This window comes from Eschscholzia californica, unplaced genomic scaffold (genome assembly GCF_041429995.1).
Source record: "Eschscholzia californica isolate CP2 unplaced genomic scaffold, dmEscCali1.0.p SCAF_2, whole genome shotgun sequence".
Classification (NCBI taxonomy): Eukaryota; Viridiplantae; Streptophyta; class Magnoliopsida; order Ranunculales; family Papaveraceae; genus Eschscholzia; species Eschscholzia californica.
Window position 1 is genome coordinate 31,515,198 of NW_028238309.1, and position 72,089 is coordinate 31,587,286.

Below are 72,089 nucleotides of genomic sequence, written 5' to 3' on the forward strand. Positions count from 1 at the left end.
AAAATATTGATATTCATGTCGCTTGGTCTTCGAATCATAAGTTGACCCAGTCATTACTACCTATAGACTAAATGTCTTACTAAATTATTTTATCTTTTACATTAATAGTTTTATCTTGTACTTTAATAGCACATGTCCGATGAAACTGAATTTAAGTCGATGTCTTTTTGCTCAATGTAGTTTTATCTTCGTAATACCTATAGATTAAATGCAATGAAAACAAAATATAGGATAGTTTTTTTCCGATAAATGCAACGGCAGCAAGTGAAATCTATCTCTGTCTAGTTTTGTCATATTAAAAACTAATTCTTTGATTGGTAAAGAATTTGTTACTTCTTCAATATCTCTCTCTCTCTTCTTCTGCTGTGAATCTAAAGGTTTATCTTCATTTCACACTTTTTGCATTTTTAAAATTCCTTAACTATATATCTATCCATTTTTTTGTTTCTTTTGTTTGTAGAAGGCTTTAAGTTTAACACTTGGTTCAATTTTCAATTATGACATCACTGCTTCTTCATTCAGAAATTGTTTTATGGTAGATTTATTTTTTCCTTATTTTTGCATCTTTTTTTTTCAGGTTAACTGCTGCTTTTCTTGATGGCACTTTTTATACAATCTCTCTCAGCTCAATGCTTATTAATAGAATTTTATCATCATTACTATACAAGATCATCTCTAGTCTGACCTAGATCTTTCAGTTTCTCTTTACTTTTATAAGCATTGCTGCAACTTCTCTTTGTAGTTAGTAACAACAATTGTTACCGGTATTAACTGTAAATGTTCAAGTGTTGTCTGACTGAATCTATTTTAATATATAGGTTTGATCGACTAACAATGAAGTTTGGATGAAGATTTTGGTCGAACAAGCTGATTAAACTGTATGAAGTTTGGAATTAAGTTTGAATCAACCAAATATTGTCAATTTTAAAAAGAAACCGACAGGTATGTTATTGTTTAGTGATGTTACTGTTTAACTTCGTGTAGTTTTGCTATGTTACTATTTAGTGATGTTACTCTTTTTTCTATTACTTTGAGATGATTTTTTTCTACTAAGAAGTTTAGAGATAACTAACCAGAAAATCAAAGATTTTGGTCGACCAGTTATAGTCAAATCTATTTTCGCACACACACTTCACCTAATGTCCGACGGTATCTTTTCCCTCCTCCTAACCGCCCAGATTTAAGCTCACAAGTTTATATCAGACGGTTCAAGTTTGTTTTGCTAAAATCTCATGGTTGGGATTTAAAATAATAATGATCCAAGGGTTTAAATGAAATAGGGAAAAGAAAAACATCTTTTAGAAGATGCTTTTTTTGAACTTACCTTCTTCCCCACGTATTCGTCTATTTGTGCACGCACGTTTGCTCCCTCACTCTCTCTACTCTTTCCAACTTCCACTCTCAAATTAGTGAAGAATTTTGTACTCCTTTACCTGTGGTTGGTTAACCAGTGAATTAGAAAAGATTTTAGGGTTGTGAATAAACCCCATTTTGACCAACCTTTCTAAGATGAAGCAGGGTAATTTGGCTCAGATATGGAAGAAGACAATAATCATGTCGATCTCTCACGCAATCCCTCTCGATCTCTGACGCAAGTATCCTTTTTAAACCGTCTACGTCAATCTTTGCTGAAAATCTTATTTTAAAATTTCAAATACCTCAGTCTTTAAAACAAAAACCCTAAAAAATCTCACTCAAATTACCGTGTCAATCTTTGGTCTTTTATCCCAACAAAGTTCAACAGAAGATCGGTAATTCTATATTATTCAAATTCAGGTATTGTCTATTTACTTTTTTCGTAAGTCTGTTTATTCTAATTCAAGTAAATCAGTTTTCCTTTCACATTGATCGTACATCGGTCCAAAGTCTTGGGGAAGAATTTAACGTTATCGATATAAGCAAACACCTTACTATTCACGACTATGGTGATCAATATTAGCAGATGATGATTCCAGAAATGGCAGTAGACTATAGTAGAGAGAAGAATGTATATAAAATAAGTAGTTTCATTAACTCGGGTCTCGCAACAAAGTATATAAGCGGGTTCCAATATGGACAGGAAAGTCCTCGTGCCATAATTAGGCACGAGCACGCCCCGGTAATTGACAACGAGACTAAAATCCGACAGTCTGCTCCACAAATCAGACCGGCCGCACCTGAAAAACTTGTCATGCAAACCATATATTCGCATATAAAACACAGCGGAATCTAAAATGAAACTAAAATCACTCAACTAACATCTCTGGTTCCAAGGCGAACCACCCGAACTAGGTTAACTCATCCTGCATAAAACTTACATCCTTATACAACCTATGTGATATATATATATATATACATGATGTGGTTTTCAGTGTATAAATGTATAACATTAAATCTAACTCGAAAACAAAGTGGCACCCGCCACTGTTGGGTTATGTAGTCTACTAATGTTCTAAGCGGAATCTCATACATCATATGTCTAACTTTAGTATTGCCAGGATCACATGCATAACCCAATAATGATAACTAAGTAAAACTAGTTTGATGATTACCTTAATCGCTAGTTTTTCCTCGAACCTTTCCAATCGCTTTTGAGAAGACCAATGTGATAGTCCCACATCGCTCATGAGAGTGTCCGGAGCCTTGGATATAGGTGTACGCTCAAGCTTGGTAAGTGGCGAGGCCTTTTGGGGTGACTCGTGGAGTCTTCGCCAAGAACAAAACCCTCTACCCGTGTGTGGTGCAAAAAGGGGGGACAATATCGTTAACTGCTTGGAGGCTTGGGGCGTCACAACCAAGAGCTCCAATTGTAGCTCCTCCACTTGGGACACCGAGCAATCAACTTGATCTCCCACCTTGTTGCTAGCTAGAACACCAATGGTGGTTGGATGAAGAACTACTTCTTCTTTGTCTGGACAGATAGTTGGGAATTAGCTCACTTTCTAATCTCTACTTGATGTTGTAGAGTAAGAAAACTCTAAGAGAAATTACACACCTTATTCACTTCCCTAAGGGTCATTATATTGAACCCTAATAAGAGACCACCTCCAATTTGGTTTCCTAAATGACCCTTTTGAATAAGATAAAGTAAATAGTCGAAAATAGCAACTAGTTGATATTTTCTCAATTCATTGATGAGGGGACGTCCAAAACAGGCCAAAATCTACATAAATATCCTTCCCTATTAGGGGAACCGACCTTCCAATTTTCATCCTATTCCGAGCCAAAAAAATCCCATTTTGGCTCTAGGCCCAAACCCCTCTTTTGGGATTTTTGTATTATCTTTGCCTAAACTTCCTTTAGGCCTATGAGACATATTTATGGGGCTCTCCCATGATTATATGTCTCATCCCTGTAGTCATATCCTCCGATGAAATTGACACTCTTTGCGTAACCTGTTGTAGGATCCGGTTGAAGTTAGCCGCGAATTACTTCGTAATTCGAAGATCGTGGTTGGTTTTTAGCTAAACACTACGACCCCTAAATCAACCAGACTTGATGATCTTCTCATCAATTGTCCTATCCGACAAATTGATCGCATTGCATCCCTGGTCGAAGGACATCTCCTTCAGACTCCCATTTGTACTTAGAACAAGTGCAATGCTCGATTCCCATGTCACTTAGTATCCCATATGATACGTCACGTCATTCACACTTTCTTGATCCCGAGTACAACTGTCAAGAAAAATGATTAACTTGTAATCTATTTGAGCACGACCATGCCTTTTTCAGTTGTTACTCATCAAGTGGCTCGAGGACACTGGATCCTAATATAATTAGGAGGACATAATCCATTCTTGCACTCCCACTCATCTTCATGTCTATCCTGTCCTTCCCAGTATCTGCCTTTATAACCTCCTTTTACGGCGCAGCGTTTAACGGAACCAAAGTCGGACATTCCTTTCAGAAGATGAGCGACACTCATGTTTTGAGGAATCTCTCCAATCTTGTCTTTATGAGAAGTGTTTTGTCGTTTCATCATTCTTGATGTACTTCTCATATTGACGGTTATCCATCGTATAATCCTGTTACACACCCACGTAGTCGAATCGAATACACTATTCCTATAGGCCATGAAACTGCGCTATCTCATCGACCTCCCGAGCTAGTCTGCATGAGTCATTGTTGTCCATGTAATGGCCTGGACTAGGGAATTGATAATGAATAACTCCAAATTCACTTAGTAAGGTTTCATTCATCAGATCACGTATCTGACAAGCCTACTCAGAATGATTCTTTATCGATGGGGTGTCACTTAAAATACTAAACCAGATTTTAAGGACAAAATAAAATTCATTTGATTTGATTAATCGAATGTAAGTAATTAGGTACATAAACTTCTTTATGAATCCAAATAACATTTGTTGCCATTCCCCAATGCACTTTATACCGATGCCCCTCATGTGTGAGTTGTGTTTGGGCTGAGGTAACGGTTTAGTTAACGGATCTGCGACATTGTCATCCGTATGAACCTTGCAAATGACCACATCTTTTCTCTCTGGGATTTTCCTAATCACGTGGTACTTCCTTTGGATATGTTTGGACTTCTGGTGTGCTCTGGGTTCCTTGGCTTGGGTGATTGCTCCATTATTGTCACAAATAAAGAGTTATTCCCTCTTCTATGCCAGGTACGATACCAAGTTCTATTACGAACTTCTTAATCCAAACACCTTCCTTTGTTGCTTCCGAAGCCGCTAGGTATTTTGCTTTAGTGGTAGAGTCTGCAAGAGTGATCTGCTTGGAACTCTTCCAACTCAATACTCCTCCATTCAGACAGAAGACGTAACTGGGCTGCGATTTGAAGTCGTCTCTATCTGTTTGAAAGCTTGCATCCACATGGCCTACAACCTTGAGTGTATCTTCTCCGTCATATACCAGGAAGTGATCCTTAGTCCTTCTCAGGTACTTTAGAATATTCTTGGTAGCGGTCTAGTGCACTTCACCTGGATTCGATTGGCAACGGCTGCACATCCTCAAGGCATATGAGACGTCTGGGCGAGTGAAGATCATGGCGTACATGATTGATCCTATTACCGAAGCATAAGGAATATGATGAGTCATGAAGATGCCTCATTTGAATCTCTTAATCTGGGCTAGTCAGTCTATTTCGAGTTGTTACTCTCATGAATTACTTGTTTCTCTTTTTCAGGTATCTTTTACGGAGTTCGGTGCGAAAAATTGCTAAAATTGGAAGAACGACACAATTGAGGGGCATTTTGGTCATTTGTTGGTTATGCTAATCCTGGTCGACTTTAATACTCAGATGAAAGTAGAGTTCAAAACGAATCCAACGGCGAAAACGGGAGTCAAAACGGAGTCCGGATGAAGAAACTAGGATGGGTCAAAGTTTAATGCAAGTAGTGTTGACCAGCGGGACAGAGACGGACACGTGTCAAAAGACCAAACGTTCATTTGAAATTTTCAGTAGACGGGTACGCACCGGCGGGACGTTTTCGGGATTAGATTCAGGTTCTGATCCCATGTAAAACGAAGCAGGATACCACAGTACTCCCATGCACATCAAAGAAAATCGGACAGTCAAAGTTGACTCCATACACAAGGCGTGATCTGTGAGGTGCGTTGCAACTTCTTAGATTGACCCGCGATGCACGGTGAATGCCCACGTAGCAGCTCGTCCAAGATTCTTTCCTATTTTCTCTCTTCCTTCTCTCTCGTCTTTTTCAAACTGTTAGGAAAGAAATTTAAAAGAGGGAGAGAGGGAAAACGACTGAACCGAGAGAGATGGATATGGTAAGAGAGCTGCGGATTCGAGATTTATAGAAAGAAATCTCGAGAGAGATTCGATTGAGATAGAAGATAACCGGAAGCTCAACTAAAGAGAAAGTTTAGTGAGAGAAAGAAGAAAGCTCTTGGTTAAAACCGAGAGCAATCAAACATTCGACTGAGATGGAAATCTTCTCTGATTTTCAGTGAGAGACTGAGATGATTAGAAAGAGGAAAGAAAAGAAGAGAAGAATGGAAAGAAAAATGAGGAGAAGAAGTTACTGTTTTTAGAGAGAGAAGATATTTTCTCTCTCTAAAAACTTAACAAAGAAAGAAAACCGAATAAAGGAGGAGAAACAGAGGGGAAATGATCATCTCGGTTTTGGGGGGATCAAACCATCTCTCAGCTCAACAAAGACCCGAATATTAGAGAGAGAGATTAGGGAGAGGTCATCATCTAGCTTCTCCTTCTTCTGTATTTCTTTTAGTGAGAATAAGAAATTAACAAAACAGAGAGTGAGAAAGAGAGATTATTGTACTCAGAAATTCAGAGAGTGAGAGAGAACAAAAACTGTAGAGAGAATGATGATTGGTTTATATGTTTTATTCGAATATAATTTTCTTCTCCATTTATTTTTGTATTAGTTCTCTTGAGTTGAAAAACAGGAAGGAAGATTAAGAGAGAGAAACAGTAAGAAAGAGTGATTTTATGTTGGAGAAGAAGACTCTGTTTGCTTGGAAAATCTGTTGGAAAATAGTTTTCCCAGAGAGAAAATACTTCCGAGAAGACGAGTAAATTATTTTCCTTAGGGGCGTGTTTGGCTGCAACAGAGAAAATCAGCAAGAAAAGTTAAATCTTTTTTCCTCTTTTCTCTTAATTCTTCATACTTATTAATTTAATTTCATGAATAGCTAACTCTCTCAATCTAGGGTTGATGATGAAACCATATTCGAGCTTTTAGAAACACGAGTTATTTGGTTAATTCTTTGAATATGATTTAATGTTTAAATTGTTTTAATTTGTCAAGTCGATTATCTTTTCACTATCTATGCTTTTAGGTTTGATGTATCGTGCTTAGGTTAAATCCTTTGACGATACATACTTATTGATTGATAGATAGTAGTTTAGAAATTCATTTTTTAAATAAGACAATTACAATTTCATGAGTTAAAAAACCGATTTTATCGAAAACATCTCCCGGAATTAGGATAGTTCATTATCCGAAATTCTGAGTTATAAAACGAGAGAATTAGTCAGTTGATTTCGTGTGTTTAAGAGTGAGTTATTTGGTGGATTCCAGACACCCTAGGTCATCTCCCCCCATTTGAGTTCCTTGTATCATTATTTGTTTTATTATTTTGTTCTTTATTATTTTATCACCAAAACTATTTTCAAAACCGTCTTACTTCCAAGTCTTAGAATAGGTTTCACTTAGTCTCTGAGGAACGAACCGGTCTTACCGGAAATTATTACAACTTGACACCCGTGCACTTGCGGGTGTAGACCTATTTAGGAAACTTTCTAGGCCCATCAGAATATCTTTCATGTATGCTAGCTCATCAGGACTCTTAGGACAATGATTCTTGCTTAGCGCGATGCCATGTGACATGGGAAGGAATCCTCTTTTAGAGTCTTCCATTTTGAACCTGTGAAGAATCTTATCTATATAAGTTTCTTGACTGAGTCCAATCATCCTCCTCGATCTATCTCTGAAGATCTTGATGCCCAATATGTATTCTGCCTCCCCTACATTCTTCATGGAAAAGCACTTCCGAAGCCAGTCCTTGACTGATTCCAGCATTGGAATGTCGTTTCCTATGATTAATATGTCTTCGACATAAAGGACAATAAAACTAGGTTGCTCTCACTAACCTTCTTGTAAACACAAGACTCTTTTGTATTCTAAAGGAAACCAAATTCTTTGATTGCCCCGTCGAATCGAAGATTCCAACTCCTGCTTGCTTGCTTCAATCCATAAATGGATCTTTTAAGCTTGCAAACTTTTCCAGCATTATTGGAATCTACAAAACCTTCAGGTTGTGTCATGTACACATCCTCTTCCAATTTTCGTTCAGGAAGGCGGTTTTGACATCCATTTGCCAAATCTCATAATCATAATGAGCTGCAATTGCTAAATGATCTGAATGGATTTAAGCATCGCGACAGGGGAAAAGGTTTTATCATAGTCTATACCATGAATCTGTTTGTATCCTTTTGCCACAAGTCTAGCTTTGAAAACACTAACGTTCCCACCCTTGTCAGTTTTTAGTTTGAAGACCCATTTGCAACCGATTGGTTTCGCTCCATCGGGAAAATCAACCAAGTCCCATACTTGATTTTCTGACATGGAATCCATTTCCGATCTCATGGCCTTCAGCCATTTTTCAGAGTCGGGGCTCGTCATAGCTCGGCTCTTTATCTTCTAACAGTAGGACGTCTGTTTTCTGAGATAACTCCTTAAGCCTTTGAGACCTACGAGGGGCTTGAGCAACTTTTAGAGTATTCTCAACTACTTGAGATGTCTTATGCGAATTAGATTTGACTTGTGCAGGAGGTTGCATAAGTTCCTCTAACTCGACCTCATTATCCTCTTCCATTTCTTGTGGATGAAAATGATCCGCTAAACTTTTTGATATCCTTGTTTGTTTGTTGCTCATATCGAATTTTTCGATATCTACATTTCTCCCACTTGTCTTCTTGGAAATAAATTCCTTTTCAAGGAAGACATCATTACGAGCAACAAATACTTTGTTCTCTGATTCGTGGTAGAAGTAGTAACCCGTTGTCTCTTTCGGATAGCCCACGAAGAGACATTTGTCTGTCTTGGGTGCGAGTTTATCTCCTTGTAAACGTTTTACATAAACTTCACATCCCCAGACTTTGAGAAAAGACAACTTTGGAACCTTTCTAAACCATAACTCATATGGCGTTTTTTCTACAGCTTTTGACGGAGCTCGGTTAAGTGTGAAAGCAGCCGTTTCCAGAGCATATCCCCAGAACGTATTTGGAAGATTGGCTAAACTCATTATAGATCGAACCATGTCTAGTAAGGTGCGAGTTCTCCTTTCGGAAACACCATTCATCTGGGCTGTTCCAAGCGGAGTGAGTTGAGATACTATTCCACAACTCCTAAGATGAACATCAAATTCTTGACTCAAATATTCACCACCCAGATCGGATCGGATGGCTTTTATTTTCTTGCCAAGTTGATTCTCTACTTCGTTCTAAAATTGTTCGAACATCTCAAACGATTCGGATTTATGCTTCATCAAGTATATGTAACGAGTGAAGTCATCCGTGATGAAGTAGTCAAAAGTTACCTCTCGCGAGAATACTCATCGGTCCACACACATCCGTATGTATAGTTACAAAGGTTCTTTGGCTTGGTCTCCTTTTCCTTTAACGGAAGACGTTGTCATTTTACCCATTAAACATGATTCGCACGTGTCGTATGATGCTAAGTCATACGATCCTAGAATTCCATGCTTATGAAGCTTCTTCATGCTTGTCATATTAATGTGACCCAAACGACAATGCCAAAGGTAACTTGGATTTGAATCATCTGATCGTAGCATTTCGGTTTCTATGTTAAAGACTTCGTTCTCAATATTTTTCATACAGAGACCGTTGTATAACTTAGCACTAGTATAAAGCACTTCACCTTTATATAAAGAACAACGTCGGTTTTTTATTAATAGGTGATATCCCTCTTTCTCTAACACTGACACTGATGGGCCTAAAAGGTTACCCTAAAACGTCTACACCCGCCAGTATACGGGCGTCAAGTAATAATTCCGGCAAAACCGGGTCGATCCTCAGGGACTAAGTGAAACCTATTCTGAAACTTGGAAGTAGCGGGGTTTTCTTTTAAAATTGATTTGATTTTGGTGATAAAATAACAAAATACTAAAACAAATAAGTAAACGAATCAATGGGGAGAAGTCTAGGGTTTAGGAATCCACCACATAAAATCACACTTTAGAACAAATAACTAACTAAGTAATTCTCCTTTCTTTTTTTTATCTCAGAATTTCAGATAAGGAACTATCTTAATTCCGTAAGATGTTTTCGCTTAAAACCGTTAAACCATAACCGAGTATTTGTTTGTTTCGAAAAATATATCTTTAAACTATTATCTATCAATTAATAAGTATACACCATCAAAGGATCTAACCTAAGCATGATGCATCAAATCCAAAAGCATAGATAATGAAAAGATTACATATTAAACAAATTAAACAACTTAAACGTTAAAACGCAGTTTAGAGAATTTATCACACAAAAATGTGTCTCTAAAAGCTCAAAAATGGGTTTCATCCTAGCCCTAGATTAGATGGTTAGCTAATCATAATACGAGATTAAAATAAATATGAAGAAAAATAGAGGAAAAGGGAAGACAACTAAACTTTTCTTGTTGAGTTTCTGTGTGGTAGCCAAACACTCCCTTAAGGAGAATAATTTTCCAGCAGTGTGGGAAAATGATTTTCCAGCAGTAATCTTATTCCAAACATGATCTTCTTCTCCACTTCTTTTTTTCTCTCTCTGTTTTTGATTATTCTTTCTCTCTCTCTCTTCTCATGAAATAACAAAGAAAAAGAAGAAGACAATGAAAAGTAAAGTTTTCTAATTTAAAATATCTCTCTCTACACAAACTTCTCTCTCTTTCTCTCTCTGTTTCTTTATTTCTCACTCTCTTTTTCTCTGTCACAAAGAAAAGGATACATGATGAATTCCTAAATGATGAAGACAATAAGATGATCAAGAACAGAAAATCTCCCTGTTTTCTTTTTATAAATCTCTCTCTCTCCACTCTGTTTTCTTCTCTTCTCTCTCTAATCTTGCATTAATGTACCAAGAAGAAGAAGGAAAACAGAGCAGATATGAAACCTAAAATGAGTTGCTTCCTTCCACCAATGATGGGATATCCTCTTGATGAAGCTCTGTTCCTTTTTATACTCCAATGACCGATTCTCTCTCTTTGTAGGAATTATTTCTTCCTCCTCTATCCATTCTCTTCTTTGTGAAGTTTTCATATCTGTATATACTCTGTTTCCTAAAGAGAAAACAAGAGAAGAATTCCATAGCCGAACCAACTGTCCCTCTGTGATCTTTCCAAAACTTAATACCACTCTCTCTAAATTGATTATCTTCTTCAATCAGCCGATCCTCTTTCTAAGATTTTATGTCTAAAAGAATCAACCGCATCATCTCTCAAGAATATCTTTGAGCTTCTCTTATCTTCTTTGGCCATCATTCTATCAATCAATCTAATGTTTCCTCTCTATCCCGATTTCTTTCTCCAATGTTCCTGTTTAAAGAAATAAATTTCTCTTTCCCTCTCCACTGGTTTCTCTCTCGGTTCTTTCTCTCTCTATAGAATAAGCTATTTTCGTTTGAAAATAGAAGGAGGGAATCGCACAAAATTTGGAAACATGGTTGCTGGCTGTTGCGTGTGAAACGGAGGGCGAACTGTTACTGTACTTCGCAGGACTACAGAAACGAGTGCGTCATGCCTCTTCAGACGAAGCTATGTGAGAGGAAATTATCACAACCGTCTCGATCTTAACAAGTCACGGTCGGTTGCACGGGGAATCTTGCGCTAGTTTGTATGGGATCATTAGCTTCTAGATATCCCAAAATGCACCCACAACTGACCGAAGATATCCCTCGCATGATCTATACCGTCTGATTTCCTTCACTATTGCGCGCCACGTGTCTCAGGACGGGTTCGCTCTATTTTAGTCCACTGACTTTGACCAAAACTTTGACCTAGTCTATCTTGCTCGTCCGGACACCGTTTTCGCCCACGAGTTCGCCTCGGACACTATTATCCATCCGACCATCAACATTTGCCAAAATTCACATAATCAATAAATGACCAAAATGCCCCTCTTGTGTCCGTTTTTATCTTCTTTTCGCACTAAACTCTACAAAAGACGCATGAGAAAGAAAAACACATAATTCATCAGAGTAACTGCTCGAAATAGACTAACTAGCCCAAATTAAGAGATTCAGATGAGGCATTCTCATGACTCATCAATTATCCCCAAACTTAGAATTTGCTAGTCTTAGAGCAAAACAGAAAAATAAAACCAAATCCAATTCACCACTTTCGTAGGGAATCACGATGGCACTTAGCACGTGCAACAAGCCGTTAAACCTCTAGGTTGCCCTAGAGGTCGAGCTTTGTCTTGTGAGGGTTTGCAGTGAATATACCCACAAAATTCAGTATTTCAAAATCCCTAAGGGTCCAAATCTTACATGGACTGAAAAATGTTTATCCGGTATAAACTTTTGAAAGCTAATAGAAATGAAATCAAAGTTGACCAGACCATACAAATGCTAAAAATCCCTTCACTAGTTATCAAAACCCGCAGTGCACGTGACCAGGCAATATGAGTATCATTTCGGTTCTGAAAGACAAAATCTTGATTACCTTCTCAACACATTTCGCCTCGACTACTGCCTCATGGCATACACTCAAAAATCAAGTCACTTAAAAATGGTTCACTCAATGTGCGAGTATGAGCATGAAAGAAAACTCAACACATTATAAAAGGACTAAAGTTTTCTTCAAACGACCGATCTCATAGAAAGGAAACAACCACTAATACGGAATGGGGAAGCTTACCAACTCTTCTCACCTGATCAACTATCTAACAATGCTTCCTAGAGGTCGATAGACACTAAGGATGAACTAGAACTCCTGAGAACCTGACGTCTTCAAATCTTCAAGAATTTCTTCGAAGGATAAACACTCAAACAAACGACTGAACAAACACTTTTTTTTTTCTTTTTTCTATTTATCTTTTTTTCTTCTTTTTTTTAAATACTTTTTTTTATAGGACTCATATTACAAAAATCACTTTCTTCTTACTACTCTTTCCTTGGGTAAAATTCTTTTCATTTTGCTTCATGCCTTATTCTGAGGGTTCTAAATAATGATGTGGTTGTAAAATTTGAACTCAAGAGATGAAATGAGTTCTTTTTTCAATATTGCGAGGTTGAATAGCTCTTCATTCTACTCATAATTAGCTCAGAAGAGATCAGTCAAAACAAAAAAAAAAACTCAGAATCTCATATAGGTTAAGTCTCCGTTAATGATCAATTAAGTTCTCTCAGAAAAGTCTACTCTTCACCTATCTAACACTCACATGGCTAGTGCACAAACAACTTCAAGACTTGAAATTCGTGGAAATACCTTTAGCAAAAGTATAGTAAGACAAACTAGACTCTATAACTATTAACAAACAAAAACAACTAGACTTACCTTTTCAATCCAAAAATTAAAAAATTTTAAAAATTTTAAAACCCTTTTGAAATTTTGAAATAAGGACAAAAATTTCAATCCCCTATCCCCAAACTTAATCCGAACATTATCCTCAATGTTCTGAAAACTATACAAAAATAACAAGATGAGGGAAATATATTACCATATTCAGAAGCCCTATGCATGGTTTGCCTCCCAGAAAGCGCTAAGTTTAACGTCTTCAGCTAGACAAAACAGATGACTCGACAAAATAGAAAGAATTATACCTACTGGATTACGGATATGTGAGTAACTGTAAACCAATAGTCGAAACATCTGTGGGTCCACCCAAAATACAAAGATTTTAGTAAACGATAGTCTCACATTTTTGTGAATTGCCGATAGTGCATGTGAGACTATCAGAGAAGAAGGGCAATCCCCAAACTTAGTGGATGCACGGTCCACTAAGTACTTATAAACACTAGGACCAACGACTAGAAAGTTATCAAAATGATCGACATAACTGTGAAGGGCCAATATATCAGTCGAAGGTAAAAAGTCATCTGCAAGCTTAGTGGATAAAATATCCACTATCTCCATAGACGTTCTCGAGGAGACGTCTGAAGTGTCTCAAAAGGGATCAACAACTGAGTCAAGGTCCATGGTTTCCTTAGGTAAACAGTCTGACAAACTATCCAACATGTCTCTAACATCATCAATGTCCTCAAAGACATCTGCGACCTCGCAGTCATTCATAATATCATGCCTTCACTACAAAAATGCGGCTTATTGGCGACGGCCTGTGCCGATGACATATAAAAATAACGACGACCATAAGTCTATAACCGACTAATAAATCAAAAACCCGTCGGCATAGGTGATCATTGTCGACGGTTGTCTAATAAAACTGTCGCACCTAACACCACGGTGGCCTCCATTCGATTCCTTTCACCGACGGCACGACCGACGACCTAAGAAACCGTCGGTGGTAGGACTTTGGCGACGGTGTTACTTGGAACGGCCGGTAAATAAATGGCGCGAATTTTCGCCATGGTGGGAAAATTTCCCATGATGGTGGGAAAAAGTTCTGGAAATTCATTTGCCGAAGGAAAAGAGTTTTCTCACCGTCGGCGGTGGAAATGGTTTGACGGAAATATTTTCCGCGAAACTCTTTGCCTACGGATTTTTTTTAAAGGCCGTCGGCCCATACCCATTTCATGCCCTAGCCCGTTAACCTCCCTTCCTTCTTCCTTCACTACTCACGAATCTTTCTTTTCCCCTTTTATGCCCTAGCTAACCAGTAATGGCGATTCTTCATTAAACACAAGGTATGAAGGCTTAATTTATCAACTCCATTATCAACTCATTTACCATCATCGAAATTCTTTGAAGTTGTTCCTCTTTCTCAGTACTCCATTAGAAGAAGACGAAGAAGGGTCAGCGTCATCTCTGCTGTTGTTTCTCTCCATTAGAAGAACTCGAAACTCAGGTTCTCCCCTCTCTCTCTCTCATCTTTCATACCATTTCTAATATAACAGTAAACATTTTCTAACCATTAGAATGGTATTTAAAGATACAGCTAGGGTTCCTCCATTCTAACTCAGCACTTGTATTTATCAATTATCTTAGTTTTCTGGCTCAATCTGGTTAGGGTTATATAATATATGGATACACATACCTTCTGTTTACTAATTTCTTATTAAGTAATTTCTCTTTCTTGGAATTGATACTAGTACAACCAAGAAACCCAATCTGGACAATAACCACAAGGGTTTATTTTGATTCTCCTATTTAATCTTACTCTGGGAAATACATTACCTGGTTAAATGATGATATTGTTTTATTAGATCCTTCATAGGAATCCAAAATTTGAGATTTCATCATCTGTCAAATTGGTTATGGTTATTTCAGAAAAAACTGTTGTTACTTGTTTGATTTAGATGGAAAAATAATTGTTTAGTTGAGAAAAAATTAGGGTTCTTATTAGTGAAGTTGTTGTACTGGATGAGATTGATATGATCTTCAAATCCCATAACGAAATTAACATGGATTATTATAAAGTTTGCAACTTTATCTTCAAAAGAGTAGCTTACCTTGTTTTCTACTCATTATTGCCTATTTACTTGTCAAATACTCACACTAGTGTTTGTTTTTTTACTTCATTTGTTTAGTTCAGCCTTCATGAAATCTTCACTTGTCAAATAAAAGTAGGTGTTAATCTTGCAATGATTTTCATGGGGCATGTAGAAGATGATATGGGTGCTTGTTTTTTCAAGTTATGTTTTTCTTTTTTCTTTCGTACACTTTGAAGATTGAAAATGCATGTCATTTTGTTGTCTGAAATTGTGAGGATATATGAGTGTGGGTAGGCCAATTGATGAAATTTGTTTTTGAGACTGTATTTGGTGCGTGTGAGCCTTCTCTTGCTACTATGGACTAAACATAGCGACTCACTTGGAAGCATCTACTTCCCCTTCTTTTTTTTTTCTTTTGTTTGTTTGTTGTTGTTGTTGTGTATAGTTAGTTTATCAAAAAGGGGTTTCTTTCTTCCCTTTTTTCGTTCATTTCTTTGACTCTTCGACTTAGTAGTTCATGAAAAATCATTTTTTTTCAGCTGGAAAGATTTTTCTGTGTTTGTGCCTCCAGTCATTTACTTAGTACAGATTTTTATTTTGAATTTCATTTTAGTGTTTAATTGAGTGAAAACTTTGAAGGATACTGAAAGTAGTAGAAAAGATATTTTTAGTACCATTTGTTGGATTAAGGCTTGGCGTCACCATTATACATATGTTTGACCCAATTTCTCATAATCCAAAAATCATGGAACCTTTTGGTATTTCTGAGTATAAAGGGTATACTAAAATCATCATTAACTCTAAAAATCATAGAACTTTTTTGAACTTTTCAGTTTTTTCAGAGAGAATAGAAGTTATATAAAAATGTCAACGACATTTATTATATATAATGACCATTTAGTAGAGGACATTTAAAGGAGGTTGTATGAGTGGTTTGTGAGGGTAAGATAGGTTAGGGTTGATATTTGAAGATGGTGAATCAGATGGTCATGATTTAGAGATATATAAAACGGATAACCGTGATAATGGGTGGGTGAACAAATTATGTTTTTATTAGGGAGGTAAGAGATCTAACCGTCAAGATTTATTGTCAAACTGAACAAACGGCTAGATTTTTCTTTGGCTTGTTCCAGTCAGCACAAAACTTTGCGTTTTATATAATAGATATTGACTCCTTCGTGTACCCGTACTCGTAATCTGTCTATTTTATGTATTTTATGGTGATGTGTGTACATCGTGGATGAACAACGAGATGACCCATGAGAGTGCACTAGTTTGTTATCCAAGCAGTTAACTAGCATTTGTAATGATGGTATTAAATAATAAACTCCAAGTAAATAGATGCTAACAAAATCATAGACGGGACCAGAGTTATTGGATTCTTCTATCTCTTAGGTTCAAAATTTAGATTTCTTAAAACAATATAGCAGAGATGATTCTTTCGTATTTTTTAGAGTATGCTAATAAAAATATTTAGCTATATACAACCAACTTACCTACACTGAATTTACGTCGATCTTTTGTTAAGGACCGATAACAATAACTTGAATTTGTCTTAATGTTTCTTTCGTATATCATTTTTTGAACTCCAATGCTCCTTGTAAGTAGTAAAATTCTATAAGCAATTGACCATGAATATGTCATTTGAGTTTTGTGCTACAAATTTGATAGATCTAAATCAACTATCCTCTTTCCTTTCCAGAACCAATTACTCCTAATCTAGCAAGATAATTGAGTTAAGAAGCCTAGATCTCAAGAGACTGCGCCTTAGAAAAAGCATGGACGAGAGTCCGACCAAGTCTCTTAATTGTTGTATTTTACTTCCTTCATCTGTGTTTATTTTGAAAGTGCTATAAGTATTGTAGATATGTAAATCAGTATACAAGTTTCATTGTCTTTTGAATTCAACTGAGACGCAACCGGCAGCCTCTGTTGTTTGCAAATGAAGAGCTTCATTGCGAACCTTGACCTCTTCAGTTTTAAAATGATATAAGCGTACACTTAGCATTATCCGATGATATACAACCAACTTATATACACTTTTTGGGTCGATAAATCCCGAAAAGACGGAACTTGAAGTTGTTTCTCTGAAATGGTGTATTCTAGATTTCTGTACTTAAAACTCTTATTGTTTCTCTCTTTGGATTTGTCAAATAGCTACAGTTACGTTCTTAATTATTCTATTGACTTGGAATCAAATTCAATTTTAAGCCATTCGATACTAAGATATGTGTTGTTTCTTTTTCTTTGTAGGGATTGAAATCAATGACGAAGAGTATAAATTTTGAAGAACGGAGTTTTGTTAATATGAACGCTTTATGAATGATTTTTATGTTGATTATATCTAGTTTATAAATAGTTGAACTTCATACATTTACCTTTAGGTTGACGGTTTTATGTAATTTACGAATAGTTGAACTTTATAAATTTACTTTAGGTTAATTTGTTATGAATTTGTTTTCAATTTATGTTTATCAAGTAATTGTTCATTATGTTGCTGCAGTTTATGGATCACATACTGCAGCAACGGGTGACGAAAATCGATTTTTAAAAACAGTTAAGAAGACTATTGCCGACGGTAAAACTGTCGTCGACAAAATTGATAGCGACGGCTAAGAGGCGTCGGCAGAATAAGGGCAACTATAAGGCGTCGGCAGAATAAGGGAAACACCGTTGGCAATAAAAATTAGTTACGAATCCACATAGATTACGCCGACGGTAGGGAGAAGTTATGATCCCGTCGGTAATATCGAGACCGACATCCTTTATGCCGTTCGGCAGAGTCGTCGACAGTAATATTGCCTACCCCTTTAAAGCCGATGCCCTTGTTCCGACGGCACAAATTACTGCCGACGGTAATTCCTATGTTAACGACAATCTTTCTCCGTCGGCAGTAACTTTCATTTTTGTAGTGCTTCCTAGCTTTTTATCTAAGACTGACTCCTTACAAGTATCAAATGTCGGAAAGTTCAAAATCGTGTCATCCCCAAACTTGCTCGTAGAGCCATCATCCTGAACATCAACGTCTAATGTAGTCCTATCATGGTGTGACGACACGGGTGGAGGAAAAGAGACAACAAGGTCATCAGACCGTTCAGGCTCTAAGGTATTATCAGTAAATTCATCGGTATTTAACTTAGTACTAGGGTTAGACTTATTAACCTCGTCATCGTACCTAGTACCCTCCTGAGTTTGGGGTGGTGAAACCCCTTCCTCATCGGCGAATAACTGTGACTTAAGCATCTTTACCTGATGTCTTAAAGACTCAATCTCCTGCTCCGTTTGAGTCGTAAATTGTGACATCATCTCAATAAGACGACTCTCGAACTCTGTTCCGTTAGAGAAATAAATTTCTCTCTCTCTCCACGTAAAGCTCTGATACCAGTTTGTTGTGCCCAATCGGGGTTTAATGTGAACAATACGAGTAATCCAAGACAAGCAATAGGAATATTAAAGAACAATCAAGAACAGAACACAGAGATTTACGTGGTTCGGTTGGTGAGACCTACACCACGGCGACAACGACGCGATGATTTCCACTATGATAAGCAAACAAGTTTACACAAGAGATTCGTGAGATTGTGTCTTACTGATATCTCCTTAGGGTTTAGTTTATATAGCCACTAAACCCTAAACCCACCGCCTCACTGACTCTCTCTCTACAACCGACATTGTACACGAATAAACACTAATCACCGACATAAACCTAGCTTCGCATTCCAGCTCTGTCTCGGAGTCCAGCTTTGCCTCAGAGCACTGCTTCGCATACCAGCTCTGTCTCAGTAATCAGCTCTGCTAATGGGTCCAAGCTTCGGTAGGTTATACCGGGTTCGATATCAATCCATATTCGAGTCACTTCTAACAGATACAGTAGAAACCTACCAAGTGAGAGTGCTTCAGAAGTTGAAGATATGAACGTCATGACTCTCATTTAACAAATTAGAGAGATTCCTCAAAATATGAGTATTCACTCATCTTATGTAAGGAATGTCGAGCCTTGGTCCCGTCAAACGCCGCGCTGTAAAATGAGGTTATAAAAACGGAGGTCAGGTGAAACAGGTTAGACATGAAGCTGGGTGGGAGTACAAGAATGGAATATGTCTTCCTAACGAAAGTTAGGATAAAGTATCTCTAAGCCACTTGAGGAGTGACAACTGAAATGCATGGTCGTGCTCAAATAAATTTAAGATTTAATTATTTGTTTTGACAGTTTGTCCTCCCGATCAAGAAAGTCTGATAAGTAAGACGCATCAAATGAGATATGAAAAGATATGGGAATCGAGCATTGCACTTGTTCTAAGTATAAGTGGGAGACTGAAGGATATATGTCCTTAAGGTCTGAAGGTATATCCTTCCGAAGGAATGTCCTCCGACCAAGATGGCAATGCGTACGATTTGGCTCATAGGATAATGATGACCTTATTTGGAAGATCAATTAATCTGGTTCAATTAGGAGTCGTAATGCTTATCTAGAAGCCGCTTACAATTGTTGGATCACTTCGGTTATCCGCGACTAACATAGACCGGATCCTACAACGGGTTACACATAAGAATGGTAACTTGAACAACGAGAATAGACTGATGGAACTAGCATAAAGATGGATATGATCCACTCTGATAGTGCTTAAAAGATAGAAAAGAATTGGGCTCGAAAGGGAAACCCGAAAAGGAGCAAAACCCACTATTTGGGCCAACTAGGGAGATCCCTGGCGGGCCAAAAGAGTGAAGTGGGCCGGCCAAAACCAAGCCCATAAAGGTCTTGTGTGGCCGGCCACATCAAGGGGAAACCCTAATTAGGATTTGATCTGAATAGAGAATCCCAGTTAGATAAAACTCTAACTGATGCTTATCTTTTCTGAAGGGACTTTTAGGATTCCTCATTTGAGTAAAACTCTACTAAGGTAATGCATATATAAGGACCAACTTAGAGTTCAGAAAAGGTGTGGAATTTTCTTAGAATAAGATTTTAGAGAAAAGGTTCCCATTCTACCTATCAAGTCTAGAAGAAGGTGTTCTTCATCTCAACCTTCAAGAAGGACCTAGCTGACTGAAAGGAGGGAGGTCAGGTTATACATTCGGTGTCTCAAGTAGAGGAGCTACACTTAAAGCTCTTTATCTTCCGAATACTGGTCGTAAATTAGTTCGTGGGAAAGAGAATAAGGTATTCTTCTTCCCTTCTAATTCATTGTTGGTTCATGTATGTGATCCTAGATAACTTAGTGTTAAACATTAGATGTTTGAGATTCCGCTACAAACACTACTTAGATGATTAGGGTAGTCTTAGGGACATGTAATTCCCAACAATCACTTCTTCTACTAATTTCATCTTCTCATCTTCACTTCCTCTTGACCAAGACCACTGATGGAGATGAAGATGGAAATCACTCTCGGAGCTTTCAAAATTGACTGTTGTCTCCCCACCCTCATAAAAAAATTCAGACCAGCAGGTTGTTCTTATTGAGGTTAGTGTTTCATTTTGTTTACATTTTCAATTTGGGTTTGTTATCTTCTTCTATTTTGTTAACCTAACATATCAGGTATACCTTCAGAAAAATATTTTTTGATTTTATAGGTTTTACCTTCTGAAAACATACTCCAAGCTCAGATTGTGGTTAAAGAACAACTTAGGGTTTCAATTTGGGGTTATGGACTAATCGACTTAGGACTTCAAAATTGAACCACTTCCGAAAGGTATGCTTTTCTCCCCAACTTATTTTGAAACAAATCGATTTAGGGTTTCTATGTTGACCAAAACCCACACCAAGGCCCTCAGCGCTAGAGTGCCCATTAAGACGTCAAGACCAGCGCAACACTCTCGGGCCCAGCCCAGAAGTTTCTTAATGGGCCATCGTCGACTAGACCCTAAAACTCGTGTCAAGCCCAACCACGTGCAAAGAATTTCCACGTGCACAAAACTCCACACGCCCGAATCTCCACACATCTTGCGCTTGACACTTCTAGATCTCCACGAACCACGTGTAAAAGATCACTTAACGAAGAGATCCTCTACATGTCACATATGCCCATAATGACATAGATCTCAGACTTGGTCAATGTAACTCCAGAGACAATTACCCCCCCCCCCCCCCCCATGGATGACATGCATAACATGGTCACGCCTCACATAAATATAAGACTATGTACATGCACACTCAGAGTAATTACCAGAGCGCATGCACAACCGTTGTGCATGTACATCTCGTGTACGCGTCACCACATCCTAGGTATCTTGCCACAAATTTATTCCGTAAAGGTCAGCCTCTACTCCTCCCAACGGATCATTCCTCGCACCTATATAAAGAGGATCACTTCCACTTCACAAATCATCGAAAGCAGAACAAAGCAACACGACTTCTTCTTCTCCACTCGCTCTCTGTTCTTTGATTGTTCTTGAGACGTTGGTATACGAGTTACCTGGTTCTTAAACGCTTTATCTCCTTTACTTGACACATTCATCTTGCTCTGATCGTCGACACTACTAGACGCTTCGAGGGTGTTATAGATTCTTTCTTGCTCGACGCTGCTGGTAACATCTACTCTCACACTTGTGATCACTTCAGCCCCGTAGTCAAGAGCTCCGGCAATTTTACGAGCCTAACCACTCTCCGATTACACGTCAACGGTTACGTCCTTATGCATTTCGTTTATTATTCATTGTAATACTTTGCTGACTTGACCGTCGGAGGGCCCTTGGCAGGCACCATCCTGGTGTCCCCCCAAGTCTTCATTGGTTTGTTCGTGTCTGTTCACCTTCTTTTGCAGGTTTCTTCCACACGATGTTGGTGTCCATCAATCAAGAACTCGACGTTTTGAATTCCAGAAGACGTTTCCGCTTTTGACCTTCTTACTTCCGACCTGTAGACTTCTCACCGTCTACAATTTGGCGCCCACCGTGGGGTCGAAGCAACTAACAACGGAGATTATCAACCAAATGGAAGAGAACATGACATCTGCTTCACTCGACATTTCTGCTCAACTTACTGTACTTAATGCCCAAATGCGTGAGAACGCTGAACGTGTCAAGGCGTTAGAAGAAAAGAATTAACTGGTCAGAGCACCAAACTTTCTATGACGACTCCAAGGGGTTCCAGAATTCGCACCTCCACAGATGCTAGACCATCTTCTGCAAGTACATGAGGAGCAGGCCCTTCTAGTCAAGAAATTCCTGTAACAGTTGGAGGACCAACTTCGATTCCTGACACTACTCCTATCACGCCATTACGTGTCTTCCCACACACGCATCAAGCTCTTCCAACAACTGCCCCATTTACTCTTCTCTCCCATATACTTTACTTAATATGTATCCCACGACAAATGTATCAACTCAGGTTAATGCGTCTACTGATTCGCTTCCGTTTACATTTACAGCTACTCCTCTAGAACAGCTAATAGCGAAAAAGTTGGCGGAAATGGAAGAGTTGATTACACGTATTCCAGGAATGCCTACTCCTTTCAAGAAGAGCCTTCTCTATAACTACGTCGACTCCCCCTTTGTAGACGATATTGCACTAGTGGAGACTCCAAAGAAATTCTCCTTTCCTCACATGAAGATGTATGACGGTAGTTCTGACTCAGATGATCACATCACATCCTACAAGTAGAGAATGTTCACAGCAGCTATTCCCAGAGATCAGCGTGAAGCGTGGATGTGCAAAAGTTTTGGGTCCAGTCTGACCGGTCCTGCCTTACAGTGGTACATGAACCTCCAAAATAATTCAATTGCACCATTTGCTCAACTAATAGACACCTTCGTCGAACAGTTCGCCAGCAGCAAAAAGTTAGAAAAACTTTTTGGTGACTTGTATCGGGTTCACCAACGAAGAAGAGAACCACTACGAGACTATGTGGGTAGATTTAACAGAGAGAAGGTATTCATTCCTTACTGTAACCAGGAAACTGCTGTAGACGCTTTCGGAAAAGGTCTCTTACCAGATGGAGAGCTTTACAAAGAACTTACAAATTTAATTGCACCACTATGGATGACATGTTAGCAAGAGAATGGGTGGAGATTCGTTGGGAAGAAGATGAAGCCCACCGGAATAGGTCATACTCATGTGAAGATAGAAATAGAGACAAGCGCTCTAGACACTCTGACAGGATAAACGACCGTTGACATGCAGAACCGTATCAAACGTCTAGAGAACCTTTGCCCCGGGATAATAAGAGACCCCTATACACCTCTTTTGGACGACCAAGTAAAAGAACTCAGACGCTTGTTCGCTCAAAGATTCCAGAATACAATCTCAACATTGAACCGGTCGAAGTAGTTGCTATAATGACAGGAATGGGCAATATAGTCAGATGGCCCGCAAAGACAAAAATTCCTAGTGACAAGAGAGACAATACCAAGTGGTGTGAATTCCACGCTGATCATGGACACACGACCGCTGATTGTATAGCCCTTCGGCTAGAAGTAGTAGAACTACTGAAGAGAGGTCACCTTACTCACCTACTGACAAATAAAGGGAAGAACATTATGGCCCAACGAGATGTTCATAAAAAAGAACCCAAGCAACCAATTCCAACGAAGACATTTTTGGTTATCACAGGAGGATCAGAAGTAAGCGAAGTCAGCCATTCAGCCGCCAAAAGAAGCGCACGTGTAGCAGCCAATCCAGATGCTCACTCATCTAAAACATCTTCACCTGTCTTCACTAATCAAGTTCTTAGCTTCCCAGACAGTGAAGCATCAGGGCTCGTCAACCGTCATCAGGACGCTCTCGTTATCCCACTTACTATTTTTAATGTTCTTGTTAAAAGAATACTTGTTGATAATGGGTTATCTACTAACGTTTTGTTTTTACATGTATTGCGAGGAATGGGACTTGAGGAAACGAGTATCTGTCGCCGACCTACCATTCTCATTGGCTTCAGTGGCGAGCAAAAGTACACGTTCGGCGAACTCTCCTTACCCGTTTTTACAGGAGGAAACAACCTAAGTACAACTTTTGTGGTAGTTGATAGTCTTTCTGCCTACAACATAATTCTCGGGAGACCTTGGATCCACCACATGAGAGCAGTCCCGTCAACCTTTCACCAGGTCATAAGGTTTCCTACTCCGTGGGGAGTACGTGAGGTCAGAGGTAAACAGAGCACGTCACAGAACTGCTACAAGAACACCTTAAAGACACCTAAAGCTCCCTTATAGCAATTACAGACATAACGACTACCCCACAGTGATCCAGACAAACTGACTATGGAGGAGTTGGATGAAGTTCAAATTCACCCAGAACTACTAGATCATAAAGTACAAGTTGACTCAAGGATAAATCCCACACTTCGAGAAAAGCTGGTGGAATTTGTAGCCAATCACTATGACTGCTTCGCATGGTCACATGCTGACATGACAGGTATTGATCCTCAAATCATAGTTCACAAATTACAGGTCGACCCAAGTTTCTCTCCTGTCAAGCAAAAAAGGAAGAAGTTTGCTCTAGACAGAAACAAAGTTATCAATGAAGAAGTTCAGAAGCTGATCGACATCGGGTCAGTACGCGAAGTCAACTATCCTGACTGGCTCGCTAATGTAGTGGTGGTAAAAAAGAAGAACGGTGAGTGGAGAGTCTGCATCGATTTCATCGACCTCAACAAGGCGTGTCCGAAACATTCTTTTCCATTACCACATATTGACATGTTGGTCGACGCTACCTCTAGCCATGAACTTTTGAGTTTTATGGACGCCTTCTCCGTATACAACCAAATCTTGATGCATCCTGAAGATCAAGAGAAGATGGCCTTTGTGACAGAACGTGGCATCTTCTGCTATAAGGTGGTGCCCTTTGGGTTAAAAAACGCAGGAGCCACTTACCAGAGACTTGTCAACAGAATGTTTGCTGAAATACTAGGTGATACCATGGATGTATATATTGACGACATGTTAGTTAAGTCTTTGGAGGCTGAACAACATTTGGATCACCTTCGCCAGGCCTTCGACGTCCTCAAAAGGTACAACATGAAACTTAATCCTACTAAATGTTCGTTTGGTGTTTCCTCAAGAAAGTTCTTAGGTTACATGGTGACCCAAAGAGGAATCGAAGCCAATCCAGAACAAATACAAGCAGTCATGAACATACCATCTCCTACTTGCATAAAATACGTGCAGAAGCTAGCAGGAAGGGTTGCTGCACTTAGCAGATTTATATCAAAATCTTCTGAAAAGTTCTACCTTTTCTTCACTACTTTGCGCAAGTCGATGAAATTTGAATGGTCTCCAGCATGTGAAGAAGCACTTCAACAATTGAAAGTGCACCTGTCTACACAACCTTTACTCTCAAAGCCGAAAGAAGGTGAGAAACTTTATGTTTACTTGGCTGTTGCAGAGACGACAGTAAGCGCCGTGCTAGCACGAGAGGAAGATAAAAAACAACTTCCAGTATACCATGTGAGCAAGTCACTTCTAGACGCAGAAACGCGTTATAGCCAGTTAGAGAAGCTTTACACTTGCACTGGTCCACGCTGCTCGTAAGCTCACACCTTACTTCCAATGTCACTCAATGGTAGTTGTTACAGAATTCCCGCTGAAGAACATTCTCCATAAACCAGAACTCTCCGGACGCCTTACCAAATGGCCAGTAGAGTTAAGTGAGTATGACATCTCATACCAACCAAGGAACGCCATCAAGTCGCAGGTACTAGCTGATTTCCTTGTTGACTTTTCACCTAACATATCCGTGCAGGCAGAAAAAAATTGTTATGCTTAACCGACTAGAGCCAACAAAAATGGAACCTATCAGTAGATGGCTCAAGTAACATAAATGGCGTGGGATTGGGAATAACTCTGACTTCTCCAGAAGGAGACTTAATACAACGTGTTATTTGATGCGCATTCAAGGCAACAAACAATGAAGCTGAATACTGTTATAGAAATCGAGGTTAATGTGAACAACACGAGTAATCCAAGACAAGCAATAGGAATAGTAAAGAACAATCAAGAACAGAACACAGAGATTTACGTGGTTCGGTCGGTGAGACCTACTCCACGACGACAACGGCGCGATGATTTCCACTATGATAAGCAAACAAGTTTACACAAGAGATTTGTGAGATTGTGCTACTGATATCTCCTTAGGGTTTAGTTTATATAGCCACTAAACCCTAATCACACCGCCTCCCCGACGCTCTACAACCAACATTATACACAGATAAACACTAATCACCGACATAAGCCTAGCTTCCGCATTCCAGCTCTGTCTCGGAGTCCAGCTTGTGATGCACCCGAAAAGGTTGCACACCCAAGCGGAGGTATCAAGTAGTAATCGGTAAAACCGGAGTCGATCCAATGATAAGTTGGTAGTTTGGATAACGAAGGGTCCTATCCCTCGATTTAGATGTCAAATACTAACTTAGGTTAAAAAGGAAAGGAAATAAGATAAATAGGGGGTTTAGATTGAATGAGTAACAAACCAAGAAACACAAGCAAAACTAACTAAACAATATAAGTAAAACGGGCGAGAGAGATTCGAGAGAAGAGTCGGAGGAACAAGAGTCGGGAGACGGTAAGACTCGATTCGGGCAACAAATAAGCGAGAGAGGTGTCGATGTCCGGGAATCCATAATGATAAATCTATAACTATGTGTGGTTCGATCTAATGTTCCAAAGTATAATCGATATTCGACTCCTAAGGTGATGTCCATAAGCACTACGTATACGGAGATCATACTTAGTCAAACAAACGTCATAATCGGTTAACACCGAGTCAACGAAAGTGTTGTCTAGTCGCATAATATGTGAAGTGCATGACAACACACATGAAATTATGACTTAGACTACAATCGATATCGAATACTTCGTTTCGTTTATTAACTATGCGAAGTGCTTGACAAGACACATGAAAATACGATCTAAACGATAATCGAAATAAATGAACATCGATTTATAATCAAAACATCAAAACATCAAATCATATTAAACACAATCACGAATTCATCACATTTCATCTCATATAATCGACACACTAAAGTTAGCTAAACATGGTGATTGAATAAGAAATGGAAAGAAGATGATGAGAGAATACCCCTTTTTCGATGTGATTCGAGGCTAAGATCGTCGGACAATATGAGTCTTTAAGGTGCAGCCAATCTCCCCTTGGCAAATTCTGGGTTCCCCTTAGCGACCATCATCATCTTCTTCATTTTTACACAAACTCCATTAAAGCTAAACCCTAGCTTTCTCTCTCTAGCAATCTTCAACTAAAATCAAACCAAACCACATGGGGATCTAGCCAAGGATGAGGGGAACAAAAGCCCTAAAGTTTCCGGCCAAAAAGGTGGTCGGAAACCCTAGAAAGTTCTGGCCAAAGAAGAAGCTATGGTTCGGCCAAAAGACATGGAGATTCCGGCCAAGTAAGCTACTGTTGCGGCCGTCCCTAGCTTGTCCCAAGTTGTCGCGTGCCGGCAAAGTGCGTCCCGTGCATGAGGAGCTACAGCCCGTGTTATGTGAGCTATCCCGAGCAGCTCCAAGTTCGGCCAAACTCGTGTTGTTAGCGCCGGAGCTGCTGCTGTCCGTCTTGATCGCCTTTGGCCCGAGCCGGTACTTGCTGCTGCTGCTGCTGAAGCACCCCCGAGTTGTTGCTCGTGTTGCAGCCCGAGCAGCAGCTCGGCCGGCCAAAGCTAGGCCGGCCTGGTGTGCTGGCCGGCCTATGCTTTGGCCGAATCCTCCTTCTTCTTGCTCTCTTTTTCTCTCTCTCTCAAGCTTTCAAACTCAAAAAGCTTAGAGCTCAAGAACACCCAAAACCCTAGCCTCTTCTTTTCTCTCCTTTCCAAGATAGAAGATGATCATAGCTCCCTTTGACCCCTTTCTCTCACTTGTGTATACACAACCCTAGACTTAGTCAAACTTGACTAAGTCTTAGACCATTTTGACTTGGACCAAAGAGAGGGTGCTCATAAATTTCTCTTTATCTTGTTCTTCTTCTTTTCTTTTGTGGGCTTGATTTGGACTTGGGCTCTTCAGAAACAAGGAGGGTGCCTTCATACTTGATCTCTACAAATCTAATTTCAAGAGACGACTTTTGCTTCCATCCTCCATAATTTCTCCGTCCGAACTCCGATTCGACTTCCGTTTTCACCGTCGGACTCGTCATTGACTCCTCTTGTCATTTGATTTGCTTGAAATCTTTTTCTCTCGTTTTGCACACATGAAATGATAGTGACAATTCGCTCGCTTTATTCCGATTTACATGTTTATCTCCAAATATGATACCTAACAATAAAAACACATAAATAATTAGAAATAAAACCCGGAAAGAACTAACTCATCAAAGTTAAGTGACCTAAATGTGGCATTTTCACGCCACATCAACCTCCCCAAACTTAGAATTTGCTAGTCCTCGAGCAAACAAACAAAACACCACAATAAAGTAAACCTAGCTCACTTTCGGAGGACTCCCGGTTGCATTTAGCGTATGCAACAAGCCTTTAAACCCTTAGGTTACCCCTAAAGGACGAGTTTTGTCTCGTGAGGGTTTCCAGTGAATACACCCACAAAGTTCAAGATTCCAAGAGATAAGAGAGTTGAACTATCGATGCAAATAAGGTACGATCAACAAGTGAGAGACTTAAGTGTGTCAAACATATGAATCAAACCAATAAACACAAAAGCATGCTAAGAGTCTCCTCACTAATAGTTTTATACTTAAGTGCAAGTGTTCCATCATCATGAGCAGCATCTAAGTCTAAAGTAACAAAACTTTGTTTCCTATCATAACACATTTCGCCTCGACTTTGGCCTCACGGTCATACGCTCTTAAACATGAAATCACTCAAAATGGAATCTAATGGTTCACTCTCATGTGTGAGCATGGAATAAAGTAAACTTAACACATAAAAAAATTAAATGAGGATATCAAGTTATAAAACGAAATGATCTCTTTGGAATGGAAATAGCCACTAACGGAATGGGGAAGCTCACTCACTCTTCTCACCCACTTTACCCTCTAATAGTGCCTCCTAAAGGTAAACGAATACAAGTGATGGAATGGAATATGATGAAATCCCGAGAATGTCGACGCCTTCAATGATAAAAGAACACTCAACAACCTTTAAACTTAACTTCTTGCATTGAATACTTTATTATCATAACACTTGCACAAACACAAAATAACACATATAAACAAAATTTCTTTCTTTTTTCTTTTTTCTTTCCTTCCTTTTCTCTTTTTCTTTTTCTTTTTCCTTTCTTTTTCACTTTTTTTTTTTTAAATCACACATACCCAAACACCAAAACAAAAATACAACTAGTATTCCCAACAAATCACCTTTACTTTCACATTTTGCTTTCACATTCTTTCTTCTTTACTTTTCATGCCTTCATTCTCGGGAGTAGTATGATGAATGAATGGTGGAGTATCCTTTCCCCTAAAGTTGACACCATTATCGGGTTTCATGGACTACAAGAGTAAGGTTTTTTCGCTATCCTGATGTCACTCCTAGTGGCTAAGGAAGTTGAGCTCATGAGATCATCTAAGTTCTATTGAAAGTTGCGAAGTTGAGTAGCTCTTCATTCTACTCGGAGTTAGCGCGGAAGAGTACACTCAAAGGCAATAAAAAGGCTCAGATATCTCACATGGGTTTAAGTCTCCACTAATGACTATTCTAGGTCACTCAGAAGTGTTCCTTCTTCCTTAAGATGATACTCATATGATAAAACACCAACACCAAAGGACTCAACATTCATGAAAAGACTAAGAGCATGCATAAGATTTATCGAGAAAGACACACATGCATCAACATACTTAAGAATACCACTAGAATCAAACCAAATCTACCCAAAAATTTCAAATTTGGTCAATTTGTTGAACCCTCTTGCCTTTTGAAATCGAAGGTCATGATGTCATGCGACCAAAAGGTCGTATCCCCATCCCCAAACTTAAAACTAACATTGTCCTCAATGTTCTAAGCATATGTTCACTAAAATATAAGAGGTACAATAAGTTAAAGAGAAGAGTGGAAGGATATTACCATAGCCGAAGGAGATAAAAAGTGATACTACCAAGACTTACGTATTCGAGTTCCAAGTTGATGATAAGCCCATCGCCATCCCCAAACTTAGAACGAACCACGTCCCAAAAGTATACAAAGTGAGAAACGCTCCTAACATATCAATAAATAACATAAGAATGAAGCATAAGCATGACCAAATAAAAATGACCAGTCACGCAAGATCACTCGATTGCATCGAACCATGCAATTAGTCATTGATTCTCTTGCTTTCACAAGAGCACGAGTTAGGTCTCGTGGAGGGTTTCCGGAGATGATACCCACAAACATCAAACCCATCTCAATAGACCAACCAATCATATAACAAAAGACGAAATATTTGGGGGTCTACCCATACGAAAGTTTTAACTGGTAAGGACCGTCTCACAACAATGTAATGGTATGGGTTTATACGTGAGACGACAAAAAATAAGAGGTAATCCCCAAACTTGGATGACGACAAAGCAACAAAGTTTGACATAATAACAGGGAGGACATGCATTTCACTAAAAGGATCTACGTATGTATGAGATATTGGTTGAGATGTCGAACTACAACTTGAGGATTTGTCCATAAGGCTCGGGACTAAGTCAGAAGTTTCCTTAAGTGAAGGTTCAACCAATCGTTTATTCATTATTCTCGTCTCGATATCATACGTGTCCTTTGAGAAATCTATAGCTCCGCTCAAGAGGGCATCCACATCTAGTCCATCTTTATTAGCTACAAAGGTCTCAGGTAACAAACTTGTCATGTCGTTATGGTTCTCCTGAGCACTACTAATATTGTCTCTCTTAACTATCGATGTCAGCATATTCATATCATTGGTAGGGACAATTGTTGAGGGAAAGCAGAATGAGGTTTATCAACTAGTTCAGACTCAGATTTCGACTTTAAAACCTCGTTATGTCCATCTCCTCTCTCAGAATTTGTAAGATCCTCGGGTATGTCTACCTTCATAGGAGTATTCAAGTTAATCATTTCATCACTTCCAAGAATGGAGTTGGACTTAACATTAGCACTAGGTGTATTACCCTCACCTGTACCCTTGAGATCTGTTGAAGTTTGGGGTTGTGAAACCCTTTTCTCGATGTCTTTCAAATTTTCCTCCATCTCTTTAAGGGCGTACATGGTGTTTTGGCTAATCTGAGTTTCTGCCTCATAAAATGATTTCGAAACATCTTCAAGAGTCCTCTCATGATGAGATGCATAAGAACCAACTAAGGGCTCTTGAAGATTCTCATAATCATTGGTAAAGACATCACTCCTTGAACCTACGGGCTTCATATGAGTGTTTATGACATTTGTGCATCCTAGTGAGACATCTCGACAAAGAGAAATAGTAGGGCATTTACTCGCTAGGTGTTCTCGACTTGCACAAATGCTACAGACACTATCAATCGCTAAATCACCATCATGCATATCTATAAATTCTTTTCGAGCCATGTAGGCAATTTTATCTTCTACTTCCCCATCTCCTTTAAAAAACATATGCCTCCATTTGAGTAATGGGTTCCTTCAGCTATATCTCCGTCACTCTTAACGGGTGTGTCCCAATCTTGGGACTTCTCCGCCAAGAGGTCGAGATACTCCCAAGCCTCATTAGGACTTTTACTCATAAACTCTCCGTTGCACATCACTTCCACGAAGTGTTTCATGTTGGGGGTCAAGCCATCGTAAAAGAACCCGATGACCCTCCATATTTCATAGTTATGATGTGGACATGCGAGAAGGAGGTATTTAAATCTCTCCCAACACCCAAAGAAGGTCTCCGCTTTGTTTTGCTCAAAGTACATAATTTCTCTTCTTAAGGTGTTGGTTCGATGAGTGGGGAAGAACTTTTTCAAAAACACCCTAGTCATTTCATCCCAACTTCTTATAGTCCTAGGCCTTAGAGAATGAAACCATATCTTCGACTTTTCTTTTAATGATAATGGAAATAATTTGAGTTTAGCGATTCCGTCAAGTACTCCATTGATTGGGAGTATCGAGCAAATCTCATCGAACTCTCTCAAATGAAAATACGGATCTTCATTCTCTAGGCCTCGAAATATAGGAAGTATTGAAATAATCTCAGGATCTATGTCTAAATTGCACTCATTACTCGGAAATATGATGCATGAAGGTATGCTAGCCATATTAGGTTCAAGGTAGTTTCTAAGACTCTTGACCGGTCGGTGAACCTCATGACAATCATTCCCATAAATATCCATTGAAGCATAATTAAAGAAAAATGCAAGCAATCACAAGTGTTCAATCCGACTACTACTATCAATAATAGACAAGATGTAATTGCACTTAAGCCGCTCAAATAAGTAAAGGTTAGGGAACGATACTTGAGGTGGTGTTTGTTACCATAATTTGATCCTTTTCTTGTCTCTACCTTTTTATCCCCAAACTTGTTCGCTTTCGTCCTTTAAAGCTCCTTGGATGAGTACCTTCGAAAAATAAACAAAGAAAATGTCTAAGTAAATAACTAACACTAAACTAATGAACAAAACGACAAACGATCTCCAAACTACTGTACCTATCCCCGGCAGCGGCGCCAAAAACTTGATGCACCCGAAAAAGTTGCACACCCAAGCGGAGGTATCAAAAAGTAACCGGTAAAACCGGAGTGGATCCAATGATAAGTTGGTAGTTTGGATAACGAAGGGTCCTATCCCTCGATTTGGATGTCAAATACTAACTTAGGTTAAAAAGGAAAGGAAATAAGATAAATAGGGGGGTTTAGATTGAATGAGTAACAAAACAAGAAAACAAGCAAAACTAACTAAACAATATAAGTAAAACGGGCGAGAGAGATTCGAGTGAAGAGTCGGAGGAACAAGAGTCGGGAGACGGTAAGACTCGATTCGGGCAACAAATAGGCGAAAGAGGCGTCGATGTCCGGGAATCCATAATGATAAATCTATAACTATGTATGGTTCAATCTAATGTTCCAAAGTACAATCGATATTCGACTCCTAAGGTGATGTCCATAAGCACTACGTATATCCGGAGATCATACTTAGTCAAACAAACATCATAACCGGTTAATCACGAGTCAACGAAAGTGTTGTCTAGTCGCCTAACTATGTGAAGTGCATGACAAAACACATGAAATTATGACTTAGACTACAATCGACATCGAATACTTCGTTTAGTTTATTAACTATGCGAAGTGTTTGACAAGACACATGAAAATACGATCGAAACGATAATCGAAATAAATGAACATCGATTTATAATCAAAACATCAAATCATATTAAACACAATCACGAATTCATCACATTTCATCTCATATAATCGGCACACTAAAGTTAGCTAAACATGGTGATTGAATAAGAAATGGAAAGAAGATGATGAGAGAATCCCCCTTTTTCGATGTGGTTTGAGGCTAAGATCATCGAAAAATACGAGTCTTTAAGGTGCAGCCGATCTCCCCTTAGCAAATTCTGGGTTCCCTATAGCGACCATCATCATCTTCTTCATTTTTACTCAAACTCCATTAAAGCTAAACCCTAGCTTTCTCTCTCTAGCAATCTTCAACCAAAATCAAATCAAACCACATGGGGATCTAGCCAAGGATGAGGGGAACAAAAGCCCTAAAGTTTCCGGCCAAAAATGTGGACGGAAACCCTAGAAAGTTCCGGCCAAAGAAGAAGCTATGGTTCGGCCAAAAGACATGGAGATTCCGGCCAAGTAAGCTACTGTTGCGGCCGTCCCTAGCTTGTCCCGAGTTGTCGCGTGCCGGCAAAGTGCTTCCTGTGCATGAGGAGCTATATCCCGTGCTGTGTGAGCTATCCCGAGCAGCTCCAAGTCCGGCCAAACTCGTGCTGTTCGCGCCGGAGCTGCTGCTGTTGCTGCTGAAGCACCCCCGAGCTGCTGCTCGTGTTGCAGCCCGAGCAGCAGCTCGGCCGGCCTAGTGTGCTGGCCGGCCTATGCTTTGGTCGGATCCTCCTTCTTGCTCTCTTTTTCTCTATCTCTCAAGCTTTCAAAACTCAAGAAGCTTAGAGCTCAAGAACACCCAAAACCCTAGCCTCTTCTTTTATCTCCTTTCCAAGATAGAAGATGATCAATAGTTGATAGCTCCCTTTGACCCCTTTCTCTCACTTGTGTATACACAACCCTAGACTTAGTCAAACTTGACTAAGTCTTAGACCATTTTGACTTGGACCAAAGAGAGGGTGCTCATAAATTTTTCTTTATCTTGTTCTTCTTCTTTTCTTTTGTGGGCTTGATTTGGACTTGGGCTCTTCAGAAACAAGGAGGGTGCATACTTGATCTCTACAAATCTAATTTCAAGACACGACTTTTGCCTCCATCTCCCATAATTTCTCCGTCCGAACTTCGATTCGATTTCCGTTTTCACCGTCGGACTCGTCATTGACTCCTCTTGTCATTTGATTTGCTTGAAATCTTTTTCTTTTGTTTTGCGCATATGAAATGATAGTGACAATTCGCTCCCTTTATTCCGATTTACATGTTTATCTCCAAATATGATACCTAACAATAAAAACACATAAATAATTAGAAATAAAACCCGGAAAGAACTAACTCATCAAAGTTAAGTGACCTAAATGTGGCATTTTCACGCCACATCACTCTGCCTCACAGCCCCGCTTCGCATACCAGCTCTGTCTCAGTAATCAGCTCTGCTAACGGGTCCAAAATTCGGCACCGAGACCGAAGTAAGCGGGTTGGCGGGTCGTAAACCGGGTTCGATACCAATCCATATTCGAGTCACTTCTAACAATTCTCTACCTTGACTTGAATATGCTCCTCTTGACTTAGATCTGCCAACATCATAGCTCAGCGCCTCTGAGCCATCGTCGCTCCAGCCCTACTAGGGCTAACATCTGGAAATCCCAATCAAGTCTAAGCAATGCTTAAACTTGAAAGTTGTAACTGCCTTGGTCAGCATATCCGCTGGATTCTTTGCCGTAGAAACCTTCTTCATCGTGATCTTCCCTTGTTCAATCACGTCCTTGATAAAGTGATACCTGACGTCAATGTGTTTAGTTCTCTCGTGATACATTTGATTTTTGTTCAAATGAATAGCACTCTGGTTGTCGCAGTAGACCTCTGTCACCTCCTGCTTCAGGCCTAAATCCCGAACTAAGCCACTCAGCCATATTGCCTCCTTCACCGCCTATATTGTTGCCATGTACTCAGCTTCCGTTGTAGACAGAGCTACCACCGATTGCAGCACTGCTCTCCAACTAATGGCCCTCCGCAGAGTGTGAACGTATAGCCCGTCAGCGACCTTTTCCTATTAAGATCCCCCGAAAAATCCGAATCTACAAATCTAACTACCGAGCCAGAAGTGACAGCCCTTCTGTCGTAAACCAAACCAAGCTCCACAGTTTCTCCCAGATACCGCAGTATACATTTCACAGCCTGCCAATGACCTTTCCCAGGTCTGCCCATGTATCTGCTTACTACACTAACAGCATGTGAAGTATCAGGCCTCTTGCACACCATAGCATACATAATGCTACCTACTGCATTTGCATAAGGCACCAGAGACATTTACTCCGTCTCGTCATCAGTTGTTGGTGACAGTTCACCCGAAAGCTTGAAGTGGGCTGCCAACGTAGTACTGACAGGTTTTGCCTCATTCATACCAAAACGTTCCAACACTTTCTCGATGTACGTTTTCTGAGACAAAAACAGTTTCCCAGCAGATCTCTCTCCGTATCTCCGTACCCAATATCTTCCTTGAGGCACCCAAGTCTTTCATCTCAAACTCACCCTTTAACTGATCCTTTAACATGTGGATTTCAAACATATCCTTGCAAGCTATCAGCATGTCATCCACATACAGGAGTAGATACACATAAGAACCATCCGATAGTTTCCTGTGGTACACACAGCTATCATACCTGCTTCTGTCATAGCCGTTTTTAACCATAAACGTGTCAAAACGCTTATACCACTGCCTAGGAGACTGTTTCAGTCCATACAAGAACTTCTTTAGCAAACAGACTTGGTCTTCTTTCCCGAGAATCTCGAACCCCTCTGGCTGACGCATTTCGATTTGTTCCTCCAGGTCTCCATGTAGAACGCGGTCTTAACATCAAACTGCTCCAATTCCATATCATACAAAGCAACCATAGCAAGTATCACTCTAATAGAGCTATGTTTAACAACAGGAGAAAATACCTCATTGAAGTTTATCCCTTCTCGCTGTGTAAACTCCTTAGCTACTAACCTTGCTTTGTAACGTGCATCTTCCACTCCTGGGATTCCTTCCTTCTTCTTGAAAACCCATTTGCTACCAACATTCTTCGAACCCTTGGGCTGCTCGGCTAATTCTGAGGCCTGGTTCTTCTGAAGAGACTTAATCTCTTCATTCATGGCAAGAGACCACTGCCATGAATCATCACTCCTCATAGCTTCTTCATAGGTGCATGGTTCACCTCCATCAATGCTTTCTCCCACACTAAGTGCAAATGCAGCCATATCTGCCATCCTATACCTTTCCGGTGCCCGGATATCTCTCCTTACCCTGTTCCTCGCAACACTGTAATGAACCAGCTCTGGTTCATCTTCCTCATCTACCTGAGGCCGAACCTCTTCTGGAGTGTCTATCTCAAGCTCCACCTGCTCTCTGTGATCTTCCTGTTCCACCTGTTTACCAACACCCTCCCGAGCATCTACAGGCGTTACCTTCTGAGTTACCATGGCTAACTCATCAAAAGTAACATCTCTACTTATGAGAAACTTCTTCGATTTTCCATCCGGATTCCACAACCGATAACCCTTAACTCCAGGCTCTTACCCAAGAAATATACATTTCTTAGACCTCGGATCAAGTTTATCTTCTTTACCATGTGCATAAGCCGAACAACCAAAGATCTTTAAGTTCTCATAATTACGAGGATTACCATACCACACTTCATTAGGAGTTTTACACTCAATAGATGTACACGGTGAAATATTTACCAGATACACTGTCGTGTTTGTAGACGGTGAGAAGTCTACGGGTCGGAATTCAGAAGGTCGGTAGCAGAAACGTCTTCTAGAATTCCAAACGTCGAGTTCTTGATTGATGGGCACCAGCAACGTGTGAAAGAAACCTGCAAAAGAAGGTGAATAGACACAAACAAACCCGTGAAGCCTTGGGGGGACACCGGGATGGTGTCTGCCAAGGGCCCTCCGACGGTCAAGTCAGCAAAGTATTACAATGAATAATAAATGAAAAGCCGAGGGTATAACCGTTGATGTATAATCGGAGAATGGCTAGGCTCGTAGAATGACCGGAGTTCGAATCTACGGGAATGAAATGATCAGAAGTATGAGAGTAGATGTTACCAGTAACGTCGAGCAAGAAGAAGGTTGTGATCTCCTCGAAGACGTCTGGAAGCGTCGAGCCGAAAACGTCGAACAGGAAGCGTCAAGCAGGAAGCGTCGAGCAGGAAGCGTCGAGCAGGAAGCGTCGAGCAAGGATAAGCTTTAACACCCTTGAGACGTCTTGTAGTGTCGACGACCAGAACCAGGTGAACTTGTATGCAAAATGTCTCAAGGACAGTCGAAGAACAGAGAGCGAGTGGAGAAGAAGAAGTAGTATGGGTTGCTTTGCTCTGCTTTCGATGATTGAGAAATGAAAGTGCTCCTCTTTATATACGCTCGAGGAGTGATCCCTTACGGAGTAAATGCATGGCAAGATACCTGGGATGTGTTGACGTGTGCACGAGTTGTACATGCACAACGGTTGTGCATGTTCTCTGGTAATGACTCTCCGCGTGCATGTACATGGTCTCATTATTTGTGTGAGATGTTACCATGTAATGCCTTTCATTAATGGGGGAATATTCGTTGCTGGAGTTACGTTGACCAAGTCTGATATCTTTGTCATTATGGATATATTTGACATGTAGAGGATCTCTTCATTAAATAATCTCTTACACGTGGTACGTGGAGATATAGACGTGTCGAGCGCCAGACGTGTGGAGATTCGGGCGTGTGGAGCTTTGTGCACGTGGAAACTCTTTGCACGTGATTGGGCCTTGACACGAGTTTTAGGGTCTAGTTGACGAGTGCCCATTAAGAGACTTCTGGGCTGGGCCCAAACAAGGACAAGCGAGCAGCCGGGTTGGGCTTGACGTCTCGATGGACATTTTATCGTCGAGGGCCCAGGTGTAGTTTTTGGTCAACACAGTTTGTCCCCCACTCTCTAAGTAAATGGTCTATTTCCTTGGAGAGTAGATGAGGAAGAAGGAACGAGGGCGGTCTCGTTGGTTAGATGATTTCTGTGTCAGGCGTGTGAACCAGCTAACAATGTTGCAGCCCTGCTTGGAAGGAGAAGTCCGGGAGACCTTCTCCGTCGTCGGGCAGGTTTCGAGATGTCCCTCGCGTTATCGGACCACGTTGAAGGTTCGTTTGAATCGAGGCGCTTCGAGGGTCTTCCCCACGCTGCCTGGGCAGCGTGGAGAGTCCACTGTTGTCAAGGTACGATGCCGGGAGTTCTTTTTCGGGGTGACCGAATTTGGTGACTTGGCAGAGTAGTGCCATGTGGACGCCCAGGTGGCGTTTATGTCATGGATCATAAGGATCTTGCCATGTGGCGATGTGACCTATGAGTCGACGTGGCCCTTTGATCAGGTGTTGGGAGCCCTATAAAAGGGATCCTTAGGCCTTTGAAGTTCATTGTTTGTGAAATTTTTTAGAGCTCTGGATTTCTAGAAGCGGTTTTCTCCTGTTCTTCGTGATCTTCATACCAATTCTCAACAAGTAAGTCAATTTTCCATTTTTTGAAATTTCGATCCTTCGATCTGTTTTCGTCGTATGGAATTTGCTATTTTTCGTTTGTCTTACCGATCAGCATGTTCTTCCATATTAGTGCTTGTAGGAAACTTCCTGTATGCATGTGAACTTGTAGTAGACGCATGCACCCACTCGTAGTAGTTATAGGGATAGACGGGAACCTATAGCTGTTGTGTAAAGTAGGAGTAGTTGTAAATGTGCATGCAAACTGGTAGTAGTTGTAGTACAAGTAAACTTGTAATTCGTATTGGCGCACGAGTGAACCGGTGAAGCATGTAGGAGTACACGTAAATTAGTAGCACGTGTGGGTGTACATGTAAAACTTGTAGTACGCATAGTTGTATACGTAAACTTGTGAGGTGGAGGTGTGTACACGTACTCATGAGAAGGATGCGTGTATAATCTCTGACGTGTATCTGTGCACAAGAGAAAAAATTGCTCAATCCTGTAAGTAGTACGGGAAATACCTCAATTTCACGTGACTCGTCTATACGCGTTCTCGATTCGCAAGTGTCTTTGTTTTGTACATGCCTCCATTTTGCACGCGATTTTCAGTTAGTCCGTCTTGTACTCGTGTGAGGCATTCCTGAGTGTGTTTTCCCTTTGATACGTAGGATGGCCAGGACTTTCCCATACAACCGTGAACAAAGTAGCGCTGAGCTTTCTCCGCATTTAGGTGGAGAGCCTCATGTTGACTCGTCTTCTGATGACGAGATCGATGCGGAAAAACAACTCTCGGTGCTGACTGAGGAGTGCGTAAAAAACCTCAGGATGAGCTATCAAATTCCAGCAACTCTAAAGATGAGAGCGCCTGAACCTGGTGAAACTGTAGTCGAGTCGCGTCGGCCTGGATATTATGCCCTTTATGAGAACTTTCTGGAAGCGGGCATACGATTCCCCGTTTCTTGTCTGGTGAGGGATGTGTTGGTTAGGTTTAGGATAGCCCCCACTCAACTCATGCCGAACGCGTGGAGGTTGTTGATGGCTTTGGAGAAGCTTGGGGAGAATCTGAACGAGCCTTTAACCGCGCAAGATGTAACTGCCCATTATTTCATGAAAGCAAATGATCATGGATCAAGGCAGTACCAACTCAAAGTCCGTCCAAGGATGCAAAAAGTTATAGTCGGTTTGCCACGTTCTGAAAAGAATTGGCAGCGCCGGTTCTTCTTTGTTAAGAGGGACGCGTGTTTGCCCCGCGCGAGAGCGGGAATGTCTCGTTCAAATGGAGAAATGCTCGTGAGTGTCGTACATGTTTTGTTCCACATGTTTTGTTTCACATGTTTTGTTCCACATGTTTTGTTTCACATGTTTTGTTCCACATGTTTTACTCTGACATCTGCTCTGTGTAATGTAGAATTGGCATACGGGAATTTGCACGAATTTTCTCGTGACGATCAGATAGTCAGGCTCCGGAATTTCTGGGAGGAGCCCGTATTGAGGAGGAGTTGGAGAAGGTTGGTTTTCGGAGAGACTGAGTCTGTAGCTCCTAGACGCGCACAGGGTACGTGTTCTGCTTTTTGCGCTCATCAGCTTTCTCCAGCCGCTTGACTTTTACCTGTTTCCTTCGCGCGCGTAGATGTTTTCTTTAGCTGTTTCCTTTGTTTCCTACAGGTGGAAACATGGCTCCAAGACAGAGTTTGAAGGTACCATCAGCTAAGGAGGTAGCCTCCAAGAAGAAAATTCCAAAGAAGAAGCCGAGGGTCGAAATGTCTCCCGAGCGTGTGCTCGTTCATCCCCCTACTTCTGGTGTTGGGCCCTCTTCCTCGAGAGTTAATATGCATGAGGCAGACTCTAGAGCGATGCACGTGGATTTTTCCTCCTCGATGTCGGTGTTCGAAGATCCATCCTCCCTTCGACGTGTTTCTAGCTCCTTAACTTTTGAGAGTGATAAAGCCTATCTTAAGAAGATAGGTGTTCAGAAGGCGTTGGAGCACACTGCGCTTAGTGGTTACCAGGTTTGTAGTTCATAAAGTGTTAGAGCAGACGTCTGCTACATCATCGGCTTCCCGACTTGTATGTGTTAACATCCATATTCTTTGTTGTAGGCGATGATGAGTGCGAACTACGCCCAGGAGCATATTAGTTCTTTGAACGCGCAGATCGAAGCGGAGAGTAGTCGCCACGCAGAGTCGGAGAGATCCATGCAAGGGCGCTATGAGGAGTTAGAGGCCAAGTACACGTACCAAGCACAGGGAACTTACCAAGCACGTGACGCCAAGATGACCATATACCTTGCTCACGTGAAGGAATTACAAGAATCCTTCACAGAAATGAACATAACACAGACCTCGACTAGAGAATTGACATGCTGATGCTCTCGCGAACCTTGGCTCTTCAATTCAAACATAGGTAACTCAAAACATTCCTTTAGTCTTGCTCGAGTGGCCAGCAATATGGAAAAATCCTACCTCAAAGGTAGCTGCTTCGGATCAAGCTAGTACCTGGATGACTCCCTTGATTCGGTAGTTGGAAAATGATGAACTACCTGAGGAGAAAGTGGAAGCAAGAAAAATTCGTGCTAAAGCAGCCAGATACACCATCTTAGATGGACACCTACTCAACAGATCATATTCAGGACCATATCTAAAGTGCATTACCCCACAAGAAGCCATGTACGTTCTCACTGAATTACATGCAGATGAATGTGGGAACCATTCAGGAGGGCGCAGTATAACAACTATAGCACTCACTGCCGGGTACTATTGGCCCACTATGAGGTCAGATTGGATAGACTTCGTGAAGAAGTGTGATAGTTGTCAACGCTTTGCACCCACATCTCATCTCCCACCAGAACGTCTCAACTCAATACTATCTCCTTGGTCATTCATGAAATGGGGGAATGGATATAGTGGGAAAACTTCCTAAAGCACCTGGACAAAGAGTGTACATGTTGGCTGTAACCGACTACTTCACCAAAGTGGATTGAGGCAGAAGCATTTCACCAAGTCCGAGACAAAGAGGTAAAAACTTTTATTTGGAAGAATGTCATTTGCAAGTTTGGAGTTCCAAAAGAAATTATGACCGACAACTGCTCACAATTCATCAGCTTCGACTTCCAAGATTTATGTAAAGAATGGGGGATCAAATTAAACTTCTCAACTCCAAGATACCCCCAAGCAAATGGACAAGCTGAATCTTCCAACAAAACAATCATGAACACAATAAAGAAACGATTGAAGAAAGCCAAAGGGGCCTGGACAGATGAACTACCAGGAGTCTTATGGGCGTACAAAACCACTGTTCGAACTCCAACAGGAGAAACTTCTTTCTCACTCGCTTATGGCTCAGAAGCCGTCATACCTGCAGAAGCAAGACTTCCTTCTACCCGTTAACAGTGGACGGAAGAAGAAAGTAACTGGAAACAACTCAATCACAATCTTGACATGCTCGATGAAATTCGTGATACAACAGCCATTAGAAATGCAACTTACCAAAAAAAGTGGCACGTCACTACAACAAAAACATACAAACTCGAACCTTCAAGGTAGGAGATTGGGAACTTTGAAAAGTGTTCCAGAACACTAAAGAAAGCGGCGCTGGAAAACTTGCACTTACTTGGCAAGGCCCATATCAGATCACTGGCAAGATATACACTGTTCATGACTTGATTGGTCTCAACTTTTTCCCAACCTTAACCATAATAAATTGCCGGATTTAGATAATACGCAGCTCCATGCAGTGGATGATGAAGTTGATCAACCCATCTTTCATCAATAATATCCCAAACTTTCGCACATGCGATGTGGTCATCTCCAATGTTCTTCTTGATCTGCTCCTTTTCTCTAGACATCGCCTCGTATATGTAGCCTAGCTATACTCGGTTTTATCTCAGTGACCACCAACCTGACAACATCAACAAGTGGTGCCAACACTCGACATGCAAAAAATACATTTCCCCAAAATGTACTTTTACCGGCTATCCTTGCACATTTCAGTCCATCTGCTTTTTTTGCAAAATCTGATTTTCTGAATTGTTCGCTTACAGACAATGTTTGCATAGCACACCTATTCATATGAACACTCTTCAAAGTATAAAAAGCAGTGGTGAATATAGTAATACATGATCTATGTAACTCTTTCCCGAGAGTAAGTTTCCTCATCATGTTCAATACTCTACCATGGTTATATATAAACCTCATAACAGTTTTGGAATCATCTAAAGCACTCTTTATCTTCGGTAAATCATCATCAATATTATGAAGCATTAAGTTCACACAATGTGTAGCACATGGAGTCCAAAACATATGAGGATGTTCTTCCACTAACTTCTTGCCTGCTAATTTGTAATTAGCAGCATTATCGGTAATAAACTACAAAGAAAAGCATAGTAAGATTGTATGAGCAAGAGTAATTAAAGATGATATCGAATAAAGTAATAATAATCCAAAAACATACCTGAACAATGTTTTTATCTCCTACAAATTTAATCACATCATTAATCATGCCCACAATGAGATTCGAATCCTTAACATACTCAGATGCATCAATGGAGTTCAAAAAACCGTTCCTTTCGGACAACTCACTAAGAAATTAATCAAACACCTACGTTTTCCATCAGTCCAAAAATCTGACATTATAGTACATCCAAAGCTCTCACAATGTTTTCGAAAAGACTCAACATAGGCGTTTGTTTCCTTCAACATCTCCTTGACCCTGGTTGTTCTAATATGGTAGATGGAGGGAGATGGCCTGAATCTTCCATACTCTCCAACTGAATCTGTATAGTCTTTGTAGCTATCCAATTTTACAGCATTGAAAGAAATCCCAGCCTCATTTGCCCAAATGGCATATTTCTTCCAAGACTTGTGCATCAACTCTATTTTATGAGGGTTGTTTCTATCTAGAGTGTCTTGTTTCATTTTCTTAGGACCAGACTTAAAATAAGCATCCATATAACCTCTAACATTGCTTGCTCTCTTCTGACTTTCTCCTTTAGCATTAACAGTATTTGATTCCTTTACCAATACTTCACCCTCATCTTCGACATCTTCATCATATCCCTCATCATCATCATCACCCAAAACATCATGGATTCGAATGATATTACTAATTCTAGCCTTTTCGATTTTTTTTCTTTCCATAGTTATCCATTTGTTCTTGGATTTTCTTCTTTATCTCAATAGTAACTTTACACATGGTAAGGTATTTCCTTTCTTGCCAACAAGATGTTCCTTAAGTCTATAGATTCCCCTGACAACTTCTTTTCACATAACTTACACCATACCAAAATTTTGTCATTAACATTCCTACATTCTCCCCATTCCCATGCTATGTCTGTGGAACTTCTTTTCACCGGAGCAAAACTACTAGCACCAGCAGATCCAGTACTCGCAGAATTCATCACTTAAGGACTTTACTGTTTCAAATTAACCAAAAAATGAACAAAATCAATTCATTAAGAGTATAATATCACTAAAACTATAAACCATAAAATAAGTTCATTATGAGTATAATATCACCAAAAATCATACTATAAACCATAAAATCAGTTCATTGCGAGTATAATATCAACCCTAAACCCTAAAATAAGCTCATTATGAGTATAAAACAGTACAAATCATATCCTAAACTCTAAACTCTGATCATTATAAGTATAAAACACCAAAAAATCAAACCCTAAACCCTAAAATCAGTTCATATTATTGAGTATAAATCACTATAAATTAACCATAACAAGTCAAACCTGATTGTCATACAACATTAATGAAGTATAACAACTCAAACTTAACATTAAAATCAGTTTATATAGAAAAAAAACTCAACTTATGATTTCTAGAGAGAGAAAGAGTTGTAAAAAAAAAATGGAGAACATAGAGAGATAAACTTACTTTGAATCAAGTTTGGAAAAGAAGATATCTTGAAAAAGTACTTCAATGATGCTTGATTGGTGTTTGGAGAAGAGGGAAGAAGATAAGATGGAAGGAACCCTAGCCGTTCTCGGTTCGAAGAACGAAAAAAAAACAGATCTGCTACTATAAAGCCCGACTGGCCCCACTAGTCGACCCGACCCTAGTCGGGCGAGTCGGGGCTTTATTGATAAAAAGTCCCGACTAGGGGTGTGGTCCCAAGGTGAGGCGCCACTATGGCGACTGGGGCCTAGTCTGGGACTAGTCGAGGACTAGTCCCGACTTTTTCAACATAGATTTCAAGATGGATTCCCGAAATCCTCAACCGCTCTCACTCTTGAAAAATCGTAAACTCTTCATCTTTCTTTGCTTCTTAGATAGTTTAGTTCATTAGTGTTTCGGTTATGTGTTCGGTTACTTCTTTTAGTTATCTTTGCATACAAAAACCCTCGTTACTTTTTCCAATTTAATTTGTAGTCAATTTTATCCTATTTAGCTCATATCTTAGTTACACTTGTTGTCTCGTGGATCGACCCCGGTTTACCGGGCACTACTTGATACTTCTGCATGGGTGTGCAACCTTTTCGGGTGCATCAAGTTTTCGGGTGCATCAAGTTCTTCTCTATAACTCTAGGCTCCATTTATTTCTTGGTAAACTTGAAGTCTCGTTGGACTGGCCCATATATTGTGAAGACCGTGTTCCCTTATGGTACAGTTAAGATCGAGGATCCCAAAGTTGGCAATTCTTTTAAAGTGAATGGCCATAGGTTGAACCCATTTTTGGACCTTGAAGACCCGGAGGTTGAGACTACCCCATTGGTTGATCTGGTTTACTATGATCAATCTCCCTCTCATGTTGGTCAATCCTGTACATCAGGGTTGACCCCCCTCTCATAGTCAGACCTCTTGGAGTCAATGTTTGTGGGTGTCATCTCTGGAAACCCTCCACGAGACAAAACACGTGCCCTCGTGCATACGAGAGACTCAAAGGTTAGGTGCATAGCTTGATGCAATCGAGTGATCCTGCGTGAGTGGTCATTTCTATATGGTCATGCTTATGCTTCATTCTTATTATATTTATTGATGTGTTAAGAGTGTTTCTCAATTTGTATACTTTTGGGACGTGGTTCGTTCCAAGTTTGGGGATGGCGTTGGGCTCATCATCAACTTAGAACTCGAATACATAAGTCTTGATAGTATTACCTTTTATCTCCTTCGGCTATGGTAATATCCTTCCACTCTTCTCTTTAACTTATTATACCTCTTATATTTTAGTGAATATATGCTTTAAACATTGAGGACAATGTCAGTTTTAAGTTTGTGGATGGGGATACGATTTCTGGTCGCATGACATCATGACCTTCGATTTCAAAAGGCAAGAGGGTTCAACAAATTGACCAAATTTAAAAAAAAATTGGGTAGATTTGGTATGATTCTAGTGGTTTTCTTAAGTATGTTGATGCATGTGGTTCTTTCTTGATAAATCTTATGCATGCTCTTAGTCTTTTCATGAATGTTAAGTCCTTTGGTGTTGGTGTTTTATCATGTGAGTAGCATCTTAAGGAAGAAGGAACACTTCTAAGTGACCTAAAATAGTCATTAGTGAAGACTTAAACCCATGTGAGATATTTGAGCCATCATATTGCTTTTGAATGTACTCTTTCGCGCTAACTCCGAGTAGAATGAAGAGCTACTCAACTTCGCAACTTTCAAAAGAGTTTAGACGATCTCATGAGCTCAACTTCCTTAGCCACTAGGAGTGACATCAGGATAGCGAATAAACCTTACCCTTGTAGTCCATGAAACCCGATAATGATGTCAACTTTAGGGAAACAGATAGTCTACTATCCATTCATCATATTACTCCCGAGAATGGAGGCGTGAAAAGTAAAGAAGAAAGAATGTGAAAGTAAAGTGTGGAAGATAAAAGTGATTTGTTGAGAATACTAGTTTGTATTTTTGCTTTGGTGTTTGGTTATGTGTGTAAAAAAAAAGCAAAGAAAAGGAAAGAAAGTGAAAAAAAAGTGAAAAAAAGAAAAGAAAAGAAAGAAAGTTGTTGTGGTGTAAAAGTTCATGTGAACTTTTGAGTTTTTATGTAAGTGTTGGAATGAATAAAGTATTCAAGGCAAAAGTCAAGTTTAAAGGTTGTTTGAGTGTTCTTTGATCATTGAAGGCGTCGACATTCTAGGGATTTCATCACCCTCCATTCCATCACGTGTATCCGTTTACCTTTAGGAGGCATTATTAGAGGGTAGAGTGGGTGAAAAGGGTGAGTGAACTTCCCCACTCCGTTAGTGGTTATTTTCATTCTTAAGAGATCATTTCGTTTTAGAACTTGATATCCTCATTTAAATTTTGTATGTGTTGAGTTTACTTTATTCCATGCTCACACATGAGAGTAAACTATTATGATTCGTTTTTGAGTGATTTCATGTTTAAGAGAGTATGACCGTGAGGCCAAAGTCGAGGCGAAATGTGCTATGATAGGAAACAAGGTTTTGTTACTTTAGACTTGAATGATACTTATGATGATGGGACACTTGCATTTGAGTATAAAACTATTAGTGAGGAGACTCTTAGCATGCTTTTGTGTTTACTAGTTTGATTCATATGTTTGACATACTTAAGTCTCTCACTTGTGATCATCACCTTATTTGCATCGATAGTTGAACTCTTATGTCTCTTAGAAATCTAGAATTTTGTTGGTGTATTTACTGGAAACCCTCACAAGACAACACTCGTCCTTTAGGGGTAACCCAAGGGTTTAAAGGCTTGTTGCATATGCTAAATGCAACCGGGTTTCCCCCGAAAATTAGTTAGCTTTTTGTTTTGTTTTAATTGCTCGAGGATTAGCAATTTAAGTTTGGGGTGTTGATGTGGTGTGAATTCACCACATTTATGTCACTTAATTTAAACGAGTTAGCCCATTTTATGTTTTTATTTTGATAAGTTGTAGATTTCTATTGACTAGGTACTATCTTTGGAGTTGAACAAGAAAAACGGGTAAAGATGGAAGAAAGGCTCTCGAAGGGCAATTTGGTCATTTGGACCAGGGTGGTTCAGTGACTTTTGGCAAAAATAAATGACCAATGAAAAGTAGAGCCAATGATGAGTCTAACGGCGAAGACGAAAGTCGAATTGGAGTTCGGATGAAAAAGTGGTGATAGAAAGAAGTCGGTGGATATTTCGCTCTTTGCTAAAAGTTAGAAGATGTAGAGAATGATGAAGGCACCCACTTTGATTTCCTAACAAGAAGCAACAATCCAAACCCAAGCCCAAGAGTGTAGAGAAGATGAGCAATTAGAGATTTTATGAGCACCTTCTTCAAGAGTTTGGCCTAAGTCAAAGAGTACGACCAAGTCAAGTTTGACTAGGGCTTTAGTGAAAAGAACAAAAAAAAAAGAAAGGGGTCAGACTTGAGGAGCTTCTCAAGTGTTGAATTCTGGAGAGAGAGGGAACCAGGAGAGGCAATTTTGGGGGGTGGTTTTCACGGGTTGTTCTTGGTGGTTTAGGGATAGGCTGTTTGTGCTATGGAAAAAGGCAGTTTGGATGGGTTTTAGAGAATTAAGTGGCGGTTTTCAAAGTGTTTGTGGTTGGATTTGAAAAAGGAGTAAACAGTAGCTTGTTGGAAGGACATTGGGGTCCGTTAGGAGAGTGTTCTTGGCTGGAAATTTCTTCTTTTTGGAGGAACTATTTGGCTGCACAGTGGAACCCAAATCTTAGCTGGAAAAACCCATTTTCTACTACTTTCTCTCTTGTTCTTCCATTTTTCTACTTATTTTTCATCTTGTTCAAGTACTCCAAAAGCATATTAACTTGTGTTAAGTTACTTTTGTCAACTCATATGTGATTCTTAATATTTCAAATTATAAAATCATGTGTGTGGTTTCTTCTTTAACTTTGAATCTCGATATTTCCTTGAACATGAGTAGCTAATCAATTTGTTAAGGTCTAGGGATAAGTCTTGATATGCTATTGTGTGTGTTTATTTTGGTGTGATTATTGAATTCGATTCACATCTCATTTTCGATTAAATGTCTAAACTTATTTCATGTTGTATGTCATGCATCCATCATAGTTATTTGTTACGCATTATTCTCGATGAAGAATCGATGTTACTTGAACATGTCATCCTCTAACTAGGTATCATCAAGAGATATACGCTAGTATTTAGGTTGCCTACCTTAAACTCGAGAATAGCTCGAATTTGAAGTCGGACCAAAGTAAGCATACACATGATCATTTCAAGATGGATTCCCGAAATCCTCAACCCTTCTCACTCTTGAAAAATCGTAAACTCTTCATCTTTCTTTGCATCTTAGATAGTTTAGTTCGTTAGTTTTTCGGTTATGTGTTTGGTTACTTCTTTTAGTTATCTTTGCATACAAAAACCATCTTTACTTGTTCCAATTTAATTTTTAGTCAATTTTATCCTATTTAGCTCATATCTTAGTTACACTTGTTGTCTCGTGGATCGACCCCGATTTACCGGGTACTACTTGATACCTCCGCTTGGGTGTGCAACCTTTTCGGGTGCATCAGGTTTTCACCAAGTTCACTCATTTCTTTGTGGGTTTGAGGTGTAGGATTAAATGCCTCACTAAATTCTTATATGAATATTTTGGTCAAGTTTTGTTATGACGAAAATAAGTAATCCAAGAAAAACAATAAGAAACAAAGAACAATCACAAGAAATTTACATGGTTCGGTTGGTGAGACCTACTCCACGGCGACAACGACGCAATGATTCCCACTTTGATAAGGAAAAAGTTACACAAGAGATCCATGATCATTAATTAGACACAGATATCTCCTAAAGTTTTAGTTTATATAGCCACTAAAACCCTAATCCCACTGACACACCGCCTCACCGACTCTCTCTTTCTAAATCTGAAAACATGGATACGCTACAACTAATAACCGACATAAGCTCTGCTCCGCATTCCAGTTCTGTCTCGGAATCCAGCTTTGCCTCAGAGCCCTGCTTCACATACCAGCTCTGACTCGGTAATCAGCCCTGCTAATGGGTCCAACCCATATTCAGGACAGTTTCAACAAGTTCGAATATCGTTGTTTTTCTAGAACAAGGAGAAGATGATGTTTTTAAGAAGGCACTAATTCGGATTATATTACATTAACATATTAACGTGTCAGTTAATTTAAATAATGTGCATATATTGCAGGTTAATGTCGAAGATCAAGAGAAGGGAAAGACGTTGAATGACAAAGATAACAGAAAGACTTCTTCACATATAATAAAAAATAATGAGTCATATGTGTTAAGACATTTGGTATTACACACAAAGTATTATCCTGAAACGGAGTGGCCAAGAACTCGTGCGATACAATGTTATTCCACTCACTGGCTTCAGCTATTATATTAGATACTCTCTTATCGAAGATGGTCAGATAGAGGAGGTTCGTTAAGAGCACCATAGTAACAATGGGAGAACACCCATCTCACTTCGAAGTGCAACTTCTGATTTTCTCAAGGCTTGCGTGTAGACACCTCCAGCATTAAAAATGGTATAATTTCTTTTGATCGTAGAAAAAGCCCGAAAAAACCTGCTAGGGAACTACCAAGCACGGGAAAAAATATGATAAATAGATACATCAGATCGAGTGTGATCAGACAACTAAGAATCGGACAATGACAAAGCGATAGAGATAGAACACGTACCACAAAAGCAGACGACGCCTCTCATTTTTTTCGAGCGTAGGAAAGAACTTGTCTATAGTCTTTACTGTCCCTTCCGTTTTGGATAAGATCCTTCTGTAGGCTAAACGTCCAGCCCGCCCCCATTAGGGTCATAGCTTTTTTATAAACTTTTTCCACAAAAAAAAGGATGAAATCACGATACGAACGCAAGGAAAAAGGATCAAAATTTGAACAGGGAATGAAACAATTAGGAAATAAGTCTCTAGTAAAGAAACAAACCAGATGTGGAAAGATAAGAGTGGAGAAAGTTAAAGGCAATACCTGAGTCGGAGTTGAAGAAACGGGCTACTTTGTTCACAGATGACTATTCCGCCTGTCAACAAAGAGACATGGAGGCAAGAATCTTCCTCTTCCTGGATGAAATGAAGGCTAGAAAAAGGCAACAAAGATTGGCTAATTAGAAGAAAATCTAAAGTTGCAAAATAAATAAAAGGGAAAATGAAGAAACCTAATACCAAGAGCTAGAGGAATGATATTTTGACTGGATAAGTCTTCATAATCAAAATAGTAAACAGGGGTAATTCCTTGATCTTTAACAACAATTTTGATCATCTAAAGATCCTCCACATCGTTTGCCCCAACATAAAGTTTAGGTATAGCTTTAGCGTCAACAATATAGTAACGTGAAAGCATTCCAATATGTTGGCCTTCTTGTAAAGAACAAAAATATTTTTCCTTATAGTCCTTCTAGTCGATCGAAGTATCGAGGAATGGGCGTCACAAAATACCTAACAAATAAAGGGGCTTTATTTATTTAGGTTTATTTTGGACAAAAGTAATACCAAGAAGAATTAGCATTATTCAACTTCAATTGATAAAGTTGAGTAAAGACATACAGGTTGCGCTCGCGTTTAGTTTTCATTTACACAACAAAAAAAATTCATAATGATTGAAATAACGTTAGGGTTATGTTGGCAAGGCAAGAACCTAAAGTGGTTTAAGACCTCAATAAGGAAGACAGTGAGAGGGGGAAACAACCCCGCGCTCAAAAAGACAAATTAAAAGCAGAACCACTGGTCGGAAGTCCGAAAGATACGGTACTCAAGAGAAGGACGAAAAAGTTCAGAATCTTGAGGGATAACAAATTCCTCAAGCAGAGATGAACATTCTCTGTCAGTAGTGGTGTTTGGATGTTCTTGATGGCCTTGAGACGAAGGGGAAGTCGCTATAATATTAGAATGGGAAGAACGATCTAAGATGAAGAGAGAGAAATATCAGAGAATAGGAAGTAAAAAAAAGGCAAAAATGCAACTCACCATTGAAGAAGCGGTATTAAAGGAAAACTCGCGATAATGATGGGAAAAGATTTGCATGCAGAGATCTACGACGCATTAAAGGAAGATCACGTAACCTAAACGACAAAGGCACCCGATTCGTCGAATATACAAATGGTTCAAAGAAACTCGAGCTCCGAATGGAGTATGTGACAGGGCTGATAAGCAGCCCTGAAAATAACAATAATATTTAAAAGAACCCTTATAAGAGGCAGAGATCATAATCATCATAACAGAAGAGGCGACAAAGAAGCAAAATGGAATTTTATTCATCTTCTAAACATCCTGATAACAAAAGAAATTAGAACCGAAGAAAATCAGTTCTAAATTCACAAAGAAATCTATTATAAGAAATTGAACAACATAACGAGAAACATCTATCTTCATCTACTAAAGTTGTGACTGAAAGGCGCAAAAGGAAAGGACATCTATTAGGTCTTCAGAAAAGGCAGACTCCAACTTTGTCGTCCTCAACTCCTACCAAATGATGAAGGAAAGAAAGAGAACGACAAGGTGAGGAGGTACACCCAATAATGAATAAGAGCTACTAATTAGAGGAAGAACAAAATTTCCCAAGAAGAAGAAGGCGTCTTGGAAAATATCCCAATGTCATGATCATACTCTATATAGCATGAAGAGAAGAGGGATAGACCTAGAGACTGATCTTCCTCCCTCCCCGACCACAAAAAACGAGACCCGTAGCAGAGTTCCTCGAAACAGGAAAGAAATGTGCATGTTACTCTAAAAAATTACGATTTATCTCTAACCTAGCCAGACTAAAAATAAGTGTGACAGTATGGATGTCACTGAAACAATGAATACGTCAAACTTCTAAGGAAAAAGCGTATGCTCAACGTGTAAGCAGAGGTTTGGTGTGTTATTCCTCTGGTTATTAATCGATAAGTCGATTTCTCTCTGTCTTGGCTTGATTTAGACAGAGTTTCCTTTCTCTAACTTATAGAGAGATAAATTATTAAAGAATAATGATTTATCAATATTCCTTCTTTCGGTTAATGTAGTCGAGGCGAGAATAGATTCTCTTTCCTTAAGACATTTTACACCCCCGTAACAGTACCAAACGTTAGGGTGAATGCCTTCGGGATACAACGACTAACCTTTCAGAATTTTAAGATGGTACTTCTATATTCTGAAAGCGGACGAACCTTTGTAAGTTGTATGAGCTCTTGGACTAAATGCGGATGATATTCTGGATGCTTCGGAAATTCAAATGTCACTTAAATCTTCTTTTCTTTCTCTTTCTAAATATTCTAGTCTAACCAGAACTCTTAGAAATACTTGCTAATTAGATATTCTAGACAAACCAGAATTTCTAATTTCTTATAAGAGAAGAGAAGAAGAGAGTGAATTGAATTGATAAAAAATGAAGTGGGTTTGGTGGGTTTATATAGGAATTGAATAGGTATATTATTTTGGGACACATCTCTCTTGGTTTTTAGGGACACAACTCTTTGAGAAGAGTTGGTTATACAACTGGGAATTTCGGCAAGCTTTTAGACCGTTGGATTGGCCTTAAAAACTCGGGAGAAGCAGCAGCCGTTAGATGGTCGAGATCTGTACCGAAATCTGCCCTCCGCGCTAGCCACGTGTCCGTCATATGTGGGATCTCGCAAAGTCCCGCCTCTGTCCTGACGCGGAGAGAACGCGGACCGTTAGATCCGCACGGATCAACGTTTCCGCGTTATGCTTGAAGCGGTCCCGCTTCTCATGAAGCGCGGCCGTTAGATCTTCGCGGATTCCCGCGGACGGAACGCCAGCCGTCCAGATGCGGACGCGCGTGCGTTGCTTGAATGGTCCCTATTTTAACTTGTCCTCTTTGACGATTTAGTACCTATTTCAACCGATCTTCGTTCAAACTTTAACCTTGAATTTCTCATTCATCCGGAATCGGATTTGAGTGATTCTTGGCTCTAAATTGAAGAGCTCGACGAGACGAACGCAATGGCGCATTCCGTTTCTGAGTTTAACGAGTCGGGTCGAGCCAAAATCGGCTCCGATTCCAACAATCCCCCACATGAATGAAAATTTGAGGTTTTATGTTATGATATATGCAGACATACTATACTGACAGACTGACACTGACAGAGCTCATAAGCGGAACTTCGCTGCATCGGAAGAAGGTAGTCTTTCGACTTTGAACCTTTCCTAGTGAATAACTACAAGGTTTACAAGGACGGCAGTGAACTTTACATCTTGAACTGAGTCCTGGGAATTGTAATCCAAAATAGCTATCACACAGCTAATCCCTTACTTACTTAGGTTCTCGGTTGTGTTCATTTCGGCCCTGAACATTCCCGATTTCGTGTGTGCTTTAGAGAAGTCGGCCTAGACGACCTTCCCATAGAACCGGCATCAATTCACACACATATAAGTTATCCGTAATAAGATATCCTGCTATACCTCACGTTAGAATCAAGTTCTAAGTTTTCGGATTTATTAAAAGCTTAATGCTTAACCTCTCAATGCAGGTAACACTGTTGTCATCCTGGGAATGGGTAAGAGATAGAAATCTCTTACAGTGTTACTGTCGAGTCAGGATATAGCTTCAGTTGTCCTTTGAACCTAGATCGTGGGATCTCCAGTCATCTAGGTAGGGTTTCACCATGCCTTTACTCATTTACTTTAGGCGTTAGCCACATTCCCCTTAATGATGCAACTACTAACTCTCTAGATAACCCTTTTGTAAATGGATCCGCTAGGTGATGCACCCGAAAGGTTGCACACCCAAGCGGAGGTATCAAGTAGTAACCCGGCAAAACCAGGATCGATCCAAGGATAGGAAAATAACTTGTTTATCGGAGGGTCTCGTTCACGGGTTTAAGTGTTACTAGCTAACTTAGACAAAAATAGAAAGAACAAAGATAAATGGGGGTTTTGATAGTTAGGCATGAATCGAAAATAAACAAAAGGGAAATAACTAAACTTAAACTATTAACTAAAGCTTATTGGGAGGCTAGGGTCTTATTAAACATATGAGAGAGGTCAAGGATTCGTGAATCCATCGAGATATACCTATGTAAGTTCTTGCTTGGGTCAGTTATTGAGTTTGAGTCATCTCGACTTTACATTAGATGCTCTAAGTGCTAGATATACCTAATGGTCATAACTAGTCAAAGGGTCATCATATTCCATTAAACATCGAGTCTAAAATCAGAAAGATCGCTTAAGAAGTAACTATGACATATGTTTGACATAAGACATGAAACAAGCTTAAACGATTAACCTCGTGAGAGAGACATCAAAACATATTCATCTAACCAATACAACCACATACATAAGCATATCAAGATTTCATCATAATCCTCAACAAGAGGCTTAGCTACACATAGAGAGATTATTGCATTCAACCCCAAATGAGAGTGTAATTAATGGTGTAGACATCGTGAGACAAGTAATTACACTATCTCTATTCCTAATTTCTCTCTACCTAGGTTTATTAAGCAAGAACAAGTAGCAATCAAACTCTAAAAAGATTAATAAACAAATTCAATCGTATATAAAAGGAATCATTCACAAGCATACTCAAATTTAAGTTTGATAACATGAATCCCTCATATAAATTAATTTCTCTCTAGAATTCATCACATACAAGTAGCTAACAACCCTAAAATCAAACAAGACTAAGCTAGATAATCAATTAAATCACCCCAAACAAGAACAAGAGGAAAATGAGTAAGAAAAACCCTTGGAGAACAAATGGAGTGAAAAATCTAAGCAAACCAAGCAAAGGAGCCAAAAGGGTTGCTCTCCGGCCATTTTAGGTGTTGTCCCATGCCTTAGCAAGCTGCTGGTCGGCCAATGGAGCTGCTGGTCGGCCGTTTTAGCTGCTGATCGGCCATTGTAGCTGCTGCCCCGGTGCTATAATTGTTGTCCAAGTGCCCCTTTTGCTCCCTTTTTGGTGTTTTCCTTGCTATTTCTCTCTAAATCTAAGTTTCTCTCTCTAGATCTTTATGAAACTCAAAACCCTAGCCTCCATTACATTTTCTCTCTCTAAAAATCAGCACATAAGGAAGAAGATGAAGTGTAGAGACCAAGTTAGGGCATTAATTTCTATTTCCTACCCCAAAAGACCACTTTGCCCTTCCTTAGTAGTTATAGTCACTCCTTTGTCTAGCTTGACTTCTTCAAGTTATTTTGACTCATTCAATGACTCCATTTCATTTTAACTTGAATAATGGGCTCTCTAACTTGACCAAAGGGTGCAAATGACAATTTTGCCCTTGTCTCCTAACTTGCTCATTTCTTATGCTTTTCGTCTCTAGTCTTCACCAAAGTGATAATCATGTTCCAAAGACTTCATAGACTTTCTCAAATTATATTTTGACCCTCTTATATGCAAATGACCATAATACCCTTGGTGAGTCTTTATCTCCTTACTTGCTCACTTTTGCTCTTAGACTTTAAGGACCTTTTCTTAGATTCTTTTAAGTGCTTTTGACTCTTCTAGGGTCTCCTTAGCTCATTTCCTTGCATAGTTCTTTTATGGTACCTTGTCATGAATATAAACATATCTTATTAGAATTGAAGCATAAAATGGACTAATTCATCTAAGTTAAGTGACCTAAATGTGATGTTTTCACATCACATCAAACATCCCCAAACTTAGGCTTTGCTTGTCCTCAAGCAAACAATAGAAAATTACACAACAAAGCAAAAAATCTAACTAACTTTCGGAGGAATTCCGGTTGCATTTAGCCTATGCAACAAGCCTTTAAACCCTTAGGTTACCCCTAAAGGACGAGTTTTGTCTCGTGAGGGTTTCCAGTGAATACACCCACAAAGTTCTAGATTTCCAAGGGATATAAGAGCTCAACTATCGATGCAAATAAGGTGATGATCAACAAGTGAGAGATTTAAATATGTCAAACATATGAATCAAACCGATAAATACAAAAGCATGCTAAGAGTCTCCTCACTAATAGTTTTATACTCAAATGCAAGTATCCCATCATCATGAGCGTCATCCAAGTCTAAAGTAACAAAATCTTGTTTCTTATCATAGCACATTTCGCCTCGACTTTGGCCTCACGGTTATACGCTCTTAAACATGAAATCACTCAAAAACGAATTATAATGGTTTACTCTCATATGTGAGCATGGAATAAAGTAAACTCAACATATACAAAAATTAAATGAGGATATCAAGTTCTAAAACGAAATGATCTCTTAGGAATGGAAATAACCACTAACGGAATGGGGAAGCTCACTCACCCTTCTCACCCACTCTACCCTCTAATAATGCCTCCTAAAGGTAAACGGATACAAGTGATGGATTGGAAGATGATGAAATTCCGAGAATGTCGACGCCTTCAATGATAAAAGAACACTCAAACAACCTTTAACTTGACTTTTTGCATTGAATACTTTATTTATTCCAAACACTTACATAAACACTCAAAAGTTCACATGAACTTTTACACAAAAACAACTTTCTTTCTTTTTCTTTTTCTTTTTTCTTTTTTTTTTTTTTTTTTTTTTTTTTGTTTCTTTCTCTTTTCTCCTTTTTACACACATAACCAAACACAAAAGTACAAACTAGTATTCTCAACAAATCACTTTTGCTTTCACACTTTGCTTTCACATTCTTTCTTCTTTACTTTTCATGTCTTCATTCTCGGGAGTAGTATGATGAATGGATGGTTGAGTATCCGTTTCCCTAAAGTTGACACTATTATCGGGTTTCATGGACTACAAGAGTAAGGTTTATTCGCTATCCTGATGTCATTCCTAGTGGCTAAGGAAGTTGAGCTCATGAGATCGTCTAAGCTCTTTGGGAAGTTGCGAAGTTGAGTAGCTCTTCATTCTACTCGGAGTTAGCGCGGAAGAGTACACTCAAAAGCAATAGAAAGGCTCAGATATCTCACATGGGTTTAAGTCTCCACTAATGACTATTTTAGGTCACTTAGAAGTGTTCCTTCTTCCTTAAGATGATACTCACATGATAGCACACGAACACTAAAGGACTTAACATTCATGAAAAGACTAAGAGCATGCATAAGATTTATCGAGAAAGACACACATGCATCAACATACTTAAGAATACCACTAGAGTCATACCAAATCTACCCAAAAAAAATTTCAAATTTGGTCGAATTTTTGAACTCTCTAATCTTTTGAAATCCAAGGTCATGAGGCCAAAATGTCATATCCTCATCCCCAAACTTAAAACTAACATTGTCCTCAATGTTATAAGCATATACTCACCAAAAGATAAGAGGTACAATATGTTAAAGAGAATAGTGGAAGGATATTACCATAGCCGGAGGAGATAAAGAGTGCTACTACCAAGACTTATGTATTCGAGTTCCAAGTTGATAATAAATCCACCGCCATCCCCAAACTTGGAACGAACCACGTCTCAAAAGTATACAAAGCGAAACACTCCTAACACATCAAGAAATAGCATAAGAATGAAGCATAAGCATGACCATATAAAAATGACCACTCACACAGGATCACTCGATTGCATCAAGCTATGCAACTAGCCTTTGAGTCTCTCGTATGCACGAGAGCACGAGTTTTGTCTCGTGGAGGGTTTTCAGAGATGCTACCCACAAACATCAAGGTCCCACCTCAATAGACCAACCAATCATATAACAAAAGACGAAAGGTTTGGGGGTCTTCCCAAAGAAAAGATGTAACCGGTAAGAACCGTCTCACAATAATGTAATGGCATTGGTACATAAGTGAGACGGTAAAAAATAAGAGGTAATCCCCAAACTTGGATGATGACAATGCAATAAAGTTTGATATACTAACAGGGAAAACATGCATTTCACTAAAAGGATCTACATAGGTATGAGATATTGGTTGAGATGTCGAACTAAAACCTAAGGGGTTGCCCATAAGGCTCAAGACTAAGTCAGAAATTTCCTTAAGTGAGGGTTCAACCAATCCTTTAAACATTATTCTTGTCTCGATATCATATGTGTCCTTAGGGAAATCTATAGCCCCGCTCAAGAGGGCATCCACATCTCGTCCATCTTTACTAGCTACAAAGGTCTCAGCTAAAAAACTAGTCATGTCGTTATGATTCTCCTGAGCACTAGTAGTATTGTCCCTCTTAACTATCAATGCAGGCATATTCATATCACGAGTAGGGAACAATTGTGTATGAAAAGCGGAATGAAGTTCATCAACTAGTTCAGACTTAGATTTCGACTTTAAAACCTCGTTATGTCCATCTCCTCTCTCAGAATTTGTACGATCCTCGGGTATGTCTACCTTCATAGGAGTATCCAATCTATTCATTTCATCACTTCCAAGAATGAAGTTGGACTTAACATTAACACTAGTTGTATTACCCTCACCTATACCCTTGAGATCTATTGGAGTTTGGGGTTGTGAAACTCTTTTCTCGATGTCTTTCAATTTTTCCTCCATCTCTTTAAGGGCGTGCAAGGTGTTTTGGCTAATCTGAGTTTCTGCTTCACAAAATGATTTCGAAACATCTTCAAGAGTCCTCTCATGACGAGACGCATAAGAACTAACTAAGGGCTCTTGAAGATTCTCATAATCATTGGTAAAGACATCACTCCTCGAACCTACGGGCTTCATATGAGTGTTTACGACATTTGTGCATCCTAGCGAGACATCTCGACAAAGAGAAATAGTAGGGCGTTTACTTGCTAGGTGTTCTCGACTTGCACAAATGCTACAGACACTATCAATCGCTAAATCACCATCATGCATATCTATAAATTCTTTCCGAGCCATGTAGGCAATTTTATCTTCTACTTCCCTGTTCTCCTTTAAAAAGCATATGCCTCCTTTTGAGTAATGGTTTCCTTCGGCTATATCTCCGTCACTCTTAACGGGTATGTCCCAATCTTGGGCCTTCTCCGCTAAGAGGTCGAGATACTCCCAAGCCTCATTAGGATTTTTACTCATAAACCCTCCGTTGCACATCACTTCCACGAAGTGTTTCATTTTAGAGGTCAAGCCATCGTAAAAGAATCCGATGACCCTCCATATTTCATAGTTATGATGTGGACATGCGAGAAGGAGGTCTTTAAATCTCTCCCAACACCCAAAGAAGGTCTCCTCTTTGTGTTGCTCAAAATTCATAATTTTTCTTCTTAAGGTGTTGGTTCGATGGATTGGGAAAAACTTTTTCAAAAACGCCCTAGTCATCTCATCCCAACTTCTAATAGTCTTAGGCCTTAGAGAATGAAACCATATCTTCGACTTTTCTTTTAATGATAATGGAAATAGTTTGAGCTTAGCGACTTCCTCAAGTACTCCATTGATTGGGAGTATCGAACAAATCTCATCGAACTCTCTCAAATGAAAATACGGATCTTCATTCTCTAGGTTATCGCAGTGTATGTTGATTGCAGGCACCGGCTTTGGCCATATTGGAATATCTTCAAGGAATTGTCGCAGCCATTCTGCTTCTTCCCCTGTTTTATCTAGAGCAATGAATTCTGAATCCATTGTCGATCGAGCAATGCACATTTGCTTCGAAGATTTCCAAGATATGACAGCCCCTCCCAGTGTAAACACATATCCACTGGTTGACTTAGTGTCGTCGGTATCTGATATCCAATTTGCATCTGCATATCCCTCTAAGACTGCGGGATATGTGGTATAATGGAGTCCGTACTCCTTTGTTTTTCTTAGATACCGTAACACTCTCGTTATGGCGTTCCAATGTGTGTTATTCGGGTTACTCGTAAATCTACTTAGCTTACTGACTGAGTAGGCTATGTCTGGTCGAGTACAGTTCATTAGGTACATCAGACTTCCAATAATCCGAGAGTACTCTAATTGTTTTACTGTGTTACCTGTATTCTTCATTAAGTGAATACTTGGATCTATCGGAGTATTCGCCATTTTTAGGTCATCTTTGCTGAATTTTTCTAAGATTTTCTCAACGTAATGCGTTTGAGATAAACTTATCCCTTCAGCTGTCTTGGAAACTTTAATTCCAAGAATGACTTCCGCTTTCCCTAAATCTTTCATGTCGAAAGTTTTCGAAAGCATCTTTTTAGTTGTATTGATGACATCTAAATTATTTCCCATAATTAGCATGTCATCTACATACAAACATAGAATAACACATCCTTTCGCAGTGATCTTTGTATAGACACATTTATCACATTCGTTGATCTTGAATCCGTTTGATAATAATGTGTCATCAAACTTTAAGTGCCACTGCTTTGGAGCTTGCTTTAGTCCATATAGTGATTTCACTAATCTACACACTTTCTTTTCTTGTCCCGGAGCTATGAACCCTTCTGGTTGGTTCATATAAATCTCTTCTTCGAGTTGTCCGTTTAAGAAAGCGGTTTTCACATCCCTCTGATGAATTTCTAGATTATATAAGGATGTTATAGCTACTAACACTCTTATTGAGGTGATTCGACTAACTGGAGAATAGGTGTCGAAATAATCTAACCCTTCTTTTTGTCGGAATCCCTGTGCGACAAGTCTTGCTTTATACTTGTCTATAGATCCATCCGTTTTCAATTTTCTTTTGAAAATCCATTTGCAGCCTAGAGGCTTGCAACCCGGTGGGAGGTCTACTAGCTCCCATGTATGATTTTGCATGATGGATTCTATTTCACTATTAACAGCTTCTTTCCAGAATGGAGCTTCTGGAGTAACCATTGCTTCTGTGAAAGTTTGAGGTTCATTTTCTACCATATAGGTTAGAAAATCAGGACCAAATGTCTTAGCTTTCTTTGTTCTTTTGCCTCTTCAAGGTTCGAGTGTTGTTTCCTCGATTTCCATATCATCTTCTTTAGATGTTTCTAGATTTTCCTCTTCCTCATCTCTTACACGTTTTCTACTTTCAGATGAGACTTCTGAATTCTGTTTGAAAGGAAAGATGTGTTCAAAGAACTTAGCATCTCTCGATTCCAGAATGGTGTTTACGTGTATATCTTCGATTTCAGACTTCTGTACTAGAAATCTATAGGCGCTGCTATTTGTTGCGGGCCCTATGTACACACAGTCCACAGTTTTAGGTCCTATCTTGACCCATTTAGGAGGAGGAACTAATACCTTTGCTAGGCACCCCCACACTTTCGTGTATTTAAAAGATGGCATCCTTCCTTTCCAGAATTCATATGGAATTTTACCGGTTTTTCTATGGGGTAACTTATTTAATAAGTGATTCGCCGATAATATTGCCTCCCCCCACAAGTTCTGAGGTAAACCAAAATTTATTAGGAAAGCGTTCATCATTCCTTTTAATGTTCTGTTTTTCCGCTCTGCTACACCATTTTGTTGAGGTGTATAAGGAGCCGTCGTTTGATGAACTATGCCATTCTTCGCACATATCTCGGCGAAAGGAGATTCATACTCTCCACCTCGATCGCTTCTTAAAGTCTTAATCTTTTTATTAAGTTGGGTTTCTACTTCGGTTTTATAAAGCTCGAACTTATCGATTGCTTCATCCTTACTCCTTAGTAAGTAAACATAACAAAACCGAGTGGAGTCATCGATAAAGGTGATGAAGTACTTTTTACCTCCTCTGGTTTGAACCATCTTTAAGTCACAAATATCACTGTGAATTAAGTCTAGAGGTTCTGTGTCTCGTTCTATTGATTTGAACGATGTCTTAGTCATCTTTGATTCTACACATGTTTGACATGTTCGTTTTGAATCAATTTCGACTTTCGGAATTAACTCTAAGTTCATTAATTTCTTTAATGACTTGTTATTCACATGTCCTAGTCTTTCATGCCAAATATTAAAGGACTCAGCAATATAAACGGAATTATTAATTTTATTAATAATAGACGCCTTTGGCGTTACAGAGGTTATATTTAGTTTAAATAACCCCCCACATAGGTAACCCTTCCCAACATACATCCCATTTTTAGACAGGACGAAGTTATTTGACTCAAAGACTAGTTTGAACCCATTATTGCTTAGAAGAGAGCCAGAAACCAGATTCTTTCGGATATCTGGAGCATGAAATACATCGTTCAAAGTTACTTCCTTTCCTGAAGTGAATTTTAGTTTGATCTTCCCTTTTCCTCTGACCTGGGTGGTTGAGTCGTTTCCCATGAACAAGGTTTCTCCTTCAGCTGCTTCGTTATAGGAAGAAAAGAGACTTTTCTCACCACAGATGTGACGAGTTGCTCCGGTGTCGACCCACCACTCTCTCTGGTTGTTAACTAGATTAACTTCAGATACCACTGTATAGAGGTTCAAATGTTGAAGTTTCTCAGTCACTTCTTCGGCTTCAGTAATCATAGCACATAGATTCTGAGTTTCGGTGTCTTTTACTAGCGAGGCCTGGTCATTCGCCTTCTTATGTCGTTTGCTTGTTTTGGAACGACAATCCTTAGCCAGATGGCCTCTTTTGCCACAGTTGTAACATTGGCCGAACCTGGTCTTTTTCTTCTGCTTTCCTCCGTCTTTAGACAGATGTTTACGCTTTTTACTCGGACCGGTTTCTACGACGTTCACGTTTGAGAGTCTTTCAGAGTTCTTCTCGGCAAGGCGACTGTCCTCTTCGATTCGAAGCTTTAGGATGAGTTCTTCAAGGCTCATATCCTTATTCTTGTGGCGGAGATAATTTTTGAAGTCTTTCCACCCCGTGGGTAATTTTTCAATCAGAGCTCGGACCTGGAAAGGTTCATTCGTTATCATGTTCTCTGCCTGTAGTTCCTGTAGGAGACTCTGCAATTCTTGGACTTGGGTCATAACTGGTTTTGAATCAGTCATCTTGTAGTCCAAGAATCGTCCTACGATGAACTTTTTGACACCCGCCTTTTCAGTTTTATACTTATTGATAAGGGTGTCCCACAGTTGTTTAGATGTTTCTATAACCGAATATAGATTATAGAGTCCGTCATCTAAACTGTTCAGGATATAGTTCTTGCACAAGAAGTCTTCTTGTTTCCACGCCTCTATTTCAGCGGTACGCTGTGCTTCATCCTCTATTTCTACATGGGTGGGTTTCTCTTCGGTTAAGTATTTAACCAGGCCTAATGTTGTTAGGTAGAACATCATCTTCAATTTCCAACGGTTGAAGTCAGTTCCCTTGAACTTCTCTGGTTTTTCCCCATTCGTGGTGTTGGGCGGAATAACCCGTAGAGTGGTTCTTGTTCTTGCCATTTCTAAAACACACAAAAATTAAAACAAATCAATTTCTTATAACTAGAGAAATAATCGTAAAAAATAAAATGTCTTAAGATTGTTATTCCTCTGGTTATTAATCGATAAGTCGATTTCTCTCTGTCTTGGCTTGATTTAGACAGAGTTTCCTTTCTCTAACTTATAGAGAGATAAATTATTAAAGAATAATGATTTATCAATATTCCTTCTTTCGGTTAATGTAGTCGAGGCGAGAATAGATTATCTTTCCTTAAGACATTTTACACCCCGTAACAGTACCAAACGTTAGGGTGAATGCCTTCGGGATACAACGACTAACCTTTCAGAATTTTAAGATGTTACTTCTATATTCTGAAAGCGGACGAACCTTTGTAAGTTGTATGAGCTCTTGGACTAAATGCGGATGATATTCTGGATGCTTCGGAAATTCAAATGTCACTTAAATCTTCTTTTCTTTCTCTTTCTAAATATTCTAGTCTAACCAGAACTCTTAGAAATACTTGCTAATTAGATATTCTAGACAAACCAGAATTTCTAATTTCTTATAAGAGAAGAGAAGAAGAGAGTGAATTGAATTGATAAAAAATGAAGTGGGTTTGGTGGGTTTATATAGGAATTGAATAGGTATATTATTTTGGGACACATCTCTAGAGTTTTGGGGACAAAACTCTTGGTTTTTAGGGACACAACTCTTTGAGAAGAGTTGGTTATATAACTGGGAATTTCGGCAAGCTTTTAGACCGTTGGATTGGCCTTAAAAACTCGGGAGAAGCAGCAGCCGTTAGATGGTCGAGATCTGTACCGAAATCTGCCCTCCGCGCTAGCCACGTGTCTGTCATATGTGGGATCTCGCAAAGTCCCGCCTCTGTCCTGACGCGGAGAGAACGCGGACCGTTAGATCCACACGGATCAACGTTTCCGCGTTATGCCCAAAGCGGTCCCGCTTCTCATGAAGCGCGGCTGTTAGATCTTCGCGGATTCCCGCGGACGGAACGCCAGCCGTCCAGATGCGGACGCGCGTGCGTTGCTTGAATGGTCCCTATTTTAACTTGTCCTCTTTGACGATTTAGTACCTATTTCAACTGATCTTCGTTCAAACTTTAACCTTGAATTTCTCATTCATCCGGAATCGGATTTGAGTGATTCTTGGCTCTAAATTGAAGAGCTCGACGAGACGAACGCAATGGCGTGTTCCGTTTCTGAGTTTAACGAGTCGGGTCGAGCCAAAATCGGCTCCGATTCCAACATGGTGATCAACTAACCAAACAAATTATCAAGAAATATATGAAGTAGGAAGCGTCACCGAAAACCGCGCAACTAATGTTGGAGATTAGAGGTATAGATACTTCAATAAACTCAAATAAACTCAAAAGATTCACATCAAAATACTTTCATATAATAAAGTTTCTTTAGATCTACACAATCTCATAAACATAACACACAAAATTTTGTCACAATATTTAACTAGATTTGAAGTTAGTTCTTACCTTAAACACAATATTCATACTAGATCTATTTCTTCTTCTTCTTCAAGTTTCTTCTATACTATTCTCCTTTTACTTTCTCTCTCTAGATTGTTCTTCAACTTGTGAAACAAAAGACTCCACCCTTTTAATTAATTTCATGAGGCAATTTTACTTATTTACCCCTTATAGTTTGATAAAACCATTTACTCAAGCCCACATTTTATATTAAGCCCAAACCCAAATTTGGTTTAAAAGCTACCTTTCAACATCCCCCCTTAAACCAAATATCCATAGCTTCTCGTACCTAACATCCACTTCAATCTTTCAACGACATCATGCTTCAAGAGTTGTTCATCAAACTTTTCTTCTTTGGGAACACTATTTAAGATTGTAAACTTGACATCAAATTGATAACTTTTCCATGAATATTTACCCGCTATATAGATTCATATTTTCATATGAACAAAAGGAATAAATACCTTACTAATATCAATGTCGACTCTTTGCTTGTAACTTTTATCTATAAGCCTTGATTTGTACTTTTGGACTTCACCACTTGCATTCTTATTTGGTTTGTACCTCTTCGTCAACTCATATGCATCATTCTTTTCAATTGTATTAATTTCCTCATCCATTGTTTTTTCCATTTTTTCTTCTTGAATGACTTCTTCATGACTAGTAGAATCATAATCCATGAGAAAGCGACATAAGTTCACTTCTTCTTCATTATTAATAACTTCATAAATCTCTCTCAAGCTTCTCATTTTCATTGGTCTTTCACTAGAACTTCCTTCCGATGATGAGGATGATGGAGATGAAGATGATGGTGATGATGATGCTCTACACATTGGTGTTTGTGGCTCTCTTTGAATTTCGTTTGGTGCTTCTTCTTCTTTTCCACCTTCAAGTTCAAGTTCAACTTGAATAGTTTCCTTTCCTTTCCATTCCCATGTCATTTCTTCTTCAAATACAACATCTCTACGAAGTAGAACTTTATTGGTAGTTGGATTAAATAACTAGTAATAATTTGTTTGCTCACTATAACCAAGGAAGATGCATTTTTCACCTTTGTCATCAAGTTTTGTTCTTTTTGGTTCCGGTATCTTTGCATAAGCAATACATCCAAATATCTTTAAATGAGATACACTAGGCTTCTAATAGCCCCATGCCTCTTGAGGTGTCTTCATATAAACACTTTTAGTGGGACATCTATTTAACAAGTATACGGCACATGCAACGGCTTCACCCCAAAATTCTCTAGGCAAACTTTTTTCTTTTAACATGCTTTTTGTCATGTTTAATATGGTACGATTTTTTCTCTCGGCTACTCCATTTAGTTGTGGTGTGTATGATGGGGTAAGTTCATGAATAACTCCACGTTCTTTACAAAACAGATCAAAGTCTCTTGAAGTAAATTCCCCACCTCTATCCGATCTTAGTTTCTTGATAAAATACTCAGTTTGTTTCTCAACCATATTCTTGAATTCCTTGAACACTTCAAATACTTCGGATTTATTTTTCAAGAAGTATACCCACATTTTTCTACTATAATCATCAATAAAAGTGAGAAAGTAATTGTTACCTCCATTTGTCATTGGCTTCAATGGACCACAAACATCGGTATGCACAAGCTCTAGAGGATTGTAAGCTCTCCACCTTCCTTCTTTAGAGAAAGTTGTTCTATGATGCTTCCAAAAGATACATCCTTCACACACTTTATTTGGGTGATCAATATATATATGGTAAACCCCTTACCATGTTCTTGCTTTCCAACGCTTTCATTCCATCAAAATTTAAATGTCCAAGTCTCAAATGTCACAACCAAGATTTATCTTTCACAATAAAGTTTAAGCATTTTAAATCACCACGTTGAATGTTTAAACGAAATAATCTATTCTTTACCATTTTCACCTTAGCAATTAGAGTTCCACTTTTATCTCTTAATGTGAGATGAAGATCCTTAAATCTTATATCATAGCCTTTTTCCAAAAGTTGCCCCAAACTTAATATGTTATTTTTCATTGCGGGAACATAATAAACATCGGAAATATAGTTATGTTTTCCATTTTTGAGTTGCATGAGGATATTACCTTTCCCTAGTACCGGAATCTTTGACGAGTCACCAAACTTTACACACACTTGCACACTTTCATTCACTTCAACCAACAATTCTCTTTTCCCACAAATATGATTACTTGCAGCGGTGTCGAAATACCAAGTATTTGTTTGTGATTCATCAAGTCCATCACAAGATAAAAGCAATGTAGGATCTACATTTATTTCTACATCATTTTCAACAAGATTTGCATCTTCACGTACCTCATTTTTTTTGTTATACCGACATTCATTACTATAATGTCCAAGTTTGTGACAATTATAGCTTTCAATATTCCTTTTATCTCTACCTTGCCTATTATAAGGTCTTGTAAAGTTTTTTCTTTCTCTTGGTTCATTTGTTTTTCCTCTATTAAAGAAATTTCTTCCTCTTTGACTTCCAAATTCACTTCTACTATTATCATAATCTCTACCATAGCTCTTATAGTCTCTTTCTCTTTGGGGTGCATATTGTTTTTTTCTAGAGTGAGTTTTGCTTGAAGTACTTGATTTACCGAATAATTTGAAGTGCTTGCACTATTTCTATTAACCCTTTGTTCGTGAATTTGCAATGTTCCCGTCAACTCATCCACCGTCATAGATTCCAAATCTTTTGACTCTTCAATAACAATAACCACATTATCAAACTTAGGTGTCAAAGAGCGTAGAATCTTCTCCATCACCCTAACGTCATCACTTTTTTCGCCACACCTTTTCATTTCGTTAACATTCGACAATACTCTGGAAATATAATCGGATATAAGTTCCCCTTCATTCAAGCTCGACTTTTCAAATTCACCACGCAAAATTTGGAGACGAACCTTTACCACTTTATCAACTCCTCTAAATGAATTCTTGAGAATATTCAAAGCCTCTTTCGATGCTTTTGCTTCGGACACTTTTTCAAATGTAGGGCCATCAATTCCTTGATAGATAAGAAATAAAGCTTTTTTATTCATTTTTCTTGAGTCTTTAAGAACACACTTTTGTACATCATTCATAATAATCTCTTCTTCTTGAGTTTGTTTTACATAGCCATTTTGAACAATACCCCATAGGTCTTGAGAGCCTAATAATACACTCATTTGGATACACCAATGTTCATAGTTCTTTTTAGTTAACCTAGGTACTTGAGGTTGTATCATATTTTACATTTTCTTACAAGATCCCAAAAAAAAATTTCACAAACCCTAGATCTCAAAATGTTGAATAAAAGCTTGAAATGATAAACTAATATGGCTCTGATACTATTTGTTGGAGATTAGAGGTATATTTTCTTCAATAAACTCAAAAGATTCTTATGCATCAACATATTTTCATATAATAAAGTTTCTTTAGATCTACACAATCTCATAAACATAACACACAAAGTTTTGTCACAATATTTAACTAGATTTGAAGTTAGTTCTTACCTTAAACACATCTTCATACTAGATCTATTTCTTCTTCTTCTTCTTCTTCTTCAAGTTTCTTCTATACTATTCTCCTTTTACTTTCTCTCTCTAGATTGTTCTTCAACTTGTCAAACAAAAGACTCTACACCCTTTTAATTAATTTCATGAGGCAATTTTACTTATTTACCCCTTGTAGTTTGATAAAACCATTTACTCAAGCCCACATTTTATATTAGGCCAAAACCCAATTTGGTTTAAAAGCCACCTTTCAACAACTAAATGATTGATGAATCAAGAGGACGGAATCAAATTAATTCTCGGAAAATAAACTTGAAGTAATCGAACTTCTTGTATATCTCAAAACACAAACAAACATCCTTGGAAAAATATTTGCTACATAAGACTCGAGCTTCTTGTATCTAAATTTCAAAAATATTTGCTACGTAAGAATAACATTATCGAGCTTGGCCTACATCCTTGGTTCAGGTCCATCCTCACGACTAAGAGTCTATTTTTACTAGTTATTTGTTTATTTAAATTACTTCTAAAATAAAATGCAATACATTCTTTTACTTATCAGTCTTTTTTCTTTGGACTAAGGAGTGGTGGGACTCGTGATGGTTCAAATAATTGTCACCAGTTGACTAGGTCATTAAGTAATTAAAAAAGAACAGAAACCCAATGGGTGAACCCGTGTGTGTCAAGTCACTAAGGAGGTGAATTCAAAAGAGCTCGGTAGAAGTGGATCCGATACCTTAATCCTGAAACATGAGAGCATAGAAGTGTGCCTAATACTTTCCTGACTTAAGCCTGAATCTAATCCAAGGTTCGGGACAGAAGAAATATTAAGAATCTAAATAACTTGGAACTCAAGAATCTTTGAAAGAAACTTTTCCCAGGAAATCTACAAGATCAGAAATACGATATATCTAAAAACGATATATCCTTAAACAAGGAAAGATGCCTCTCCACGACAACTAAATAGCAATTTCATTAGAGTTGGTGGGTATTCACCACCTCATCACCACCACTAATCACAGTCAGCTAAACGAGCCTATATAAACAACATGTTCGCCCTAAACTATCCAGGCAAGACCCTATTGGATTTTAACTCAACTGCTTAACTGCAAAAATCCTTTACTGAATCGAGCGTTGGAGAAGTTTTTGAGTTCCTTACAGATTTCACCTCCAGACGACGTGGAACAGTTCTACATCAGAAGCAACAATCTCTTTTATCATGAACGATAACCTAAGCCATTTTTAAACATCATCAACATTATTTTTAGTTTGATCTTAAATTTTTTTATTTTTGTCTTCAAAGTGATTTATAAATATCAAAGTTTTCATTAAGAGAGAAAGACCAAAAAGTGAGCAAAAAAAAATGTTTGCTCTCTAAGAGCAAGTCCAATGGGGAGCGGTCCCGGGCCCTTAATTCAAATTAAGGGCCCGGGACACCCCATCCTCCCCATTGGAGTAGAAATGGTCCTGGACGGAGGGATGAGGGAAATAAGGGTCGGCCCCTAGCTCCCCAAGGGATCGTTGGGGCTCCCCAACGGTCACATTGGGGAGCAAATTCCACCGTTGGATCACATCCAACGGTGGGATTATTTATTTTTTTTTTTTTGTAAAAACAAAATAAAATAAAATAAAAATAACTCAATAATTTAAAAACTTTAAAAACTTAAAAAAACTTAAACTTAAAATAATCCAACACATTAATTCAAAAACTTAAAGAACTTAAACTTAAAAGATCTATTTGTTGTCGTTAGTTTTCGTATTCCACACGTGTTCAACAAGATCTGCCTTCAACCGGGTGTGGATGTCAATGTTTCTAACTCGACCCATACGTTCAAGTAATTCGTCCGATAAAGTTTCTCTGAGATGTATCGGACCAATTTCACATTCATCGATAAGGTTTACAGCATTTGGTCTTTCGTCTTCAATAATCATGTTATGCATGATGATACACACCTTCATGATATCACTCATTGTCTTTATATCCCACCAACGTGATGGCCCTCGAATAATTCCCCATCGAGCTTGCAGTACACCAAAAGCTCGTTCAACATCTTTTCGTACCGATTCTTGTCTTTTGGCAAAGTATGCTTCTTTCGGGCCACATGGATTAGAAAAAGTTTTGATTAATGTATTCCATGAAGGGTATATCCCATCAGCAAGATAATAACCCGTATCTTATTGTGTGCCACTAACTACATAATTAACCAGGGGACTCTCACCCGCTAACAATTTATCAAAAACCGGTGAACGCTCAAGAACATTAATGTCATTGCATGATCCAGGCATCCCAAAAAATGCATGCCATATATGGAGATCTAACGATGCAACCGCTTCTAGAATGATAGTTGGAGCTTTGACATGGCCAGTGTAGGTTCCATGCCATGCCGCAGGACATTTACTCCATTCCCAATGCATACAATCAATACTCCCTAACATTCCAGGAAATCCTTGTGACTCACCAAGTGCTAGGAGTTTAGATATGTCAGCTACATCTGGATCCCTCAAGTATCTAGGTCCGAAGACATGGATGACTCCTATGACAAATTCTCGTAAGGATTCAATGACAGTAGACTTACCAATTCGACAATATTCGTCTTGTGAATCGGCGGGAGCGCCATATGCAAGCATCCTCATTACAGCTGTAATTTTTTAATAAGGTGACAATCCCTTGGCACCCACTGCATCCAATCTTTCGGTGAATTTGGGGTTGTATTCCCCAACAACATTAAGAATACGCAAAAATAAATCACGATTCATCCTATAGCGTGCGCGAAACTTAGTATCATCAAAAGTTCGAGTTGCATTGAAATAGTCTCTCATAATGGCTTCGTGACCGAGTTGTCGATTACGATCTACCATTCGATGACCCGAAACAGAACCAACATGACGAGTACGTTTTTGTTTAGCATTCCTTCTCGTTTGTTTAACATTAAGAGATCATCATCATCTCTTTCTTCATCCCATGCATCTTGTTCAACCATCATGTTGAATAAAAAAGAACAGTGTTGCATTTTAGAAAAGATAAAGGGTATAGGAAGAGAGTTTGATAAGTTTGTAGACAAAGAAGAAATGAAATTGATTTGAGTTTATAAAGAAAGAGAGTTGTATTTATAGAGAAAAAAAGAGATAAATTCAAAATTCAAAATTCAAAATTCAAATTTAAGGGCCCGGGACCGCTCCCCACTGGAACTGATTTTGAGGGTATGAGCCCGGACCCTTAAATTTGAATGAAAAGGTGAATTAAGGGTCGTGGGACCGCTCCCCAATGGACTTTCTCTAAAGAGCCCAACTTGCTCTGCAAATACGAGTGGCCCAGACAAATGACAATTCTGTCTAGTGAGAGAAAGACAAATCCATCAATCAACACCGTCATCATCATCAATCACATTCTGTGGGTAGTTTTCTCTTTATTTGTTTTTTCTTTGATTAGGT

The 72,089-nt window shown here is 39.1% G+C and overlaps 4 protein-coding genes and 2 long non-coding RNA genes across 6 annotated transcripts in view; 3 read left to right on the forward strand and 3 right to left on the reverse strand.

Moving 5' to 3' along the window:
• The first annotated feature begins 14,170 nt into the window (after positions 1-14,170).
• On the forward strand, positions 14,171-17,470 carry LOC147557406 (uncharacterized). Its single transcript, XR_015235220.1, has 3 exons — positions 14,171-14,281; positions 14,363-14,442; positions 17,282-17,470. It is a non-coding gene; the product is annotated as an uncharacterized LOC147557406 (long non-coding RNA).
• A 5,833-nt stretch (positions 17,471-23,303) lies between these two features.
• On the forward strand, positions 23,304-24,176 carry LOC147557407 (uncharacterized). Its single transcript, XM_086658849.1, has one exon. It carries the CDS (start codon positions 23,304-23,306, stop codon positions 24,174-24,176), a length of 873 nt encoding a protein of 290 aa, XP_086514975.1.
• Positions 24,177-42,535: 18,359 nt separating this feature from the next.
• Positions 42,536-43,834, reverse strand: LOC147557408 (uncharacterized). Its single transcript, XM_086658850.1, has 3 exons — positions 43,300-43,834; positions 43,149-43,168; positions 42,536-43,063 (listed from the first exon to the last, which is right to left on the reverse strand). Exons 1-3 carry the CDS (start codon positions 43,832-43,834, stop codon positions 42,536-42,538), a joined length of 1,083 nt encoding a protein of 360 aa, XP_086514976.1.
• A 6,015-nt stretch (positions 43,835-49,849) lies between these two features.
• LOC147557409 (uncharacterized) lies at positions 49,850-50,924 on the reverse strand. Its single transcript, XR_015235324.1, has 4 exons — positions 50,774-50,924; positions 50,580-50,687; positions 50,280-50,425; positions 49,850-50,175 (listed from the first exon to the last, which is right to left on the reverse strand). It is a non-coding gene; the product is annotated as an uncharacterized LOC147557409 (long non-coding RNA).
• Positions 50,925-70,832: 19,908 nt separating this feature from the next.
• LOC147557410 (uncharacterized) lies at positions 70,833-71,291 on the reverse strand. The gene has a single exon (XM_086658851.1). It carries the CDS (start codon positions 71,289-71,291, stop codon positions 70,833-70,835), a length of 459 nt encoding a protein of 152 aa, XP_086514977.1.
• Positions 71,292-71,791: 500 nt separating this feature from the next.
• LOC147557411 (uncharacterized) overlaps positions 71,792-72,089 on the forward strand; it is a 2,361-nt gene continuing 2,063 nt past the window's right edge. Inside the window, exon 1 of the mRNA XM_086658275.1 lies at positions 71,792-72,089. This exon is cut by the window's right edge and continues 129 nt beyond it. The gene's annotated coding sequence lies outside the window, so the exon portion shown is untranslated.

Bases quoted from the DNA above. Each gene is read 5' to 3' on its own strand.
- LOC147557407 (XM_086658849.1), top strand. From the start codon at position 23,304: ATGACAGGAATGGGCAATATAGTCAGATGGCCCGCAAAGACAAAAATT.
- LOC147557408 (XM_086658850.1), bottom strand. From the start codon at position 43,834: ATGGAAAGAAAAAAAATCGAAAAGGCTAGAATTAGTAATATCATTCGA. The intron at 43,169-43,299 runs GTAGGTGTTTGA...TTAAATTTGTAG, and splicing joins TTTTTGGACTGATGGAAAAC to GAGATAAAAACATTGTTCAG. The intron at 43,064-43,148 runs GTATGTTTTTGG...TTTTCTTTGTAG, and splicing joins GAGATAAAAACATTGTTCAG to TTTATTACCGATAATGCTGC.
- LOC147557410 (XM_086658851.1), bottom strand. From the start codon at position 71,291: ATGAGGATGCTTGCATATGGCGCTCCCGCCGATTCACAAGACGAATAT.